A 72,089-nucleotide genomic window follows, 5' to 3' on the forward strand; every position below is an offset into this window, starting at 1 on the left:
TTTATGTTTCACTTCTGCCTTTTTTCCTTGGCACTCTCATGTTTGAGACATAAAGAGTACTAACGTATGAAGGGACATGGTTGCATTTTATTTTTGTTACACTATTCAGTTGAGGTAAAGTTATGAAACTGAACTGCCTACACTTTATATAGCAGCCAAGATATGATAAATCAGGACATTTTTAAATAGTCCTAGATATGATTGTGGGGACAGGTAATTTCAGGTGAAGATACCTGCCTTCCCCAGGCCTGACACAACCTTTGCTGACCTACTTTTGCTAGGTTGTAAGGCTGGTTCTCTAATTGCCTTCCTCAGCAGGTTTTGGCTGGGCAGAGAAGGGGTGTGAAGGAGCCATTCTCCTATGGCTGAATGTGAATGTGATGCCACTGTAGTTTGCAGGCTGGCTTCTAGGATGCGTACTGAGTTCTGTGTGCATTGTAGTTTTGATATACAGTAAAAATAAACAGATTATGCTGCCTTCTGATTCTCAAAATGGACTTCTTCATGAGATATTATGTGCTTCCCATACTATCAGCAGGGATCTGAACTGGATTTTGAACTGTTGATGACTGGGCTTGTCAGATTCAGAAGTTTACGGACAGCCATGACATGACCTTCATCTAAAAAGAGAGCTGCAGAATTATGTCTGCAGCACATAATGCAGGACTGCAGGTTGCTGGTACATTGGTGCTGGTAGGAAGGTTTAATTTGCTCATAAATGTGAAATGTGTACTTGAGTTTGCAAAGCCAGAATTTGGGGAACGAAGGGAACATTTTTGTTCTGAGAGACTTCATGTTTCATCTGGAGTCAATGAAAGGCAATAAACATTGAATGAGAAAGTATGATATTTAGTGAATCTTCTCAGGGACAGAAATAATGGCTGCTGAGTTGATGAGAAATTCTGTTATGTGTATTCTCAGTCATTGTATTCTTATTGCCTAATGGTGAGCTTTACTACAGTTTCAGTATATAAATAAATAAGCAGGTGTGGCTGTGCAGCATTCAGTAGTTTGGTCAGGCTTCCCCTTCAGTGAGATGATGAGCACGAATGAGCAGGAAAGGTTTTGCTTGGGCAAATAACCTTTGGCCTTCTGAGCTTTCTGGGCAACATCCTTCCAATACTGACTTCTGCCCTCTGAGGGGAATTTAATTTAAATCAGCAGCTGATTTCTACAGCCACAGAGCATCACGTCACATTGTACCAGCTTTGACCACTGTGAAACTGGATCACATTTAGATCGGTTATGGGTACCTGAAATGTTATCAGCCATATTACAACCCCTGTGAATCAATTCACTGCCACAAATAGGTTTACCCAGTTCTGTCTTCATCTTTACAAGTGCTTTCCCTCAGTTTAATTTTAGAAGCTGTTACTAATTTCTGGTTTATTTATTTTTCATGCCATCTTTTGGTTTGTTTCTCCATCTCTAGTAGGGCTGCTTTTTTTGTCATTATAAAATGATCAAGTAGGTTGACACTTTTACAGTAAACTGGAAGACACACAGGAAAAAAATGAGTGTGTAAGTACCACCAAAATTTTGACCCAAAGGTAATTTTGCTAACAGTTATCTGTTTTCAGTTGCGTGAGATGAGTTCTTAACCTAAAAATCATTCTGACCTATCGTTTTATACAAAGATTTATTGTGAATAGGGAACAAACTACGTGACTGTTTCCTTGTGTATCCACACACACCTACACACTTGTATAATTTATTTCTTCTTCCTTTTTAAACCTATAATAATGAGAGATAATCCTGAGTGAGTATTATGGCTTGGCAGAAATTAATATTAGTTGATATTGAAAGGATTTGATGTTGTTACCATGTATAAACAGTCCTTTGCTCCTGCGTCAGAAAGGGCCATATAAACCATCTTTAACCCGATTACTTCCCTAATTTTCTTCCTCGATGAAAGGATGTGAGTGGTTGTCATAAGCCAGTTCAATTTATCTCCCAAGTGCTGAAGGAATGTGGTAAGGCAAGTGACAAGGCTGAGTGGCTGATTAAGCCATTAGCAGTTTTTAATGACCTGTTTGGCCTGTAATGGTACCTGAGGTAAGAATAACTGCTTTTCGCCATAGTAGAAGGATAGGGACAGCTTCCCCTGGTGAGACCCTCTAGAACAAAGTATTTTGAGAGGCCATGAGAGTATGACACAATTTTTCTAGACAATGACTTTCTCAGTGTGATTTGGCTGAAGCCTGTTCTCCTCAACAAGCATTACGAGAAGGTGTTTTGACAAACTAGATTGCAAGCTTGGCTCCCAAAATGTGGAAGTGTCAAAATATGGGAGTTCAACATGTAAAAATAAGAAAACATGAGAAAGCTACACATTCTCAGTCTTCATTATCAGCACCTGTAGCTAGATAGCTTTCTTGGCCACCCAAGAAAGGAAGGACTCAGTGATATTCAGTGCTAGGTGACCTACCTACTACAATCTGGGAAATCCCTGTTAATGAAAAAGATGTACAAATACCTTCTCTGTTGGCTGCTTTTTGCAACTGAAGTAAAATCCTTCAAGGTTCAGAAAAGAAGGTAATAAATCAAAAGTAGCTCATAATTTCTGTATTCTAAGCTTTTAATCTTTTTATTTTTTAATTTATTTTGAAGGAAAATTCTACTGGTGGCAGCACGTGGAGTGTGTGTGTTTGCATGCCAACACATTTTCTTGAAAAGGCTGCCTTGACATTGGTCCTGCTAAACACTTCCCTGTCTTTAAAACCTAAATCTGCAGTTCATCTATTCGAGATATTGTTTAATTGAAGAAAGTTATCTGAAACTGCTACATTGTAGGGTGTCAGCTTTGTTTAGTAAAGCTACTTTGATATGAAATAAGTAGGTAAACTGCTCGGTAGGTGATGAGATTAAGAGGATACAGAATAAGAGGAAAATGATTCTCCCTTGCTAGCTGCATGGTCTGCTCTGGCTGCTGCTAACTAAACCAAATAGCTGTAATATCATTGTCAACCAATCCACTGATTTGCTAGGTCAGGTTCAGCTGTGAGCATGAGTTTTCTATTCAGTGCTAATGAAAGTGGGGAAATGTTGACAGTTTTCACCTGTATGGTGGGTTTCTTTTGAATTAATGCCATCTTGCTTATTCAGGCCTGTGAAAGGTAGAGCGTTGATTTATTGCTTCCAAAGGCCTCATGGGCTGAGAATGTGTAATGAGGTAGAGCAGTTGGGTTTCTAGTAGTTTACACTGAGTTTACATATTATTTTCTACACATTTCCAAGTGTTATTCTTGCAACCTTTCAAGAAACAGGTATCATCAGTGTTAAATGTTACATTTTGTAAATAAGTCATTGTTGAAATTGAATGTGTCATCAAGTGTGCTAAGCAAAATTGTATGCTGGTTGTTTCTATATGGACTGGCATTGGTCATTGCAGACCCAAGAGGGATTAATCATGGTTTGAACTAAGCACAAGTAAGTAAATGAAAGACAAGAATACAAAAAGATAGCTCCTGTGGTGGAAAGCTTGTATCATTTGCATGTGAACAAATGCAAAAAGTAGAGACTGGTACAAGACTGGTAGGTCTCTTAGTTTCTGTAGAATGGGAGCTGTTCTTTCCCAGAGTATTGCATTGGGTGCTGGATGGGCTTGTAACTTAAATTTAAATTCAGGAGTTGTAGCCAACTTTCACCCATGTGCCACCTTTCCCTAAATCCTAGACTTCCTGTGAATTAGAATAGAGCTAGCACTTGTTTGACTGCTTGGTGTATCATTTGTCTTTGCAAGCGCAAGAGACAATCCATTGAAACAGCTGCAAGATATCACGTCACAGAACTTCTCTAGGACATCCCCTACAAATGATCCAATTCCCACCCTCCCCTTTTGCCACTCCTTTTCTGGGAAGTAATACACTAGATCAATTAGATCCAATATCTCATGAGAAACTGGAGCACATTGCAAGTTGAGAAGTAATGAGATTTCTCTTTTTGAATAAACTCAGCTTTAGTAGAGTCATGGAATAAATTGTAGTTGCAGGCCAGAGCTTTATAATTGATTGACAGCAGGCTTTTTTGAAATATTTTTTAACAATCCCAATAAAGTTTTGTAGCAGATAACATGAGCTTTCATCTTGGTTTGTAATTGTCTTAAGTCCTTGTTGCTTGTTGAAAATGACATAAAGGCCAAAAAAAAAAAAAAAGAGGAAGAAAAACTTCTTTAGTGTGCAAAAAACAAATGAGTGAGTTCTCCTCTGGAAGATCTGCCAGCCCATGGTACACAGGGTAACAGGAATACATAATCTCCAAACAAGCGCTGTTCCTGGTTGTGTGAATACTGCACCAGTGCAGCTGCATATTCCATTCATAGCTACTATGATACATCTCCTTTCTCTGTGTGTGTGTGTGAATAAATGGAGAATCATACTTGAAAGACCTGTAGCTGGGAGGCAACTGCCTCTTGGGGTATCAGCTGATGGCCTGCTGATGTTATTGTCAGCCTTGACAAGGTGCTTTTCTCTTTCTGAAAACTGGACAACATTCTCTGATAGAATGTTGGAGGTCAATGTGTGAGAACTACCCTTGGGAATATGCTAGGAGAAACAGGGATGGTGTGCACTTTCTGTTGCCTTCACAGTCTTTTCAAAATAAGTATGCAAATAGAGGCAATGTGCTTTAGGGTAGGGAGGATGGGGTTCTTGTTTCAGGTCATGGCACTAATTCAGTAAGATCCCGAATAAATCCTTTCCGTTTGCTTAGACTCATTTTCAGGAGACATAAAATCAGCCATTGAATAATATTTGCTTCTGTTATCATGAGCTGTCGATGACGGGGAAATGCTTTGAGGACCGTAGGCAAATGGCACCAGACTTATTGAATATAATGTGCTGCTTAAAATACTGGATGTGTTTAAAAGGGACAGATGAAAAAGGGCTGATTATTGAGCACTTTGAAGTCTGTGTTAAAATTCTCACAGATTTCTGTGAGCTCTGGAACAGATTATTAGTGTGGAGGGAGAGGCAGGAGAGAAAAAAACTTATGCAAGGTCATAATCTCTTTGTTTTTAAACAAGGAGCAAGCTGGTGAACTTGTGATTGATTGTCCTTTATGCTGGCCCTCAGAAAAAAAAAAAGGGGAGGAGGGAAATGTTATTGAGATCCCATTGATGTGCAGCCAGTTTTGTATCTGATCGTGGAAACTCTCTGTATCAATGCTGTCTGAATTTCACTGTCTGAATTTCTCTGTCTGCAAATGATGATCCACTAATGAATACACTCATAAAAATGGAAAGAACACTCTATGCTGCAGCCCTGCTTGGCAAATTCTCTCACAGAGACCCTCCAGCTACTCAGAGTCACATTGCCTGGATTATTTCAAGGGTCAATGCCCGAATGAGGAATGTGACACCCTAGCTGTTTATGTTAAGCACCTAATCCTGTAACAGGTGAGCAGGCAGCCCATGTACAGTGTAAGCAAATCCCTTTGCCATTTCCCCCTGCATTGGCAGGCTAATTCTGATGAAGAAAACATGCAAAGCTGAAGCCAGAGATGGAGGCTTGGAGCCTGGCCAGAGCTTCAAGAGGAAGTGCTTCAGCGAGGGCACTTCCTGGCACGTTTCAGGTGGAGATTAAAACATTTCCTGCGCCTCTTTTCTGTCTTTCATTAGTTCACTTCTGCACTGCCTGGGCTGGATGCTGGAGATAGTTTTGCTCTGAGGAGTGTGATTGACTCCACAGTGTGTGGCTTGGCACTGGGACCTCCAATCTGCGTACAAATTGTTATTTGGTCCCTGGTCAAGTTACAGTGCCTTGGTTTCTTATCTGTGAGCAATGCATTGTAGAAGAAGCTGTGTTCATTTGGTGTTTCCCAAAGGAGGAACGTTGTCTCTGCTGCAGACTTATCCTTACCTGGAAACAGGTTAACCACTGGCTGCAGACAGGGGAAAGGTGCCCCTGGTTGCACTTAGTCTCTGATGAGGATGGACAGCAGCGGCCAATTAACAGCTTTAACCCCCAATGAATTTATGCAAAAGAAGAGCTCCTGCATCTGCTTCCTATAATTAAAAAAACCCATTGATGATAGGCATCTCTTAATTGTTCAAGACCATCGATTTATTCAGCAAGTATACACCATAGATTCTGGCATGTGGTTTATATCTTTTGCTGCTTCCTTTCCATTTAGGTGCAGCATACTGTTATACTTAGAAATCTTATCCTAATCTTTAAAAAGACAGATATTTCTCCAGGTTTACCAGAGCTCCACTGTAGCTATCAATGAGACTATTTAATAACTAGTTGCACTTTCTTGAGGGAAGTACATTTGAGTATGGAGGGGCATCACTTGATGCCAGCTGAATATTTTTTAGACAAATTTCATGAGGTGCTTGATTTTTTTTTAATGTGTGCCTCCTCTGGCAAGCATACAGTTAAAGGCAACATTGTACATATTTTATGGTATGTAGTTAATATTTTATTAGTATTATTAATCAGGTTAAAGGGAAAGAATAGAAAATTAAAAGCTTAAGTTATGCTGATCTCAGAAGGCACATAACTCTTATAGCTAATACATTTGCCACATTTCCTCATTGGTGACTAAATTGTTTTGTATCTGCACAACACTTCTCAACTCTGCTAGCTAGTCTGTTTCCCTCTGTGTGTATAATGTTTATCATTAATATGTCCATTAAATCGGCATCTTTTAATGGATCTTCATGTTGCTTGGGTTTTCCCTGCGCGATGAGTATCTCATGTCTTGTCTATCTGCATGTTATTTTTATACTGGGAGAAGATGAAGGACGAAAGAAGCAGCAGTGCTCTGATGCTGAGTCACAGTGAGGAGGAGGTCTTGCTCTGTGTGTGTGTGTATGTCTGTGTGTCTGGAAGTATGTCCTCACGCTGCCTCTCTAAGTCAAGCAAGAGCTCATCTTGCTCTCCGTACATGTATACATCAGGATCATAGCAACTCCCTTAATTAACACAGCTTTATATTCTGTCCTTATGCGAAAGTTGATCTAAAGCCTGCTGAATTCCTAGGGAGATGTTTTCTCAGTTGACAGAGAGAAGGAGACAGAGAGAAGGAGAAGAGTATCAGAAGTGAGTAGATGTGTAGAAGTTTCCCCCAGCTACTCACAAGCAGGCTGTACTCCTGGAGGCCACACAGGACCAAGAAGACCAGAGAGAGAGAGGAAAAAGTGTTTTGGACCTCTTTAGGAGATTTGGAAGTGGTGATATCCTTTCTGTAACACTTTCTGAAAATGCCCATGGAACTACAAATATCTTAGAAGGAGAGATACCCCACTGAGAATCAGTGACAGAGAAATGTGAAAGTTTTCTCTTGTCTGGTCCCATTTGAGGCAGCCCAAGTACAGGCCTTCAGTACTCAAGCACTCAAGACATCCAAGCTGTTTGCAGAAACTGTCCATATGTTTTACTGCTAAGCAACTGAGATTTTCTCTTTTGCTTTCTTTAGTCTGTGTTAACCCATCTTTACTGGAAACACAGCAGTGAGAGTGGAAACAATTTAACAGGATTTCCAAAGAAGGAATGATGCTAGACTAACCCTGACCCACAGTAGACCCACTAAGTTGAGTGGAAAACATTAGTTATGGTTATGAGACCTTAGCTTTGATGTTGAAAAATATGCCCATAGTAGCTCAAAAATGAGACAATTTCTGCTTTACCAAGGATTTTCCATTAAGAGTTCCTGTGCGAGGTCTGCCAGTGTCTGATGTGCTTGGCCTACTGTATCAGGGCCACCTGGATCACCACTCTCTTTGCTGTGCTTTTCATTTTCTCACTCTGGACCCAGTCCAGTGTCCCTGACGTCCCTCCATTGATTTCAACTTGTGCTGGATTAAGCCCAGCAGTTGCCTAAGTGTATTCATTTCATGGTTGTTTGTGGGTTCTGTTTTGGAGGTTACAAGTGTACTGACTGTCATAAATATCTTTATAGTTTGGCCTTATAAAAATGTAACGCCTTTACCATGTTCTCATGCCTTTATTATTATAATAATTGAGTTACCCCTTGTAACTACTTTGTGGTTTAAAAATGGAAAAACCTTCCAGTACAAAAAACACAGTGACTTCCTCCATAGAAGAATATGATTTAATGGCAAGTCATTAGCTGTGAAACATTTTGACTTAGTTTGTGAATGTTAACCTTAATCCACTAGCCAATGCCAGTTCCAGCAGGTGGGTTTAGTTCACCCATCTGTAAAATGCTGTGCCTACTGCAACAGTGGCTATGTACATATGTCACTAGCTATCTATGGAGACAGGTTTCCAGAACCCAGAGCTATAAAGGGTTCACATTTTCTTGGCTACTGTATCAAGCAGCTTTATGTCAACATCTTCAAGTTACATGTAGCCTTGACCTTCAGTGTCTGGCTTGGAACTTTCCAGAGTGAGATTCTTTAAACGAATGGTGCCAAGAGCTCGGAGCCCTGAGTCTTAGCTCTTTTCTGTGGGCTGTCACAGGAGATGCACATACAATTGCAGTATGTTTTTAAAGAGCCAGTTCTACGAAGAAGCCAAAGTGCCCAGGTAGGTGCTTTGGCACTTTCAAACCCCACACTGCAGCTGTTTCAGTCAGACATACCTGATTTCTGTATGTGTATCAAATCCTGGCCAATTTATGTTGCTAGGCACGAACTCAGCTGCTCAGGGTCACTTGACTCCAACCTCAAAACCCAAGAGGGTTCTCAGGCATTTTTCATCTGCAGGACCCAGTTTGGTAGACATTCCCAGGGCCAGCAGTCTGGTTCAGGCTGTGCAGGTGAACCAGCTTAACGTCCTTTCACTGCCTGGTTTAGAGTAAGAATTTGCCTTCAGATTTTCCACTTGCTGGAAACTATTAGGCTGTCTTGTCTCTTGATCTGGATTGCTTGTTTTGGTGAAGCTCCTATCCTCTGCGTGAAAAAAATATTTATTAAAGAAAAATGCTTTTTACAGTTAAAAATGTGAGTTGATCAAGATATTCTCTCCTTTAGGGGCTCAGAGAATGGTAACAGTATACATGCTGTTGTGGGCTTGTACAAGAAGTTGTTTTCTTCTGAGTAGAGGCAATAAACAAAGCAGGCCTAGGTCTGGGAGGAGGTTAAAAGAGTGGTTAAGTTCACCCAGTATCATAACCGTGGAAGTCTCTCTGTGTTGAACAGGGAAAAACCATGTACACACACACACGCATGTGAAATTTGCTACTTCCTTATGGCCTTCCCCACCTGGGAAACCTGTCTTCCTTTATAGGAAGAGGTAGCTATGTTTGATGGGTTAAAAATGGTCACCAGAGCAGGGAACTTAGCATTGTTTGGTGCATTGTGATGACTCTGCTGACTGGGAAGGTGCTGTGCTTCTGTGTTAGCTCTGGGGAGACCTGTAGGGCAGCAGAGCTCTGAGGAACCAGGCACAATTCTCTTGGCATTGGTACTCTAGGCAAGCACAAGAAGCCAGAGTGTGCAGTCAGCATTATCACACTGTATTTCATCTGATCTGTCATATTTGTCTCCCTTACCTTCTCCTCATCACAGCGTGTCAAACCCTCACTGTTGTCATTTCATTTATTTGAACACAATGCCAGTGATAGTTACTGTCCTTGATTTACAGAGACAATGGGATGCAGACAGACACAGGATGTTTCACATATAAGTTACACATGAAACGAAACACAGTCTTAGTGTTAACTGAGCTATCCTGGAATCAGGCAAACTATTTTACCTGAGTGATATGCTTGGGTTAATTTAACAGCCTAGGTGCAATAAAAGTTTTCCTTTGAAAATGTATGTTAGAATATCTAAGTGAGGCTTTTAGGAGTATCACCCCACTCAGAGTTTCCAGAATGATTCTTGGCCTTGTTCTGCAATGTGATATGTGAGCACAACCCAAGTGACCTGCTCCTCTTACATAGAGAGTAGATGGCCCAGTAGAAGAACAGGAGTTGAGCCTGTCAAGTCCCTGGCTAGTACTTTAACCACTGGGTACTCTTTCCATAGAGACCGTTCACAGTGGCATTGTTCATGATGTCTTATAAAAGGGTTTTTCATGGAACTAATCACATTTCAGTCCAGCTGTACATGCTTGTTCTCCAGGATTTCCTTAGTTTGCAGACTTCTTCCTTACAACTGTTCCTTCCCCTTGTTCTTTCACTGGGAAACAATTTCTGGCATAACTCAGACATCTTTTTGTCTTGCACAGCATTAAAGACACCAATTGCAGATTGAACAGCTTGTTAAAGCATAATCCTCTAAAAAGAATAGTGGATTTGTTTCTTCAGTTGGAGGACTTAGCAGGAATCAGCTAAAGGCTGTTGTGCAGGTGAAGCCTGGAAGATTATAGAGGTACGCTGCACTTCCAACCTGGAAGCCCCTTAAGAAACAGGCAGTTGTAATAATTTTTGCTGGAATTCTTTTCAGATTTTATTATCCTGTACCCACACAAGCACCCTTCAGTTTCTAAGATTTCAGACAATTGACTGCTTTGCTAGCAAAGCCTCATGATGAGTATTCCTTCTTAATTTGTTTTTAATTGGAGTTTTCACACTTCAACAGTGTAACATTTAAAGAAAACATTAGCTCTTTTCTTACTGTCAAGTTGACTGCACATGGTTCTAGGGCATGTATGTATTCTCTCCGTTTCCCTGTCAGAGCTTATGCCATTTTAGGCACATGCCTGGCTATAGCATTCAAATCTATGAGTAAGCTTGGTGTGGGTTATAGGAGACTATCTCCATTGTACCAACTTGATGCTTATAATGAGGTAGATGTCACCTTCTTATCCTTTCCCATCCCATGTCAATCTCAGTTTCTAACAAGTTTTTTTTTTCATTGTCCATGCAGAAATCAAAAAAATGAAACATCTCATTGCAAGTGAGGACTGAGGAACACAGGGGGTTTGTGTTTGTTGTATACTGCACAGATTACCACCTAGCAACACCCAACCAAATGCTAGCTGGGATACAGAAGTATATCTAATCATGACAGAATGGGCTGTGATGGGCTCATTTTCCTTCCTTCTCTAGAAGAGTGACAGACAGCTTTAGGCTTTGTATCAGGAAGAAGTAGAGCTCAGTAGAAAGGAAAACTCAATAGTAGAAAATAGTCTGTTGTCTGATGATGGCTATCACTGAAGCCATTTTTTTACATTTTTTAATTAACAGGAAAAGCATGGAAAAATGCTTAATGCGAAGCTATGCTAACTAGAATTAGACTACTCTAGCAAGTTCATTTCAAGACACTTCAATGTGTCCACACCATGCTACAGTCTGCTCTCTGTTGTCTATGACCTTCAGTGACAAATGGATACAAAGGCAAATTCAGAACCAGCATGGGCATTGAAGCATGTCTTCCATGGCCCATCCTTTTCAGTCACTATGTTTGGCTCTGAAAGCATTTTTATCTTGATTTTCTTTAGTTCTGCTAGTCACACACTGCGTCATTACCCTCTTTGCTTATTTGGTCCTCCAAGCAACAGACTGAAGGCTGAGTCAATTTTTTAGTAGAGCAGGTGTGGAAATAATAAATATTAGTCACTCTTTCTTTTTTGCTTGTTCAAAACATTAATTCATTAGTGCTGTGAACTTTCATCTTACAAAGATGTAACAAGAGCTCATTATCTTTGCAGGTATTCAAACAGCACATTATGGAAATATGTAATTAGCTTTGTTGAATATGTATATAGAATTTGAGTGTTGTGATACAAGTGAATGTATCTGACTCTGCAGAACCAGAGTTGTTTAAATCTAACTCAAGTAGTGAGATCAACAGGCACAACAAATGGAGAATGAGTGCACACATACACTGTGTAACTAATTTGATATCACTCTGTGACAATGTCACCTGCCTAGTGGATGAAGGGAAGGCAGTGGATGTAGTAAGGGTGCTCAACATGAGCCAGGAGTGTGCCCTGGCAGCCAAGAGGGCAAATTGCCTCCTGAGGTGCATTGAAGGATAACCAACTGGTAAAAAGAGTAGTCATCCTGTTTTATTTAGCACTGGAGCGGCCTTTCCTTGAATATTGTGTGCAGTTCTGAGCCCCACAGTTTAAGGAGGATGTGAGGGCACTCAAGTGCATCCACAGGAGGGTAACAAAGCTGGTGAAAGTACTAGGAGCTATGTCCTATGAGGAGTGGCTGAGGACTTTGGGTTTATCTAGTTTAGAGAAATAGAGGCTGAAGGGCAACTTCATACTCCCTACAGCTTCCTGGTGAGGGGTAAAGGGAGGTGCTGGTCTCTTCTCCCTGGTATCTGACAGGGTGCATGGGAATGGCTCCAAGCTGCATTAGAGAAGGTTTAGACTGGACATTAGGAAGCAAGACCAAGAGGGTGGTAAGACACTGGATCAGACTTCCTAGAGAGATGATTGATGCCTGAAGCCTGTCAGTATTTAAGAGGCATTTGGACAATGCCCTTAATGACACACTTTAACTTTTAATTAGCCCTGAAGTGGCCAGGCAATTAGACTAGATGATCTTTGTAGTTCCCTTCCAACTGATTTCTATTGTATCCCATTCCTCTCCTCTCCTCTCCTCTCCTCTCCTCTCCTCTCCTCTCCTCTCCTCTCCTCTCCTCTCCTCTCCTCTCCTCACTGAATAGATTAAGCTAAGTCTGAGAAATCTCTGCTAGCTTATTAAGCTGACCAATGGATGTAGACAGCTACTAGTATAAGGAAGATATGATGAAATTAGTCAACCCAAACATCAATGTAAAGAATAACTCTTGGTACTAGAGAAAGATTTGTTATAAGGCATCAGAATAGTGTTTCCTAATGTGTTAAGGCTGTTTTTCAACAACATCTTGTGGTCCAACTGGACTGTATTTAGATATCTGAAATTCCATGTGGTGTCAATGATTTCACTGCTGATGTTAATGATTTTTGTTGGTTGATCGTTACAATTGTTTCTATGGTATGAGGAGAAAGAGGGTGAAATGGGTATGTCAGAGGGCTTGACAGAAGCCAGGTCAAACTAGTTGTGTTGTGGAACAGATTGTTTGTGTAGAGCACAGAGGATGGATGGAGACTGTGGTGGTGAGATTCCTTAGCCCTGAGAAAGCAGTGTGGCCACATGCTGAGTTCACACCAGGCAGGAGAGTTCCCTATTGCAGAGGAATCAAGCCCATTTATACTAGTCAGGTGACTGGATGACAAATTCCGCTTAACAGAAGAAAATAATGACCTCACATCATGACATATATTTCTTGCCAGTAATCTTGAGAATGCATTGTATCTGTCTGTGGTACGTGCATAGTACTGATGCTCACCCAGTCACCATTTCAGATTAATGCCATGGTGATCTCTGTATTTACTGTCTGCCAAACAGCACTTTATTACTCAAAGCCCCTTCTCTCCTGTCTGTTTTGTTAAATAACGAAAGAGTGACTGTGAATGATAGCTCTGGTTGTTGGCCTGTGAATTCCACGTTTGCTGTGTTGCGACATTAAGTGCAGGATCTGTGACGTATATGTTGTAGTTCCCGACGGCAGCAAAGGTAGACATCAGACAGAGGCATCTGGAAAGCAGGTAGTGTTGAACCATAAAAGAGAAAACTGCAGATTGCGCTGCTAAAAAGATTCAGATTTAGCATTTCTAAGTGGAAGAGAAGGATGTTTGCATCAGTCTTGTCTCATCTAGTTCTCTCTCTGGACTATAATTAAAGGAACTAGAGTAGGTGACTTTTTCTAACCCAGTGCAACACATTCAGCAAATAAATCCTTGGAAAAATCTCTTCTTCATGCTACAGTCCAGCCTGTGAGCTGTAACAAGTACAAGCCTGTTACAGTTTTATAACTATTTCATTGCTGGTCTTGAATTAAGTTTGTGGCTACAAGTCAGTTTCTGACAGAGAAAGTATAGCAGCTAGCATTATTTGTTGCTTGCCTCAGCTGTACAGATGTTGGTGAGTAAGTCAGAAATACCTGGCAGGAAGGTGCTCTGTCTGTTATGTAAGAGTTGACACAGACTCTTGGACTCAACTGTGGCATCTGTTAAAATTTCAGTGGACTACAAAAGTGTTTCATTTTGGATGATGACTTGTGTCATTGTGACGGTGGTTTTGCTCATGAATATATCAGCTTCCAAATCAAAACTTGTTCACTTTAAGATGGATTTCAATCCAGACCAGAGTTTAAGGTAACTTCTAAATAGCTTGAGTGATGTGTTTATGTTAGCTGAAGCAAAACCTTGTACACAGCCTCACACAACCATGGAAAGATAGGAGTTCAGTTCTGGGGCCCCACCTTGTGTCAAAGGCTCATTTTCTTTATTATGTTGAGAATTTATTTGCTTTTGATTTTTTCTTGCCTTTTCCTTCATCAGTGATCACAGCTCCTCCTTCTACTCATGCTTCGTTATTAGATTTTTCCTTCTGTTCTCATCTCTCTGTTTTCTTTGGTCAAGGGTTAAGAGCTTCCAACATAGATTAAAAGAACTATATCAACATTATCAGTTGATTCAGCTCCACTTGGCAAATCCTCTGCTTTTCAAGGATGATATTTGATACACCGTGCTGGCTTTTTTCTTTACAAAGTTATTTGGAGAGCTTTCTCCAAATTCTTGAAATTTTACTGGTATTAAATTATCCTAGTCATCTCATCTCCTAAGATAGAGGAACATGCATTTATTTTAAGAAATTACATAATGGCATATTCTTCAGGTGGCTTCATGTCTATCTTTTACCGTTTTTGCTTCAATTTTTGTTATTCCCCTCATGTTTTTCTCAGATAGAACCATCACTTGTTGTACATTTTTGTATTCTTCTGTCTTCCCCACAACTTGAGCTGATGTTTTTAGGAGCAGGTTCTGTAGGGTGACAACCTGCCTGGTGCAAGGAAGGCCTGGAGAATTTGATGCTGCATGTAAACTGAAGCTAACATCCTACAAAAATGCAGCTGTGCCTTTTTTTTACATACTGGGATTTATTCCATTGACATGGCTTTAATGCTAAGCTCAGGCTTGTAAACATGAGGTATAAAGGAGCACAAAGGAAAAGCTCTTATTGAAGTCAGTGAGATAATGCCTAATGTGATGCTGATATACAAGTAGGAAATCTAGGATTTATTCCCACAGTAAAACATCTCTTTATTATTCCTAAATGATTTGAAGATAACCTAAGGCGGAATGTGTCCTGGTCTTCATGAGATTACATCAGTTAGATCTTCATGTCTCAGAAAGTACAAACAGAATATACAGTGCCTTGTCCATTCCTGTGTGTCTTGGCATGCTCTTGGATTGATTCCCTCTAAATCAAGGTTCAGCTTTTCCAGGCTTCCTTGTAGACGTGCACTGCCTAAGTTGAAATACTGAAAAGTATTTGGATGCCTGATGGTTGCTTAAGAGTGAACTCCATTGATTTTGGCCAAAGTTCACAAGCAGGCCCATTGATTTCAGTGGATAATACCAAAATCAATGCTGTTGAGATATGGAGCTTAAAAAAGCAGATCCAAGCCTGCTGGCTTGGACCCACAGACACTTGCTCATGTCTTTAATTTTCAGACTGTTGGCAACTCTGCTGCCTCTTCTAGACTTCTTGATACATAGGTCCAGATTACCAAACAGAGCTGCACACATACCAGTATCCTGAAATAGTGAGGAATAAGGTAGCAGTCCTCTGTGTAACTACTGTGTCTTGGAAAGTAAATCTAGGCACAGGCAATGTTTTATGTTTGATAATGTGTTATTAGCAGAACTCCTTCTGTCTATGATTCACACCAACAGCTCTGGCACAAAGTGCCACTACTAGTGATGCTCATACTCTCTGCTTGCAAACAGTACTGTGGCCTTAAAGATGCAGGCCAGTATAGTAACATGGTGCTGGTGCCATAAACACTGGCTTGAAATACAGTTTAAAACCAGAAAAGGATTCAATGGCTGTGGGTCAAGTGTAACTAAGTTTCCCTAAGAGCCAGCTGGTGTTCTGCCAGGTCTTCTGCTTCAACCACAGACTAGTTTCCCTTCAGCTGTGTTGGCATCTCTCTGCTTCAGTGATGCCATGACTCCCTGCCAGGTTTGTCTCAAGTTACAAAATCCTGAACACTGGACTGGAAGAGGTTGAAAGGTCTCTCTTGATTTTACAGGAAATGAGCCTTATTTCAACATGGCTGTCGAATTGCTATTGCTTTTTCTAATCAGCGCTGTGTTGCTAAGTCTGATATATTTAACATTAGTCTCATAGTATTTGACATCCCTTAAAACTAATCCCAGCTCTCATTGTCAAGCGATTAAACAAGAATCTCAGCCTTCACTTAAAAAACACATTTCTAGGCTCAGTGTTGCTGAGAAGTATTTGAAAAATACTTTTTGAAGCATTTGAAAAATACTGAAAGTGAAAAATGTCGAAAAATGTTGGAAGTACAAACTGAGAAATCAGAATATATGAAGAGAAATAATGCTCTTTTTTTTTTTTTTTTCCTAGAGAGTCTTGTGTTTTTAAAGCTAATCTTGAGATTTGGGAGCAGTCAAGTCTTTTTCTTTGACTGTTTGGGGTTGATAGAATTGTGTGTTTTCCCTGTTTACTTATGCTGTTTTCTTACTCAAATCTCTCTTCAAGAGGAGTGGATCAAATGAAGGACGTAGATTTGGCTTAGCACCAGCCTTCACTGAGTTTCAGGTTGAGATCCACAAAGGAAGTCAGTGTTGATATTTGTCTTCCCCAGCCATCCCACTCCACTTTTTCTTTACCTTTTTTATTTCGGAAGAAAAAAACTCAAAAGGTTCTTGTTTTTTGAAGTTTGCTGCATTTGCCTTTGCGACTGCAAAGATTACTCTGCCCTAGTTTATCTAAGAAAATCACTGACAACTCTGACAGTTTGCCATCTGCAGTTCTTGTAGTGTGATTGGGGCAATGCTCAGCATTTATGAGAGTGCTCTTCTCTCAGATGTTTGAATTCAATCCATGCTGTTGTTATTTACTCAGTAAGGAAGACTTTATTCCTGATGTTTTATTTTTTAAAAAATAAGGGTTTAAAAAAAATGTTTAGGCTTATATAAGACTTCAGTAATGTATAGGTTCTGTGTTTGGTCTTATATCAGGGGTGACTTTTACTCTATATGGCCAAGTGTAGGTGGGGTTCTCCTGTCCCACGGAACACTTGAAAATCAAGAAGTGCTGTGGGCTCCCCATTCTGGGCATCTGTGCTCAGTTGCACTTGGTCTGAATAGGCACGACTGTTGATTTCCCTGCAATGACATCTGTTTTGTTGAAAAGTGATTCAGCTTCAGTATGGTGTCCTAAGCAGGTTGAAAGGATGTCTTTTCCAAGATGGCTTTAAGAAAGTCAGAGCAGGCTTGATCAGGTTTTGAAGGCCAGCAAACTTCAGCAAGGCAATCATGTCGCCTCATTCTGTGCTGAGTAATTTGGACTGGAACCTTATCGTCCTCCCATGCACAAAGATTACCTAAACATTAGAAGTGGATACTAGAACTTAGATAAAAAGTCAGTTCAGTTCCTAGCTTTGCTATCTAGCTGTCCTAGAACTTCACAGAAATCAGTCTTTCTCTGCCTCAATTCTGCTTTTTGGGATTTTTGGGGTTTTTTTGATCCACATCCCATTTCTGCCTTCCCCCAAGATACATTCTGTTTCCCACCCACGCCTTTCCTCATCTGAGAATTACTTAACTTTCTGAAGAGGAGTCCTGTGAAAAGTATCCTACACAGATCCACTGCTAGGGTGGAGCTGGGAATAGAGCATGGGTGGAAGGAAGTGTTTGGAACAGGAATGAGGAAGAAAGGTGGCATATGAGACAACATGACTCTGCAGTTCCAGTGGACAAGAGAGCAGAACTACTCCTTCCTGTAGTGCTGTGGATCTCAATTAGCTTAAGCTGATCCTGCACTGTCACCTCAGAGGCCTCCGTGACCCCATGGTGTGTACATTGAATTGACAGTAGCTTAAATAATCAAGTTAAAGTTGTGTGGGAGATGGGTGTCCATCTAGAGCAGATGTTCTTGGATATGGTCTTTTCTGTGCCTAATTGTAGTGCCTGGCCTTTTCTATCAACTCCTTGATGTGAGTGCCTTCTCCTCTGATGCTCTCCTGTTTGGAGCAACCTTGACTTCCTTTACATGTCTGTCAGTGTCAGATAACAAGCTTCTCCAGCTTCCCTAGGCCTCTTGATTCTCTTTCCCACTGTTATTTACACGTCTCAGCAACTGGCTTTCACAGGAGCTCTCTATTCACCATCATGGTCTCTGAGAGTGACAAAGTGTTTCTTTGTGTGAAAATTAGTAAGATGGTGTAAGTAAAATCAAGAAAGAACAAAGCTACAGCAATGCAAAACCTATTATTCTTTTATTGGACAAGTGTAGTTTTAATCCTAACACTTTGAGAGTATGTTGGTAAATAAGTTAATAATGCTTGTAATGTGGAAACTGACTGGCTGACACTACTGTTTTCTGTGAAACTTTACAACCTTAAATTGGTACATGGGGTCATCATGGCCCTTGAGCCAGCACCACTGAAGCCACTGCGAAGTTTACCATTGACTTCATCAGCTAAGAAATGGAGCCCTAGATCCTGGCTTATTCAAGAGCAAAAATCCTACCTCAGGTCATCCTGGAAGAGATAAATAGTCTTGTTGGATTATTACAGTTACACAAGTGTTGTGCAGTCTTGAAACATGGTGAGTTTTTACTTTTCCAGGGAACGCGATTTGCAAGTTATAGGAATGGAGGTCACCTAAGTTGTTAGCTTTATTTGTCTATTCTAAGCCAAGAATATATAACTAAGGGCAGATGGATGTTGTACAGGCACATATAGTGGAAACCCAATCCACCTGAAAAGTATCCTCCTGACAAGTGCAGTATACACACTTACTGAGAGTGCCAGTGGCCTGACCTGCTCCTTGGTTTGCCCAGAGCAGAGGCTCCTGGCTAATTATATCATTAGAGGCTTTAAAGACAATATAAAAAAGACTCTCATTACAGTTGAGTTAGGCTTCTGTTTTTATTGATGGATCTACTCTCATTTTAATCAGGTATTGACATCTTCCAGTGTTGTAAATACCCTGTGCAGGCAGACCTTTGTCACAATGGAGTTGCTGAGGCCTATAACAGATAATATCAGCTGCAGCACATCAGAGGCCTCCTGTTGCCCCTTTCAGCTACTAAATGCTGAGAAACTGTTAGGATCACAGAGTTGGTTCCAAGTACAAAGTAGAAGACAGTAAAGTCCAGTGGATACTGAAAAAGCTTATAGTATGTTTCCACCTCATTGGGAGTGAGTGTGCTGGGAAGCAATTTATACAAAGTTGCTATGTGAAAGGAAGTTGTATGTGTTCAGAATGGATATATATATATATATATATAAAAGGTAACTGTGCATATGCCATAGACTTGTTTATCATAAACATGTATATCGTAAGCAATTTTAGTTGGGGGATAAAACTGCCAGTGCAGCTTGAAGGATTCCTCCAAAATCTCTGTTGCAAGCATTTGGCCTGGAAATTTATTTATTACCTCCAGAGGGAAAAAACTATATCTTCAGCAGACAGCTGATGAAATTGGTACTTTTTTTGTAAGCCTAATTGCCCTTCTCCTGTAATAACTGACCCTCATCCCACCCTGTCCATCCATGGGCTTTTCAAGTGGGGTATGGTCAATCTTCTTTAAACATTTTGAAATGGGCAGTCATAATCTGTCATCCTGCAGACAATGAATTTCCACTGACGATCCCTGCAGGAAAGACAGATGAGAGAGACTGGTGAGGCAGAAGTGCAGAGGATAAGACTATACAAGGAAAAATAACTTTACACCAGGTATTGCGGCAACAAAACCATCTATATACCATTAGCTCACTTTCCTCTTGAGTTCCTTCAGTTTTTATGGGAGGAGATTAAATATATCTGATAGTTATAATTCCTTTACACTTAGCTTACAAGATGAGAAAAGCAGATCTCTGAATAATTAGGTCTCTAGTGTCCTTTGGAAGACAATGACTTGATTGTCATCGGTCCTAAATTGACTTTAAATCAGTGACGAAGAGGAAAAGGATGGTTCTGTCAAAAGTTATTGTCATGTGATATATTGATCAGGCATGTGTACAAAGTAAAACACATGGGGACTTACAAGCCATTTCTAAGTGAGGAGTTATCCACACAAGCAAAATTCACTTCTTTTTTTCTTTTTCCCCCCACCATTAGGTCTTCTAGCTAGTGTCCTTTATTAAAGATATGGAGAAATCAATAGTGAGAGAAATTAAATTCACTTCTCATCCTTGATCTCCACAAGTCGCATGTGAGGCAGAATACTGTTTATGAGCATAAGGAAAGTCTATGCTCTTCCTGGTTTGTGAGTAATTGGATGTCTGTATTCTCTCTCAGGAGAGTGATATGATAACCTACTACTAAGTTTTAGGAGGAAGCATGGCTGGAGCAGCAGGATTCAACTGTCAATGCCAATGATATAATGTCCAATAGCTGCAACATGCTACAAATTTCCACCTTAGCTTATTGTGTGTTAGATTTTCCCTTGACAAAAAGGTCACAGAATCAGATGCGGTCTCGCTGTGGAGCAAATATTCAGTTTAGAATGCTTAGTACTGCCTAACAGGAGTTTAGATGTAAAGTACAGTCCTTACAGATGGCAACTGTCATTTAAATTGGTCATGGGTAGTACTCCGAGAGGTTTCTGTAAGTTTGGATTCTGCTAATAGTGATCTCCTAAGCTTGAGGCATGGAGCAGGTAACTGCTGAAGTGATTCAACAGGAATTTGCTTTACAAGACCACTGCACAGTCCTGGTTTTCTGGTGGGTGACTCCAAAGAGCAAGGAAACTGGCAGAGAATCTGCAGCCTCTCAGGGATGTGCTGAGACACCTGAACTCAGATTTTGGTATTAACTGCTCATACATGGTTTCATTGACCATGTGACTCTATCCTGGGATAAGATTAATGTGACTCTTAAGGTATAAAGTGTCTCATTTCAGCTCTCATTAACTGAGGGTTTTTGTTAGAAATTTGCTATGCTACTTCACCAGGTTATGCTCAGTGTTTGGAACTAAGTCTCTCATGCTCCTCAGTAAGTCTGCATTTAGTTATATGGTGGTTTTTGTTTTCTTTTAGCCTTTCTTAGATGGTTTTAAATTGTAATTTCCTCATAAAACAGTTACCAAAGGTTAATGAAATGCAAGATTAGTTTTTAGATCTATTTTAGGAAGTTATCATTTAGACTATGTGCATGCTCTTCAAAGATAGTTATTACTCTTTCAGTCACTAAGATACCCAGAGAGACCAAATAAAACCTCATGACTCATATGTGGATTAACAGGATTATATTGGGTCAAAATTAAGGTCTGCTAAACTAGCATCCATTGTCAGAGAGACTTTTATCTCAAAAGTTGAGGTCAAGTAATTTCTCTAAACCAGGATATTGTAAAGTTGAAAGTCAAACTGTTTAAAATAAATGTATTTGAGTTACTTAAATTAATAATGTCCTTTAAAACATCACAACATAATTATTACTGAAGTTGTAACTTAAGCTTGATCTTGCAGACATTTTAGCATATATTCACATGATTGATGGTCAATAGATTTGTGCATTTAATGTCTTTATCTTTGTTTTGCATTACTTGTGTTTTCAGTTAGGTGCATGTGTCCAACTTTTCCGGATGCAGGCAATTTCTTTGTACCATTGGTGTTGTACATTTAATTCAGTAGCTACCAGCCTGTTTCAATGTGTAGATCCCTTACAAGTTTTCCATCAGGAATTGCCCTATGTGGCATACTCTGAAATATATATAAACTTGCCTTTGCAGATCCTTAACACTCAGTTTATATGTTCCCCCCCGCCTCCCCAGATTGCTAATTTCATGCATTTTCCTTGGCATGGGGAGTCAATATTGATTTGGCACTTTTACTCTCCAGCTGTCATGTACTATCAGATTTGAAATTTTGATGCTATAGGCAAAATACTTTTTATCTCTAAATGTTGCTGAATAATCTGTTTCCAATTCAGTTAAAAATTATATGAATTCCTATTCATATTAGGTTTGACAAAATCCTCTTTCTTCAGTCATATGAAACTTATTAGGGACCTAAAATATCCTATAATTTAGTTCAACTGACCTCAGTAGGTATCCAACTTGTCCAGGCATTTCAAATGTTCTTACTGCTGGGGTATCTGGGTGTTGATCTGTTTTTCAGTGATGATGTCTGAACAGTTAAGAAATTACTGGCTATTCAGATCACCCAAATAAATGGATCTGAGAGCACTTTTTGCAAAAGAAATGATCTTATCATATTTTACATGTGCTATTTTTATACTATGCAGCAAAAGGCAAGTTATGGCACCTACCAAGCATGTCTGGTAATCCCCATGTCCCTGTCCAAGCTACTCACTACAGGTTGGGCTGTCAATGCTCCTGTGGTACCCTCTGGACTTGAGAGACCCATGCAAACAGAACACAGCCCTGTAACAAGGCTCAACAAGGGAGCCATGGCATCATCACTTAGCATGTTTCAGAGCTCTGGCTGAAGCTATTTTGAAGCTATTTTTTGTTTTTTAAACAAAAATTTTGGAAGCAATTTTGCCAAGGGTTTAAAATGCACATGTCTATGTGGGCAGTTTCAGTTGTTTACTACTTGCTTCACAGACCTTATGTCCTCCTCTGAAACCTGACTTTATCAACAGTCTGTCTAACAAAACATATACTGTCTTTCCCTATAAGTGTTCCCCTACCTGTGTTCATTGGCCATCCTGTTTGCAGCAGTTTTACTACCACACACCTGAATGGGCTCACAAAGACACTTCAGGCCTCTGCTAATTCTTTCCAGCTGCTTTACTCTTGCTTTGCAGACAGTTGTTTTCTTCTTTTGACCCATTTAAACCACTTTTAAAGTCTGTTCTCCACATATGAGCACTTAAAATCTCTGATGGTGAACAGTTTCTCCTTCGTTCATTACTGATACATGGTCATGGAAACTCACAGAGAGTGATTACAGAAGAGGAGGTGTGGTTACCACCTTTCTAAACTTTCTACAGCTTTTGCCAGAGGCATCAGGTACTCTATCAAATATCTGTGTATCTACAGTGACCTCAGTTATGCAATGTCTTAGGGAGTAGGAAGGGAGGATACGTTTTCTTCAAGTTTATTCAAAAAGTCTAAAAATATCTGTTTGAAGTGATGAGGAAAGCTTAAACTAAAATGCCTGCAGAGGCTTTTTTTGAGCCTCTCGTTAGCTCAAGCACATTGCCCATCCTGGGCTAAATAGTATGGACCTGAGTTTAATGTGCTGAAAGTGAAAACGATCTCAAATTCTGCAGCATGTTTATGCAGACAAGCTGCATGCGTGCATGCTTCTGACAGACTGAGACTTGGACTAGCTTTTTCTGCTCCTCTTCTACCTCAGCCAACTGCAAAGAACCTTTTAGAATGCCAAACTTTGCTGACTTTTGTGAGTATACCACTCAGGAGAGTTGCATGAATCTGTATTATGAACTGGTGTTAACAGGAATTTTTTTCACTTCATACACTAAGCAACACAAGTTGGTTTCAGTTGTTCTGGAAGACGAGGGGCCATAAAGTTTATTGTCACAGAAAAGTTTTCTAGATTGCAATTCATAAAATGTTTTCTATATAGTTTTCATCTGCTACTATTGCAGATTCATCTCTACTGTCACAGCAGTGGTAGGAGAAAGGCGGTGGTGGCTTCTTTCCTTTCCAGGTACTGTGGTCCCATAAACTAGGAGGACCAGTACTCCTGACATACATGCCTGTGATGCTGCCTGTGCTCCTGGCCAATCCCCTCTCTGCCAACCCATTCTGAAGGCTGTGTTAAGCTTTCAACAGACACAGACAGGAATCTGCTCAGAGCCATCGATTACCTCAACTGCTCTGTTTCCCAGGCTTATCCTTGTGATTCCTGGCTTTACCCTGGTCCACATCTGATGGAGGCTGGGATCCAGCTGCAGGGGAGCACACTGTCTGTGTTATCTCCCATGCTCTCTGCCACAGCCATTGAGGAATAAGGATTAAGAATAACACTAGCAAATGCTTAGGAGAAAAAACCCAGAACAAGATTGTCCCTTACAACCTTTATCTAAATGGAGCTTTGCCTCTATTAACTGTGAAAGCTACTCTTCCACTTGCAGGAACAATTTGCAGACATGGCTTCCATTTAAAGAACCATAGAATTGTTTTAGTTGGAAAAGACCTTTGAGATCGAGTCCAACCACTAACCTCACACTGCCAAGCCCACCATTAAACCATGTCTCTCAGCACCTCATCTATGTGGCTTTTTAATACCTCCAGGGATGTGGATTCCACCACCTCCCTGGGCAGCCTGTACTGACTAGTAATACACAGGCTAATGAATATTATCCAGAAAATTACAGTTGTGGACCTGCAGCAGTCTGACAATGTGGTTTCATTTCTGGAAAAGCCTCCTTCTTCTAGGTAATCTTTCGGCTGAGGAAACCCTAGTGAACTCCAGCAAGCATCACGGTTACAAAATCATCTCGGCTCCTTTGAGTGTTATTAGAGACAGCTTGAAATGTCAATGTGTTTAAACTCCAACCTCTCTCTTCTCCCCCCTCTTCTGTATCCAGTCTTAGTAGCAACAGGCCAGTGCAGCACTCCTTGCTTTGCTATCTGTGCTGTGTTTCATAACAAATGCTTTAATATTTGGGACTGAAGTGTCTCATAAAAAAACACTGTCAAAGAAATAGCTCACGGTTGATGTATTAGAGGTCTGCTTGAGAGAAATTAATGAAGATCCTACAATCAGGTTTCAGTGACTGCTCAGACTCTTCTGTTAGGATCTCTGTAGTCCCCGGCAGATAGCACTGTGGACTTAAGTCCAAATCTTAAAACTTTTCAGTTCTGCATAGTAAAAAGGGAGAGATGCTTCTTTTTAACTGAGCAGAACAACTGTGAATCCATTCACATGACCACAACTTTACTAGCTAGAGGGCCTCACTCAGGAAGATTAGCAAATGTCAAGTAGCAATCGGGACTGATACAGAAAAAGTAGTTAATTCATTTTCTGGAAAGGAATCAATGCACACTGCATTGCACTGATTCCTAGTGTGGCCTCAAATCTATTGGAATTGTGTCACAATGGTCTGGACAGTTTACAGCATTCACATATAAGGTTTTATGGTCTTTGTATGCTGGCAGGTTTCGTGCTTCTCTGCAAAGAGGAGTGAACTAAAGTAAGTCCTTCATCCCCTGAAAGGACAGTGCATTCAGGCTGAGTTTTTACTGAGTCAGAGGAAAGATGCTCCAACTAGAAGTATGTGGGAAACGGTACTGATAGACTTTGTGGAGCTCACATTTAGCCAAGCTTCCTATTACTGCATTTTTCACAACTCAAATGTGGCAGTGATCCCCTTAATCATGAAGATGCCCTGTTCTTGGTACAATATCCTGGGCAATTAGCTACATGCAGTGTGAACTTTGGTCCTCAGATGAACTAGCCTGATGCTGGGTACCACAAAACAGATGAAAAGCAAACCTGTCCACAGCAGAGAAAGTTGTGGTTGCTCCACGGATGTAATAGTCATAGGTGTACATCATCATGTCCATATCTTCTCCATAGTGTCCTGGATATTCTGATGTTAACCTTTATATTAAGGAAAAGGAAGATTATATAATTAACTAGCTTACAAAAAAGTCCAGTTGACTGAATGCAACTCAAATAATATATTTTTCTGTGAAACTTTACAACCTTAAATTGGTACATGGGGTCATCACAAGACCCGGACTCACCTATGAGACTGCCTTTCTCTCCTATGCAACTAGTTCATCTAGCTAATTGAATAAATTTCAGTAAGTTTAGAACTGTTAGAAGTAAATTGGAGTATTATATGTATATACATTTGCAGCTCTGGGATAAAAGCAGCCTGAGCAAGGGTATAAAGCTTGTCTACTCTTATTTCTTTATTGCAGGGATTTGCTCCGACTTCTTGTGAGTCTGCTTGGTTTGCTGCTGTAGACTGCTGTAAATGTTGCCAAGTCAAATAACTACAAGCATCTATCCATTTATGAATGATATTAAATGTGGGTAGTAATTAATTAATTCCTCTCTGTTGTTTCTACTTTCCACCTAGTTTATAATGTAAAAATATGGGCCTGGACAATATTTGTTCAGTATATTTTATCTAAGAAGCTCAAAGTGCTTCTGCACTTATAATCAAATTATGGTTACTGCTTCCCTGGGAAATAGGCAAGTAATACTGTACTTGCTTTTACAGATAATGAACAGGAGCAGGAAGGGGCTGGGACCTTGATCAGTGCTTTATGTCAACATTATGTTAGTGGTCAGGAATGGAAACCCGGCACTCAGTCTTTCTGAGTATTACACCATTTTATATGGAATTTGCTACTGGAGTTATGTTGACTTCACTCTGAAACAGCAGAGAAGAATCACGTTCCCTGTAAGGCAGATGCTGTCCCCAAGGGAATGAACAGTTCAACTCCTATTGGGACTAACAGGGTTAAGATGCCTTTACAGAAATATTGACAACCATTTTTCTAACTTAATTCAACTCAGCAGCAGTACTTGAGTGATGCGTGTAGGTGATCTGAGCATATCCTGGCCAAGTATTCAAGTATGTGTTTGCATTTTGTTATATTGGTGGGATTTTATCACAGGCCTAAATATTCTACTCAGTAGGAATATAATTATTGGCATGGTCTAATTTTTTTCAAGTGAGATGCTCTGGGGGTATTTGGAGTTCAAATCAGTAACTGTAGAAGTACTCAGGAATGGAAAGTTTACCTGAAAACTAAGGGACTCTGGAGTATGAGGCTGCTTTCTCCTAGAGCCACTTGATGTAACATAAAAAATCCTCTGAAAATGCCACTGGCCTCTGTACAAATGTGGTTTTGCTCACTTTGTTTGCTCTATTCTTGTGCTTTTTACAACTTCTTTGTAAAGCAGATGTGACTTAATTTCAGGTAATTTTCAGATTTGGAAAAGGAAAGAAAAACGTCATTTATTTGGAACATCATTCCTAACAAATCATTATCCCTTGACAAATGAAAACCAGGACTGAGTGTGAAACTCAAGCATGGCCTTATACGTTCCCTAAGTCTCAACAGTCAACTTCTCTGAACATACCTTGTTCTTGAGACTCCTGTCCTTTGGCCATAACAGTCATCAAACAGATTACAAGTTTTAGTATAGTTGTACCAGACTACAAGTTTCAGTACAAGAATATTGTTCAGGAAGCAGAAGATAAGACCTGGTCACAATGTCTGGTGTCAGAGCTCTGGCCAAGGAGCCATGGATTCACAGAGCTCTCACAGTGTTGTGCAGCTGGTGAGAAATGAACAGCGGTATTGCACAGGTCGTGCAGTCAGCTGTGGTGGACCAGGAGAGGTGGAAGAAATCATGTACACCACCAATCATTACAATGGGAAAACAGAGTCATCAGTATGCTCTGCAAGTGGGAAAACCAGAGTCTCAGTTTTCAGCCCAGCTTCTATGAAAAGTCGAAAATTAGACCAATATAGATTTTAAGGGAACTGACTCTCACTCAGATAAAGGAAATAAGTACAAATATTAAAAAAAAGCTGTTTCTCATGGCTTCTCACCAGTTAGCTGATTTTTGCTAGATTAAAGATCATCACCCCAATGTGTTTCTGTCAAACCTTGTCAAACAATTTATTTGACATTTTGAATGGAGGCTGGCATTATCATTTTTGCTTTCAAGACATCTCCCTGTGTGTTCACAAATAGATATTTATTTGTCAGCGTCATTTTACAGCTCTAATTTGAATACTTTTTGACTTAGACCAAACTATGACATGGATCTGTAATACATGTTTATGGCTCCATGAAAGAACCTTAACCTGCATGTAAGCTGGTCCCTTGGTATAAACAATTTGCTCAAATCCCTCCAGTTTTCAAAGAGCAGCTTTCAAGGCCCTACACTCCATGCCCAGAGCTGTAATGAGAGCTAGAATATACTTCACAAAGCCTGACTTCTGTTTCCTGACTTGTGTTTTATCCATTTTCTGTACACAGAGATCAAAGCCTTGAAGAGGCCTTTTTTTTACATGCATGAGTCTCCCATCAGTGAAGCCATGGATATGAATCTAGGAAATACTTTCATTTCTGAATCCATAGCCAGAGGCCAAGAGAAACTGTGGCTACTTCTAAGCTAATAAATTAAACAACACCAGAGAACGTTTCTGGGCACAATAGCTCTGTTGCCTAAATGTGTAAATTATGAGGACAATCCCTGGGACAGTTTTAGACTACAACAACTAGCATGGTTTGTGAGTTAGCACATGATGAGTACCATTCCCAACAGGCAGAATATGGACACCCTGTTTTGGAGGATAGGAAAGTTTAATGATGTATCTGCTCCTTCTGCTAGAGGAGAGTCCCCTCATTTAGTCTAGTAATTTGGAGCCTGAGTGTCTGATAGCACATCTTTGAAAATTCCTGAATCATGTATCAGGTTTTTAAAATGTGGCACCAGCTATGGATTGGGATTTCATTTTGTCTTCTCTCATCAGCTCCAGATTTTTGGGCTTTTGAGGACTGTTATTATGAGAAAACACTAAGAGCTGCGTTTGTATATGTTCCACTAAATGTGTTTTGTAACATCTGTTTGGCATTCAGTAAGGAAAATGTTCTGTAATCTTGACCGGTATTATGTACTGGGCAGACAAGACTCTGCAAAACACAAGGTTTAAAAGCTGCTTTCAGCTCTAATCAGAGACAGAACTGAGAGGCGGTTCTTTGAGCTTGTTTTATGAGCCTTTCAGTTGAAAATTAAATCTGATGGCAAGCTTCTGAATTACTGGGAAGGGTCTTACAAACCTTTCTCAGAAGCAGGCTGTGTTATTCTGAAGTGAATGGATGCACTAGGGAGCCCTCATTTAGCTTCCCTCTCTTTTCTTTCTGCTTGCTGTCATCTTCTCCTCCCTCTCTACTAAATTCTCCCCATTACCATTCAGCCTCTTAAGGCTCCTCAGCTAGGAAATGTTCAAAAAGCAAATATGTGCAATTACTGAACGTAAATGATTTGGGGACTCGAGCTGCTCTGGAGTTTGTCTTGTTACATTGACAGATGCCTACTGACTCCTTTTGTTCTGGAGAGAAAAATTATAAATAGTGCTATGACAGCAGTGTTCAAGTTCACTTGGGTCTGTGTGGTCTGTATGTCTAATCCAGTTCTCTTTGATGTTTGCTGTACTCATTTATGAAACTGTTCCCTTAAGCCCATGCTTCTCAAGGTCATCTGGATTGTGCTGTATCCTTTAGAAGGAAATGCAATCGGTTGTCCATATAGCAGAACTGCGACTTGGCCCAGCCCTTCTCTATTATCTCCATTTTAACATTCTGGAGGTAAGTCACACAAAAGATATCTACACTGAAAGATGCTCTAGTGTTTAATGCATAGGGATATTCAGTATATAGTTTTCTCATCATGGAGGGGAGAAGATTTAACTCACCCCTTAAGGTTCTTCTCAAAGTGGTCTGCCTAGCACAGGTCTGCCTGCCTCAGTGTTCCTTGTGCCGCGGTGTATAACCTTATTATCAAATGCTTAACTGAAAATGTTTGATGTTTTACTCTCTAATGCACATCAGCTACATATCAGCTGTGAATCACCTACCAGGGACCTACAGACAGGTAACTTATTTAGAAACATGGTAGCATTTGCCAGCCACGTCTGGCAATGTATGGTTTATATCTGAGGGGGCCTATGAAAAACGTGAGAGGCTGCCCTGAGAGAGAAGTGAGAGAGGCTGCTATTTGGGATTATCTAAGGCCTCTAGGCCCAAGCTATGCTGTTTGTGGTGCCTGAGAGGGTACATGAAGGGATGCCCTAGATGAGAAGCTTGAAAAGGAACTCTGAGAAGACATGTTATACTGATTGTGAGACTTAGGCAGAGGATCTGTGTAGGGGCTAGCTGGATGCAGTTAGTGAGATTGTTTTCTAAACCCAGATATGCACATAGCTCAACTTCAGGGAAGGACTTAGAGGGAAGAAAATAGTGATGTAAGACCTTTAGCAAGTGGTAGTCTTTTCAATTCATGTGATCTGTTTGCAAGAAATAGTACAGCAAACAGACGAATCCTGGTTCAGCTTTGGAAATCCACTTCAGGTTAGTATCAGAAGTACAATCTTTAGACACAAGAGACTTGGAGCACTAGTGGTGTTGTCAAGAGAGGAGAAACAGGTAATTCTGTCTCAAAGACTAGGAAAGAAAAGCTTGTGAGAAGGGAAGTAAGTGCTTTGTCATGTGTTTGGGAGAGCAGGAAAACCTTACAGAAAAGTATATTTTCCTAATGGGGTTTTAGCTGATCTAGAGTTGATATGGAATGGTTTATCTTATGACTAGTTTGCATTGCCCCACCCATCCCTACATTTTTCTTATGTACTTTACTATAATCCTGTAAATCTTACTCAGGGTAGAAAAGATATTGGAAAAAAAGACATTAGATCCTTAACAGGATAACTGTTGTTGTTATTTTAGTCTGAAACTAGTAATGTTGTCTATTTTCTATAGTGAAGAATTACTATGTTAGAGATTAATAGAAAACACAGAGTTACTAATTTAGCACTGACGAGAATGTTCTATACTAATCTACAGTGATCCATATCACTCTTTTCATGATTGACTTCAGAAATAGTTACCACCATTCTATTTTTTATCTATAAGATCAAGTCACGCTGATGGCCTTATTAGTATTGTACAGCCAGCCCCTTAGAGAAGTAAATGGAAACTGTGGATATACCGACCTCTTAGATATCAAGAAGACAAAGGAAACAAGTCTTAAAAATACCAAAGACAGTCAGTGGTAGAGCTTCTTATTTTCTGCTCCAACTGTAGAATATTCTTATTCTCTGCTATTAAGTGTGTTGTTTCAGAGTGCCTAATGCTTTTCAATTCTTGTGCAACTACAGTCCTAATAAGAGGAATGGCTCCTCTTTAACTTTCATTTTCCTCTTCACTGCTGAACTCTTCCTCTAGCAATGCTACATCCAAAAAAAGAAGCTGCTCAATTTCAAGAGGAAAACATAAGGTTTGATATTACTGACCTTTAAGAAAAAGAAGTGTCCCCTGAACGGCCTTGCTTTTCAGATGTTATTTACAAGCGCTTCAAGAATATGTCTCTGCTAAAGGAGAATTTTGTTTCAAGAGCCATAAGCCTGCGTGTTACATTCAGTTGACATGGGAATTATATGCCTCTTCAATCATTTTCAGTTCTTCCTCCAGCTGGAAGACAGCGACCATCCACTTTTAAAAAGCCTACTATACTGAAAAGCCAAAGAAGGCCTTAGTAAACTGTCTACAGAAATTTCCATCGACTCTCCCAGTAAAGATCTCAGATTGCTGGGTTGCCAGGGAACTAGAGGTGTCCTAGAGCTGCTCTACAGATGACCAGTTTTCTCACATGGCCATGTCATGTGCATTTTGGAACTGAGTTCAAGCTGCAGGCTCTGAGATCATAGGTTCACCTGGACATGTCACTGCCCTTCTGTTTGCACTCAGTTGTACTGAAAACAACAAACTATCACAGGACTAAGGAGCCATGAGGCCAACACAATGGGACCACAGTTATTCTTGGAGACCAATATGGGCTAGTGCAATACAGATACAAGCAGCACCACAGAGCTCAGGACGTTCTACACCTACTCCTCAAGAAAGATATTCCTCAAGAAAGATATGCAGCAAGTAGCATTAGCTAGCTTTCCAATGTTAAGCAATGTTTCTCTTCTCTGGAAGGTGGTCCTGGAGATTGAAATACATTGAAATGTAAGGTTGTATTTATGGAGATTTAAAAAAATTCAGTTCAATACTTTTTTGGGAAGAAAGAAAGTAAAAAGAGCATTAAAAAAACCTAAAAGAAAATTAAGAAAAAAGGGAGGAGAATTGAGTTGCCCAGAAGTTCATGTTTCCACCACATCTATTCTGAGTTCAAATCCAGGATTTATATCTCTACTGTTGGTAATCTCTGAGAAACTGCATAGGATCTCATCAGTTTCAATATGACTTTGGTGTCAGGTTGAGTCAAGAAAACAAATAAGTTCTTTAAGCCCTATAACTCTTGGAAAACGTAATTGTTGCCTGGACAGTGTCACTGTGACAGAGAGCAGCCACAGCTCCAGACAGACCTCTGGCACTTGGACTGCCGGTGGTTTGCAGAGAGGAAACAGTCATAAACAGTCTGTGCAAACTTGAGGTTGCTCTGTGACATGTGTTTGCTTTTGAGAATACGGAGATAAACTTTCAATTTCCTGGCAAAGAGAAAAATCTGAGCTCTAATGGGAGCACTTAATAACACTGTCTCTGCATCTGCAATGGATTTGCTTCCTTTATGGTTTGAATCAACACACAGTTTATTTTACTGTGAAAGCATTCCCTAGCTTGGTGAAATAATGGGAGCTTTTCTGCCTACTGTGAGAAATGTTAAATATTTCCAGCACGTTAAAAATGTGCAGAATCCATGACAAGACTTGTCATGGTGAGGGAGGAAACAAAGTACTTATAAAAAAATTAAAAACATCAAGTGCAAAACTATGAGACTGGAAACGATTAATATCTTTGTTTTCAGTATGATCTTATTGTACAGGTAAACTGGGAATTAATGGTGAGAAGATGAACTGTGAAACAAAACTGCAGGGCTCTAAGAGTAAGGATACAGATGCTAACAAGCAAAGTCCTTAAACATATAACTGTCTTTAACTGCATTCTTCAGTTAGATGTCCGAGTTTCAACTAGCATGATGGTGATATGAATTAGTGCTCCAATAAGTGTTAGCAGGCCTAAAGAAACACAGATGTTCCAGCTCTAAAAGCTGGGTCAAGTCATGTACACAGGGAAACCTGTCTTTATCCCTTGTGGGGAAGACCAGCCCGCTTCAGGAGAGATATAGTTCTGAAAAAAAGAGCCAAGAGAAACCATGCATAAGGACCCACTGTATTTACTGATTTTGTATTTGCCAGAAAGCCCTATACAGAGACAACTGGATGAGCAAGGAATCAAATATTCAAGGTGAGAGCTAATTTTAAAAAAAGAGGGTTTTTATGCCTCAGTATTGTCAGTTTTCTTAAAAATGCCTTTTCTGCCCATATTTGATTTAATAATGAAGGATTCATTGCACCTTAAAATTCAAGGCTACAGAGAAATTCTGTCTTTGCATATGGATTTTCCATGAGGGCCCACAGTCATTGCATATTTTCCTGGTGTTACTTCTCCACATCATCCTATACTAATAGATGTCTTTGCGTGAAATTAAGCTGCTTCAACCAAGAAATAGGAGTCAGCAGCATATTAATAGTCATTTCTCCACAGTTTATGGACACTTACTTTCTGGAACAGAATAGGCTGTGGCAGAAACAGTATTAAATAATGACACTGTGTACACATGTGCAATTTTATTATGTCTTACGTGTATACACATTTTGAGATCCTACCCATGGTAGTCCATAACTGCTTTGCAGACTGTTGGGAAAACATATTCTCTCTGTCAAATGCATCTTAAACAAAGTGCAAGATACAGATCGTAAGTGTGATATATTAATAAGATTTTGGGACAAAAACTTGGAAATGCCAATGGAAGTGAAGTTGTGAGTGACATCTCCTGGACTTAGGGAGTGGGAAATGGTGTTTCTGTACACTGAAGTTTAATAATTCAAACAAGTCACATCTGTAGTAGTAAAAGTGGGTCCAAAGCATGGGATTTCATGCTACCACATTGCAGTTCATGTTGCTTCTGTGTTAGCATTACAACTAGCAGATCCCAGCAGACAATAGGCAAGAGACCACTGTTTTGGAGAAGAGTTTAGTGGCATGGTACAGACTCTTCATCAGAAAAATCCTCTTGTTTGAGATCACAGGGTAAGACTGGCAGACAGGGCCCACAACAAGTCTCTCATACAGTCCCTTGCTCAAAGCAGGGTCAACCACAAAGTCAGACCAGGCTGTTTAATGCCTTATTCACTCAGTTCTTGAAAACCTCCAAGGATGGAGCCTGAGCAGCCCCACTGGGCAACCTGCTGTACTGTCTCACTGTCCTTGTGAAGGAAAAGGTTTTCTTTTCTTCTGAACAGCAATCCTGCCCTATTCTCAGCTATTCTCCCTAGTTTGGTGTCATTTGCAAACTTGGTGAGAGTGCTCTGTTGCCTCTTCAAGATCATTGAAGTTAATCAGAATGGGTCCTAGGATAGACTATTGGTTACAGTACTTTGCTTCTAATGAGCACCCAGGCAGGGTATCACTCTTTAACCACTACTTCCCGAGACTGTTAAACCACTAGTTTTTTACACTCCTAGTTCTCTGTCCATCCAAATCCTAACATCCTAATTTGGATAACTGTGTGTAGAAAGAGCCTGTATCTACCTTGCTAACTCCAAAGGCAAGAATGAGAGCTTAAAAGAAATTGGAAGGAATATATTGTAAGGAGGCACTTCAAGAGAGTACGGTAAGTCGAGGTTCTCCAGTAGAGGAAACTATATGAGAGACTGTCCAGGATGAGAGTGCATAAGGAAGTGTCAAGATAGGCTGGTGGGCCAGTGGCTTGAGCAGAACAAACTGGGCTCCAGATGGTGTGACTGAACCTGGTAGTGCAGGGTACAAAATGGTTTTACAATGAATCCATCATCACAAACTATGCACCAGAAGATTTTCACAAGCCACGAGACAAGTCTTCACAGAGGTTTTACAGCTCTCCCTCCCCAGAAGGAAAGGGGAGCATATGGGATTTCTACCCTACTTAGAGGGAGAAACACTTCATCTGCCTTTGAAGTGTTGCCTTTTCTGCAGAGAAAGGCAGTAGCAGCTGAACTGTGTAAGCCATTCTTTTCCAAGCATAAAAATGAAGTGTTGTCACTGTTGGAAATAGAAGGGCATTAGAGGAGCACATATGCAGCTGGAATGGAATGTAATGCAAGACATCAGTAACCCTGAACATTTGCATTAGGATTTGCATTACTCAGCATGACAGTTTGCAGAAGAGACAAAACTCTTCCCAGTTACCAAGACCGCACAAGAGGGAAACAGAACTCTCAATAACAACAAAACAAGCCAGAAAAGATTTCTGTTGTCTCTCTGAAAATACATGCAGAATAAGAGAGATTGGGAGAACTCACTCTTGTGGCCAAGAAGGCCAATGGCCTCCTTGGGTGCGTTAAAAAGAGTGTGACCAACAGTTTGAGGGAGGTTCTCCTTCTCCTCTACTTCGCTGTGGTGAGGCCACATCTAGAGCAGTGTGCCCTGTTCTGGGCTCCCCAGTTCAACAACGATAGAGAACTTTTGGAGAGAGTCCAGCAGAGGGCTACCAAGATGATCAAGGGACTGGAACATTTTTCTTACAAGGAAAGGCTGCGAGACCTGGGACCATTTAGCCTGGAAATGAGAAGACTGAGGGGGGACCTTGTTAACACTTGTAAATATCTAAAGGGTGGATGTCAAGAGGATGGTGCTAGACTTTTATTTTTTTCTGTAGTGCCCAATGACAGGACAAGGGGTAATGGCTACAAGCTGGAACACAGGAAGTTACACTGGAGGAGAAATTTCTTTCCTGTGAGGGTGAGGGAGCCCTGGCACAGGCTGTCCAGGGAGGATGTGGAGTCCTCTGGAGGTTTTCAAACCCACCTGGATGTGTTCCTCTGTGTCTTGATCAAGGTGAACCTGCTTGAGCAGGGAGTTGGGCTGGAGGATCTCTAGAGGTCCTTTCCAACCCCTGTCACTCTGTGATTCTGTATGAACTGCTCAGAGTATCCCTCAGAGGAAAAAGTCTGTGCAGGTATGTAAATAACCCCACAGGCAGAGAACATCTGGAGGCAGTGTAGGCTGGAAAGTGGGATGAAAGTGTTCAAAGACTTTGTTACAGAGTTTTTGTCATTTAAAATCTTTAACAATAATAATAAAACATCCATTTTGTTTCCTCCTGGATACATGGAGACTGGAGGTGCAAAGCAAAGCACTACTGTCGTGTTTGGTCAGTAGCCAGACTGATGAGTAAGACTAACAGACATCTAAACAGTTCGTATGAATCTCAACAGGAAGTTTACTTCAAAGCTGAGTTCTGGAAAGAAAGATACAAGCACAAATTTTTTTCCCCTCCATTTTATTCTTCTATTTGTTTTGGGGGGGTTTTATTTTGTTTTGTTTTTTTAAGTGAAGGCAGGTTATTCTTTATATTGGTGAGAATAGCTGGATTAATAGCCCTGGAGTGTAAAATCACAAGTTCTGTTACATAGAATGGATGGAAGCAATATGAGCTTTCTCTTCACAGTCTGCTACTGATTTTTCTATCTCAGTTTAGAGAAACTACACCTGGGGACACAACGAATCTAGGAACCTCACTCTATGAGGTTACCAGAGGCAGTTGTGATACTATATTGCGGTGAGGCTACCTTTCTTTTAGGTTTGGGCTATGATCAGTAGCTCGTTTTGACTTAGATCTTCAAACAGCCTTGAGAGAGTGAGCAAGTTGTATGCACTACAAATAAAAAAATTCCAAGTTCACAGACACATAATCTTTTATTTCTGAGGTAAGTGCAGTAAGCTTATGCCTGTAAGTCCTTGTGGCACAATCATGTAGTGCAGAGATGCTCCTAGCCCTGTAAATGTACGGGATTTATAGTGGGAGCTGTATCACCACCTTTGGCATGTAGTTCTGCTTTGGAGACTTCTGTTGTGGTTTCCAGCATAGCAAGACTGCTGCTGGCACCCAGACCTGTTCATTCAGGACTAACTACTGTGTTTCACTGCAGCATTACTTTGCCCTCATTCTCTTCCCTTAGTCCTGAATGCTCTGTTACCAGACTGGAAATAAGTTGCTTAGCCCCATAAAACACAGTTACATTTTTCTCAAACAAGGTTTTGATGGGACGAGCATACAAAGACATTTGTAGAGACTGCTAGGAAAAAGAGGCTGACAGGTTTGGTTTCTGCTTGAACTCACCAGCATGAATATGGGCATCTCCGGCTATAGCGGCAGCAGTAAAATTGCCATTCACGGTCAAGCACAGATGGAAAATACTGACTCTGGAAACCAGCCACCAACCCATTGTTTGAGCAGGTTTGATACCTAATAAAGACGGCAAAAAAGAGAACACATAAGGAAAATATTGGATTAGATTCCCCAATAGCTTCAAGTGTTTCTGAAAACAGCATTAAAAATTTTGGTTCAGAGTGAAAGCCGATGTGAGTGAGGCTTTATAGTGAGAAGCACTGTATGCTCTTGCTGTGTATTGAGTAAGCATTTTGTATATTAAACTAGCCATAGTTAACTAATAATATATTCATATTTATATTGCCTTTAAAACTATTTAAACTGGTTTTAAATATTTAATCATTCTAGTATGCTAATCAGGCAAGAAGATTGTTCTGGTGTTGACATTCTCAACTGTTTAGAGATCATGAGACTGACTTCCAAATAGTCCAATACTTTTATCTTTAACTGCTGGTATTTGAGCATTTGGGGTAATTTTTTCAACTGCTTCTCTACAAAAAAAGAGAAAGCCTTAGAAACTTTTTAAAGAGAAGTCCAGCAATTTATTTTCATTCTTTTTCATTACCTGTCTCCAGGAGAAGGCATTCAATGCAAAACATTATAGGACTGTGATGAAATAATGGTTTGATAACAATCACATAAAGAAAGCTCAGACTCAGATGTTATGAAATTATAAAACATACATTTTATGACTGGATTTTCAAAAATGTGCTGCTTCATGCTTTGAGAACTTTTCCCCAGTTTCAGTCAATGACCTCATAGTTTATTTTAATGACCCTGGAGTTCCCAGAAGAGAAAACACGTCATCTAGTAGAGTTTGCTGTTTGGAAAGTCATTTGCTTGTGCGTACAGGTGTTAGTGCTCACACAGTGTGAGGCTCAAGTGTTGGTACACAAAAGCTGAAAAACTGAGCAATTTTGACCAGTATGAGGATGAATTCCTCTCCCTAACTTTCAGCTTCCACCCTTGAACCTGGGATCTCTTCCATATATCCCTCCCACTCTGTTCTGTTGTTCAGATCACAGTATTTATATTTGTTTGTGTCCCTGCATCTCCCACGTTGCTAAGGCCACACATACTTGATGTTCTCTGTGAGACTCTTCTGAGGACCTTCAGAGTTAAGCAATGATGGGGACTCAGAGTTGCTATGGTATCATACCAAGTAAGACAGTTTGGCTCTCACTCAGAGGATTTCAGCAGGACTTTGATAGGAAGTTGCTCTATTTTTTGGCACCTAGGCCATGAGAACATATGGCTAAGACTCTGTGTAAACATATTGGATAGATGCAGATGACTGGTGTTATCCTGATGGAAGAAAGATTGATACATAAAAGTACACAGAATGGATGTACCTGTTGCAAAATGAGTATTAATCTGTGTAAGGTAGAAACAAACTTGAACCTCTTCTCCTGCCTCTCCCCCTTCCCAGTTACGTGCATATCCACTGCTCAAGTCTGTTTGCCTCTGGGAGATTTTCTAGGTCTTTTGTATAGATGCAATAGTAGGGATATTTAGTTGCTTCTTTCCTTTGCAGCTCCTCTCAGAGGCTTGTCATTGCCCTTCAATTTCTTGTCTCCACCAATCAGCATCTGATATTTCTGCTGATACTTGTCTTTACAGGAGGTTCTTCCTTCTCCTTTTCCCTCCTCACTTCTTCACAATCATTCTGAGAAGTCCTGCCCCCTTTCCCACTCTTTGCTCTGAAACATTTTATATTTTCTTGACACGTCTACTAATACAGTTCAGTTTTGATGGAAAGATTTTGAGAGACACATCACGGATGGACCCTTTTTTTTATAGTGGATTGAAAAAAAAATTTACTTAACACTCCCATGTTTACTTGCATACATATTTGGGCACCGAACTTTAAGAAGGTTTGGTTATTTTTTATCCTGATTCTATCTTGTCATTAAAAGTTTGGGTTTTTTTAAAAAATAATTGAAATTGCCTTAAAAATTAGTTTCTTAGATGAAGAGTATAACTGGACATGAGTCATATCTTAGAATTGAATTGGCATTTTGTTTTTAAAACATTCAAAGCAAAAATTTGAAATATGCTTTTAAGTTCATGTTTACTTCTTTCTCTCTACTTCTGTCTCATACACTCAAAGTCCTGCAATCTGTTATTCAAGCTCAATATTGGGTTCAGTGAAAGAAAGACAATAGTAACATTGAATTACTTTTCTTTAGCTTTGACATAAGATTTTTCCCCCAATGTTTTGAATTTTGAAGTCCAATTCAGATATTCTTCTAAAAATGAAGAGATGCTCTTAAAAATTGTAGTGCTTATTTGTGAGCTCATATAAAATCTGTTTTTCCTTTTCCCAGTTGGCTTCTGTGCTACAAACAGAAAGTAATTATTCAAGGGAGACAGACAACCCTTCCCCACACACCTTTTTTGTCAGATGCTCTATATACTAATCTGAAAACAACACTCAATATGTGAAGATTTCTTCCTTCTCTGTTGAACTCACTACAGCTGTCACAAGAAATACTGCAAACCAGTATGGTGAACAAAAACTAGTGATTTGAGACCTTTGATTTATGGCCAAGTGGGGAAAAAAAAAAAGCTTTTTTCTCTAGACCCGCTCTGTAGCACTTTTGTTCAGAGGATAATTCAGTATTAAGAGTTAAAGTCATTGGATTCTCCTCAGTCATGAAATCCTGACATTGCTAAGAGAGGAACATACCTCTTAGAAGGTGAATGCAAAAAACCAGCTAGGACTGTGTGGGATTAAACTTGGCAATGGATAGCTTGTTTAGTTTCTCTGATTGGCTCAAATTGAGATGCATGAGGAGTTACCGTTTGGATATGGTACTGGGAGAAGAGAAGGTGAGCTGACTGGTAGGTGGGGAAGTGGGAAGATTGGTTGTGGTGAGGGTCAGGTGCTATTGAATGGGAAGTTGCCCTTCCCTCATTTACATCTGTTGGGAATAACTGCAGTGTTTGACAGAAAGTAAGTATACTAAACAGCTTTACTTTGGGTGAAGTTTTCTGTAGTAACAGAGATACACCAAGACTTTCCATGACCTGCTGCAATTACTGTGGAAAGCCTCTTCTTTGCCAAACCTTCCTCTGATCTGGTTAATGAGTGTTTTACAGCTGAGTTCTGTCATGGCAAGTAACCAAAGTGTGCATCCATGTTATCAGTTTAGCTCAGGTCGGGACTGCTTTCCTTGTTCACCAATGACCATCCATCTGTGAGACCAAACTAGAGCTGGTTTGAAACAAACCCACTCAAAAGACATGTGTGGATTTGGGGTTGTGCACTGTTTCACCCTACGGATCAATTTAAATTGTGCCATATTAGAATCATAGAATGGTATTTGCAAACATTGATAGAGCCTCAGTGACCAAGCGTGTACCTCATTGACTCATTACCTGACAGACTGAAGACAAATATTACTTACAATAATATTTGAGCAATGGCACTAGTTGTTCTTACACTTCATAATTATGCCTGCATTTTACTTTTGCTCTTTGTTAGAGAAAGCTCAGGGTGTTTTGCCTCATCTAATGCTGATGCTGTGTGGTAAAACCGCCCCCAAGGCCCTCCATCATCCAGATACGTCAGGAATTAACCTGGGCAGTATGTTGTCCTGAGGATAACAATCCAAGAGGAAGCCTCTTCACTACAAATCTGCTTACAGAAGCCCAAGGTAAGATGCAGTAATTGTTGCTGTTAGGCCTGTATGGAGACCCTGATGTACTGACCAGGCAGCACTTCCTGAAGCTCTCTGACCCATAGCTCAGTAGTCATCGGGTCATGCTGTATTAAAGGCAATTTGTTGCTTATAACAGGGTAACCTTAAAAAAAAACCCTACCATTTTGCAGTAGAGCAGACGGGTCCTGTCATTAATTACTTTAAAGCTATCTCTCTACAGCATGTCAGAGCAGAATGGATTTATTTATTATAGAGAGATGTCAGACTTGGAAAACTGACCCAACAGAAATATTGCTGTGTACTTTCATTTGCAGTCCTCCCTAGAGCACACACAGAGATGGCCTAACCTCACACAGCCAATGAGACCATGATTAGAGTGTGGGAGGCATTTTTTAATGAGACAGTAGATAGACTGTTTTTATGGAGTGTTGTTTCACAAAAATCTGTTTATTACCATATCTAAATTTCCTTTTGGTACAGCTGTGGAGGGTTGTCCCTGTCCTACTCTCCTAAGTTATTTTTGTGGAGTGTCCTCCTCTGTGTAGTTTGGTTAGTCACATGATGATGGCTAATTTAATGATCAGTCTGTTACAGTTAAGTGGGGAGAGATAAGTGGCTGAGGGCAGGCTCAGGATACTTGAGACACTGGCACTCAGAAGAAAGGAAGGACTTTCTCGTGTTTGATTAGGCTGTGCCAGTCTACAATGGCCACTTGTATGAGGAGTCTTCACTATCCATTGTGGGGTGGAGAGAAATGTTGTCATGACTTCCACATACCAAAAGCAAGATTACTGTCATCTTCAGCTATCTTTTTCTTTCATTTAAAGCCAGTGATGACTTCCTTTCTCCTCACCACCCAAAGGGAAGGCAAGGCCTTAATTCACCCTGTTAATTTCTTCTTGAAAGTCATTGATGAGGCCTCGCTATCTACAGAAACACCCCTCTTCTCCTTAGATGCTCCCACTGGACTCAGACCATTGCAGCTGTGCTAAAGGCTTGTAGCACCATCCCTTTAACATAAATCTATGGCTTTGAAGTAAACCAACTTGTTTGTGTAGATAGCACAAATGGGAGCATTTTGAAAGGGTAATTTGATCATCATATTTGGTAATAGAGCCTCAGATTTGAGACTTGGGATTAGTCAGGGATTGAGAATAAAAAGACTTCCTTGCAGATGTACTGGAGTGTACTGCCAGCACCTGAAGAGAAAGCTCCTGCAGACACTTCCTTTGCTCATGAGTCTTTGTGCCAGGTTTGTGGGAAATAGGATTGTGTGTCTACTTGAAGAATCTGCTTTTATGTGTTTTTTACACTCAAACAGAAGGCAAAGGAGAGTGAGAATTTGAGCAGGGAGGGAGAATCTAGATATCTGTTTTTCCCAAATCCCATACAAATGTTTTCTCAGATGTCTAAATAAGGAAAAGAAACAATAAATGTGCATTAAATAGCACTTGTTTGGAAATGTTTCTGCTTTATGCCTCATGGATAACTGGGAGTATATTGGGGAAATGGCAAGGTTCCATCTGTATTATGTGGTGTAAAACAAACAATGTATCCTGGAAGGAAGAGTTGCTTGTCTTTCACTTGCAAGCTTTTGTACATTTGTTTGTTTGATCTCTGTCCTTTCGTACTTTCAGGCGAGAAAAATAGTTTTTTGTAAGTACTTCATTCAAAGACTGGTCTGTAGAGACAACTTGGTCACTGTGAGGGTGATGGAGCACTGGAACAGGCTGCCCAGATGGGTTGTGGAGTCTCCTTCTCTGGAGACATTCAAAACCCACTTGGACAAGTTCCTGTGTGACCTACTCTAGGAGGTCCTGCTCTGGCAGGAGGATTGGACTAGATGATCTTTCAAGGTCCCTTCCAGCCCTTGAGATTCTGTGATTCAGTGATGTGGTGAAGAACAGTCTCACCTGCAGTCACTCAGACCTTACCTTTTCTTAGGTGGTGAAATACTTACTCAAGGCCAAACTTTCTCCAGTACAAAGGGAGGTAAAAACATAGCTTTATTCTGTTTGAAAAGACAGAATTCCTCGAGAGATCACAGCATACAAATAATTAGGAGTATGTGCAATCAGGGTATGTCCTTAAGACTTATCTCTGCTCCAGATATGAGTATTTCCAAATCATCCAGGAACAAATTCTGCTCCCAGCATTGAATAGCATCTTGGTTAGTGTATAGCCTTTGCAGAGACAGTAGGGCCAGGAGTAAGGCATTGGCACAGATTCAACAAAGGTTGACCTGCTTCTGGAGGGGGTTGGACTAGATGATCTCTAAAGGTCTCTTCCAACCCCTACCATTCTATGATTCTATGATACGCATCCTTAAATTTAAATATATACACAGATTAATTAATCCTGAGAAGGCATCACTAGACATCTCATCAAATCTATTGATAAAATTGTCTCTGAATCTTAGAACAGGTTTGAAGGTTTCTTATGTCCATTCAACAAAACATAAAACAACATGCTTTCTTCAGAAGTGCATGTACACATATGCTTAACTTCAGAGATATCTTTATTAAGAAAAAACACTTATAGCTAGATGAAATGCTAGTAGATAATTCTAGGCAATTGTCAAGGTGATTAGTCTTCATTAGTCTGCTTCTGGAGAGAGAAGAGGTGCCCCAGAGGGCAGTTTTTAATATCTCTTTCCATTGACTTGGGAAGTAAGAGAAGTCATAAGTTAAGCATTGTGATTAGATGCCCAATGTGGATCGCTGTCATTGCTCTCCTTCTGCTGAATAATGTTTTCATATCTGTAAGATGAAAAGTCTTACAGGTTTAGTTCTAGAAGTCCATATAATATCTAATGTTAGCATAAGAAGCAAACTTACCCAAACCAGCTCTGCCAGTCCCCTCACCTCTCTCATCTTTATGAACCCCTTGCCTTCTGTTTCTGCCATTTCCCTCTCAGTGTTAAACAGCTAAAGAAAATAACAAGTTGGAGACACTTTCTTCTCTCACTTTGTTTTCTCTCTAAAGCTTTTCTTGGCTTTTTTTTCTCTTTTCTAAAGAAAACTCTCTTGGGTTAGTCTCTGTTGTGCAGCTGCACAACAGTCAGGAATGGTGATTTGTGAAACACCATAAACATAATTTGTCAGAGGTCATTCTTTGGCGTTTCTGCCAGACTAGAGTTTCTGTGACACGGCTGAGAAACTGGAGGGGATTCAGAGGAGAGTTGTATGTATGATCAGTGCTTGCCTAGAAGTGTTGGAATTTAAAACTTCCAAAGGACAGCTAGAAGGATGGAGATGTGTTCAGCCTGAAAGCAAAAGCATGGGTGAAGGTGCACAGGTGTGGGAAAGGTGTAGCTATTAATAAGTTAAAAAAAATTTTACAAAGGATGCAGTGTGCTTGTTCTCATTACTCAGTTAAGGCAGAGAAAGGAATAAAGCTCCTCAATTACAGCAAAAGAAGTGTAGCTTAAATTTTAGGAAAACCTTGGCAGCTTTGAAGTTATTTTTGGTACAAGCCGTTGAATCTCCCTGAATGTGACGTGCAAGATGACACAAAATACCCTGTGAGGCAGAGCTGAAGAAAGAATAATGCAGTTCATCCTACCAGGGTGGAGAATGGACTAGCAAGTCCAGTAGTGTACTGTGTCAGCTGAGATAAGGATGATGTATTTCTCCCCAGCAGACCGGTTTGTCTGGAGATCAGTAGGGGCTAAACAAGAAATAATGGTACAGATTGTGACTTGTATACTGAGCGAATCTCTTTAGAACTGGAGATGGCTCCAAATAGCACTAAGCTGGACATAGAAGAGAGAAAGGTAGCTATGAGAAGACTGCCAAACAAGAAGATGTGGGGTTGTCAAAGGCCTCACAGACTACATCTGTGCCATCACATTAATTTGGGGTTTGAATTTGCACTCAGACATTCCAGGCTGTCTGCCTGCTGGCCCATACTTTCACTCCAGTCTGGGATGGGCCTGCTGGGTTCTTAGGCAGGAGCATTTGGGCACAGTAAGGGATGTGCTAGATTACAGAAAAACTCCATGAAGCGCTGTAGATGAAACCAGGACTGAACTAGTTGCACCAGAAAGCTGCAGAACACAGCCAGGCACAGGTGGCCAAGATTTATAGCAATAGCCCAAGTAAAATAGCAGCACAAGTTCACCTTTGAAAAGGGATTTGTGTTCCCTAATCACTTTGGTGTATTCCCCACTCTCCTCAAAACAGATAGAAGAAAGAAAGAAGGAGCTCTATTCAGAGAAGACAGATAGATGTCAAGATGCTGGACTGGAAAGGTGAGCTAGGGGGAAAAAAAAACCACCCTAAATTAACTCCAAAAGCTAGAAAAGAGAGAGAAACAAAGTTAAAAATAGTGAAGAGGTATTGGAAAAGAAATACAGTTGGAGAAGAGATGGCAATGGGAAAAATGTAGGTGTGAAAGAGGGCAAAGTAGAAAGATTTTTGGTTTTAAGATGTAAAGGAAATAAGATTCAGATAATACACCACGGATGTAGTCATGCTAAGCATATGAAGTGTAGTGATGAGTATAGCCCTATGGTTAGATAGCAGAAGGAAACATTCTGTGTAGACTTCCACAGTATCTTGTTTGTGTCAAGTGAACTCGAGCAATTGTTGATGGGGATTTTTAGAAAGAGAGCAAAGAATAATAATTTTGTTTTGAACAACAGAAAGATCTAAATCGAAATTACTATGCAGTAAGTAGAGCTTGCATCAATGTATGAAAAATGAAGAGGTCATCCAGGACTATGACAGTGCCTTCTTTCTGACTGTTTCACAGCCTCTTCCCCCCTTGCCCCCCTCCGCCTTTTTTCTTTTCAGTTCTTATTCCAAAATTAAGTACAGGGTCAATCTTTTTTTTTTTTTTTCCCCTTAGCAATTGCATCAGCCATAGGAATGTATCACATGGCAAATGAAAGTGTATGAATAATTCAGAACAAAATTTTGAATCATTTAAAAAGCAGAATCCTCACATTTCATTGCTAACCTGTTCCCATATAACATGAAATCTACAAAAATCATATTGCAATTTCTGGAACAAAATCATTTCAAGTATTTGAAAATATTCTTGCATTCATTTCATTCTGTCCAAAGAATATTTCAAACTCAGATTTTTCCAAAACTGTATTTCACAGTTCATGAAAAAACTCAGAGATAATTAAATACTGGGTATGTGCTGCCTAAAATGAAACACTACACATATTTTCAGAAATTATTCTGGCCGTGTGATCACTTTTGCCTCTAAAGTTGATAGAAAATGTAACATTTAGTTAGCCAAAGCTGACTGCATTAGCAGATTAACACAATCTTCTGCTATCATTATCATGCATACATATGCCACCATCATCGCTTGTTAGTGTGAATTTTTAGCTCCTGTAATATCAGAATGACTAGAAAACAGCCTTTAACTGAGCGTAAGCCAAAAGGTTTAACAATAAAAACACAAAGAGAAAAGCCAGTGCAATACAGAGAAGTATTTTTTTTTCTTAGTGGTAAGAGCAGGAGGACAGACTAAGGAGGGTTACAACTTGTTTTCCAATTCATTCTCTGATTCAGTGTGTGGCCCTTCATGAGGGACTTTATCCTCTCCTCACTGAAGGTTCTTGCCTCATTTTCCTCATCTGTATGACAGCCACTTTGCAGCTGAGGTTGTGAGTGACCAAGCAACACAGCATTTCTAAAGCACACTGAGACCCTCCAGCAAGAAACTGATAACAGAGAAGGCAAATGTGATGCTGATCACCTCACACACATGCATGGTGATAAACAAGTCTCAGGCAGTTGTTCAGGGCAGTGAAGCCCTCTGGTTCTGACAGCGTTAGTCTGTGTGTGCATTGCTCCGACCGCAGCTCTAGCACCCGCGTTCCATGGGGGGTATCGGGGCTGTGCCCTCCTGGGACAGTTGAGGGTATCCTACCATTGGGTTCCCGCCCTGTTGATCTCTTCCCACCAGCACTCTGTCGGCTCACCGAGGCTCTGTGCCGCCGGCATGCAGGCGTAGTTCCACAATCTGTCTGAGCCTTCCTTCTTGTTGAAAATGCTCCTGACAGCCACGATCACCTGCCCATGTGGGCACTGGAAGTTGAAACCCTGCCGGTACACATTGACCCATTCATCATTATCTCCGTAGTTATAGGGACCGTAGTAATAGTCACCATATTGGCCCCATGCTACGGTCACCAGAGGCAGGAACACACAGAGAAGGATGAGGTCCATCCTGAGGATGTTCCTGGCTTAGAAATGCCCTGCTGGTTTGTTGGGCTGGCCCTTTTATATCGCTTCTAACATTTGGCTTCCAGATGTTTTGCTTCCAGATCCAAGTGCAATGTGTCATTGCTTAGCAAAACTTCTCTCAGTTACAAGACCCGTCCAATTACTTTTAAGGTGGAATTCTGCAAGTAAAGTATGTCTGCAGGCCATAAGAGCAGGGTCTTTTCACTGCTGGAAACCATCTGTGATCCCATGCTGCAGAGCTACTGTATAAATTGAGATGTGATTGTACTGCAACTGTCACACACATCCCCCATTTATCCTCAATACAGCGGTTAAGTTTGAAAACTATTTTATTTTAAACTAAAGCTCTATTTGAAGTTGCCATTTTCCATCATTAGTAACATACAAGGATATGTGGTCATATGTGTGTCCTCCCACCCTCTTTTCCCTAAATATGTGTGACACGATTCTGTCAGTCCCTAGAAAGAAAGAAGTTTGGCAAAGTGGGGTAAACTCACTGCTCTTGTTGTAAAAAATCCTTCAGACATTTTGTTTTTGTTTGTTTGGAGGGGAGGTAGAGCCTGAATGACAGAAGCTCTGGCTTGGCATGGGAACAGTCTACCCTGACAAGTAGGGCATCGACTTCTTCCATGCAGAACTGATTTTACTGTGACTGTGTCTGAGCAGTGTAAAACTGTGGACACAGCAGATCTTTTAACATGAGGATAAAGCCTATATGCAAGTTGCAATGAGATAAGCTTTGTGTGTCACCATAGCCTATTGAAATCTTTGAGCGAGGACCTTTCAGCTACCTTGCATTTTATTGTGGGCTAGAAACATGGGGCTGCTGCTGAGGAACTGCTGTGCTGCAGATTCAAAATCTGACTTGTTACTTGGAAATGTGTTTATGTGCCATATCCTCAGGTAATTTCTTTATCAGGAACCCACTCTACTCAGGAGAGTGTGGATCAGTGTGCTTTACTTAACTGTGTACTTGACCCATAGAAAACTGTGAGTCTCAAGCATGTTTTAATAAGGCAGTCCAAAGTGAATCTAATATAGTCTATGTATATGCATGCTGCCTGTGCTGTGTTACTAGTGAAATGTGTGACCCTTGAAACAGCTCCAGATTCAGATCCTATCTCTTCCAGTGAAATCACCACAAGGATCCAGAGACTGTTTTCTGCTGCAAGTTTCTTCTCCACTCATTTCACTACGTCTCTTCCCATTTGGTCATTAAAAAAAAAAGTGTATGAGCTTTTATTCTATTTCTGAAATCAGAGAGATCTGTGATGAGTAACAGGAGACTTGCTCTTCTCTAGGGATCTCCAAATCCATCATCACAGAATCTTAAGGGTTGGAAATGACTTCAAAAGATCATCTAGTCCAACCCCCCTGCCAGAGCAGGTCCACCTAGAATAGGTCACACAGGAAGTCATCCAGGTGCGTTTTGAATGTCTCCAGAGAAGGAGACTCCACAATCCATCTGGGCAGCCTGTTCCAGTGCTCCATCACCCTCACAGTGAACAAACTCTTCTTGGTATTTCTTTGTAACCTCTTATGTTCCAGCTTATACCATTGCCCCTTATCCTATCATTGGACATCACTGAGAACAGCCTGGCTCCAGCCTCCTGACATCTGCCCTTTACATATTTTTAAACATTAATGAGGTCACCCCTCAGTGTCCTGCAAGCTAAAGAGCCCCAGCTCCCTCAGCTTCTCATCAGAAGGGAGATGCTCCACTCCCTTCATCATCTTTGTGGTCCTGTGCTGAACTCTCTCCAGCAGGCCCCTGTACTTTTTGAACTGAGAGTCCAGATACAGTCTCATGTGGGCAGAACAGAGGGGGAGGAGAATTTCTCTCTACCTACTGCCCACAGCCCTTCTAATACACACCAGGATGCCAGTGGCCTTCTTAGCCATGAGGGCACATTGCTGGCTCATGCTCATCCTGCTGTCCACCAGGACCCTCAGGTCCTTTTCCCCTACACTACTCTCTAACAGTTCATTCCCCAATCTGTACTAGTGCATGGGATTCTTCTTTCCTAGATTCAAGATTCTACACTTGCCCTTTTTGAATTTCATTAGATTTCTCCCTGCCCAACTCTCCAGCCTGTCCAGGTCTCACTGGATGGCAGCACAGTCTTCTGGTGTGTCAGCCACTACCTCCTAGTTTAGTATCATCAGTAAACTTGCTGACGGTGTCCTCTGTTCCCTCATCAAGGTCATTAATGAATATATTCAACAGTACTGGTCCCAGCACCGACCTCTGAGGGACTCCACTAGATATAGGCCTCTGACTAGACCCTGCCCCATTGATCACAACTCTCTGCCTTCTTCCCTTCAACCAGTTAACAATCCACCTCAATACCTGAGGAGGCAGGTGCCTCTACTAACTAGCCCTAGATCTCAAAGTTGCCTTCAGCCTCATCAACCAGGTGCTTTTGTGCCTTTAGCTAATAGCTTTTTTTTTTTTTTTTAGAAGAGCCTTCTTTGACAAAACTATATGTGGAGGCTGACCTCTTTGCCAGGAGTGCATCACAGCAATATCTTACTTGTCCATGCTCACAGCCAGTGTGGATCCACATGAACCTGGCAGCTGAGTGGCTGATCTAGCTTGTTGCCTCACCTCCAGCTGTATCAGCCCCCAGGTGCCTCGGGGGGAAGGCTATGGAGACAGCACAGAACAGCCCTTGGAGCCACCCTCCTCTAGGTTAAGATCAAGACTAACAGTCAGGGACACAGGTGACGAAAGTCTAAAGACAGAGGAAATTAAAAACCCCAGAGTTGTCCAATGGGCACCAGAGTGCAGACTTGAATGGCACAATCTCACAAGAGTTTTTCAGCAAACCCAATGATGTATGTTTTTCCCCCTGGCTTCCTTAGACACATAGGCACATCTGGGTGCAATGCACACTGCTGTATATGCCTGAGAGGCATTCTGGAAGACGTTTTAGCAGGAAGCACCACATTATCATACATATATGATCCTCACATAACCCTTTCTAAGGACCATTCCTTGGAAGGAAGTCCTTATATAACCCACACAAAATCAGGGCAAGAGATGAGAAAAGAAAGGAGGGCTCTATTGAGAGTAGGGCACAGTCTGCCTACCTTTGACAAATGTATGAAGTTGTGAGTTGTTTCTTGTCACTTCCTACATGCAGTCTTTCCTGCCTGATCCCAGTTAGTGGATAGGATGGCACTTTCATGCTGCAAGGTGATCAAGCAGCAGTTTGGCTGGGGAAAACGATGTGCAGGGAAGACAGTGAACACGAGAGATGTGAAACTGCAACTCACTGTAGCAGTCACGGCAGTGCAGACGTGTCCTGATCAGGGACTGCCTGAAAAATCTACAGTTCTGTGTTTCAGGATCTAGTGCTTTCTGAGAACTTTTAATATTACATTTCATGTTTCATTCAGATACTGAATAAAATCAGAAGAGAGCAGAATTTCTTACAGGAGAGACATGGTGGTTTTTAGTCACCTTGGAGAAGGGTGGAATCTGTGAGTAGGAGGAACTGTGATTTGAAAATTCCTGTAGGGATTAAAAAAAGAGAGTTGTGTGCATACATGAATTTTGGTTCTGAGTAATGCTTGTTCAGTTCTGCAGTTCACAGCTGCTTGGTTCATGGAGCAAAGCTGAGGCTGCATGCGATTTGTTTCACTAACATTTCACACCATTGCTCCAACCCAGATAATTCCACTGTGGTTGCCAGTGCTGAGGATTGCAATTTTAGTTGTGTTTTCATTGACTCACTGGCATGTTAACCACTACGCCTTGTCCTGTTAGGGCCAGTGAATCAAGCATAGCAGTTCAAAAGACAGTGGCTGGAAGAGCTGCAAACTAGTCTGCAGCTTGGTGACTTTGATCGACTTCATCCAGAGTTTGCGCTAGGAGAAAACTCAGCAACATTTAAAAATCAGTCCCCTTCTCAAATTATTTACCCTTTAATTTCACTTTATAAATGTCAGCTGCAAGCATTGCACATCCAATCTTTGGAAGATCAGAAAGTGTCAATGAAGTAGCAAATAAGAGATGCTAAGAACAACTTTTCATTATCAGTTCCTCTGTGTGGAATCTGTATTGGCAGATAATTTTACTCCCTATCATTTCTCAGAAATGCTGCGTTTAATCCACAAAGACAAGTACTTAATTTCTGTATTCCCAATGATTGCAGATTAAAGTGATTATTCTTGATACTATAACTCCCAGGCCTAACTTAGAAGTTGGCTACCTCTGCTTTGAGCACAGTTTGGACTAGAGGCCTTAAGAGGAATGTCCTTTCCAACCTGAATTATTCTGTGTTTCTCTCCTGCTGCAGGTATTAGATGCAGCATTACTCAGTGTTGCTGGTGGTGTAAGTGCATTAGGAGAAATGCTGCAGTATTCTCTTCCAATGCTGTGTTACAGCCATGAAATGCAGAGAGATTGCAGTGCTTTGAACTAAAAATACAGATGCAGTAGTACTTTTCAAATGAATAACAGTAGCCAGCCTAATGGGTTTTATTTTAGCACCCAAGCTCTACACCTAGACAGAGGAAAGAACAGAAGAGCTTTATATATTATTTGGCAAATAGAGAAACACTGGAGCTGCAATGAGAACAGCAAGGGTTCAGACTTGGCCAGTGACAGATAAAAGAAGACCTGTGTCTACAAAATGGGATTGCATGAAAATAATATTGTCTGGTTTCATTGAAGTAGCTGCGCTACTGAAGTTCCTGCATTTGCAAAGGTCTGACTCGTGGGCGGCCAGTTTTTTCCCCCACAGGGAGGGCAGAAGAGGCATATAAGGGTGTTATCTCACAGTACTTCATCCTTTAGCTGCACAAGAGTGATTTCATCCCATATCTATCAGGCCAGTAGCTAGAAGTGAAACTTTGAGTTTTGTGCTGATGAGGGAGGCCAAGTGTGTATCCCTGAGCCCTGAAGTCCTTTGTACAGGCATGGCAGAAGCCATGATAGTAAAAGCAATGTACGTCTGCTTCCAAGCTAATGCACTGCATCATAGAATTTGACAGTGAAAAGGAAGTATTTTTCATGTCAGCTCATTGCAGCAGTGAAGTCATACATTTTGAACACATTTTCCATATTTTATTACACACTGTCTCAGAGCTATACTGGCAGTTACGACAAAGCAAAGTGGCTTGGATGAGTCAGGGAGGCTGAATGATCTGGGAGCTGTAAACTCAATTCAATTACTGATTACTTTTCCATGCCATCTTTGTAGCATGACTTCTTTTTATAAGGTTCTTGCATTGCCCATTTTTATGAAAGTATGAGGATTTGGGATGCCTTTATTATGTTTTTGAAACGTAGCTAGAGAAACCTTGGAAATGTGGAGAAGGGTGAAACTGCCAGAAAGCCGTGCTTCACAAGGGACAAAGATATATCTTTGTCAACTTTTTAGCTCAAAGTTATTGCCTTCTTTCAGAGTAATGTACATGACGAAGGCTGAAGTTCATTTGTCAAGGCTTCCTACTGTTAATGATATTTTTCCTAGCGTCTTTCACCTGATGTTCTCAAAGTAAATTGTCAATTACTTGAAAAGCAGCAAAGGTTAAAATTCTCTTATTTTTACATGGTAAGTCCAGTGATGTGCCCAATGTCCACCAGTACTTCAGGCTAGAAATAGATTTTAAACTCCAGTATCTAGACAGCCAGCATCAGACTCCGGCTCTGGGAAAGCACATGTTTTCACAACCCCTGCTTCCTGACACTTCCCTACTGATATGCTTGTCCAGCCTCTACTTTGTTTAGCTTTTTCTTTGTAAAAGGGAAGCTATTGCTTAAGATCCTGTTGTACTAGAGGTTATTGCAGAGCTGTTTTGTACTTGGAAGTAGTTGAAGAAAATTCTGATATGATACACCTGGAATATTACTGTGAAGAAAACAAAGCTGCTAGCTGCAGGTTATCATAAGCCTTTGAATTACTTTTGTAATTTATAACATTTATAACATTATATAACATTAATATATATTAATATAGCATTTATAACATTAAATCATAGATTAAGTAATAGAAGCAAACAGGAGAGTCTCTGAAGAAAGAGTAAGGAAGCTGCACTGAAACATTAGTCAAGAAACAACTGAAACATTTTTTTTCTGGTCTGGGAAACCTGCTAGATATCATGATAAATCTTTCCTAGCTGCAAGTCTGACATCTATTATTTTGGAAACACAGTTTTCAAGTAATCAGTGAACAACTGCTTTGTAGATTGATCACCATTCCTAGATCAGATTATTCCCCCAAACTGGATACAAATTGACAGTCACAAACCTTTGTGACAAACCTTTCCTTGCTCACAAAAAGCTTTGAGAGGAACAGAGCTAAATTATGCAAGGAGAGACATCCTTATCAGCTGCAGGGTTTGTGCAGACATCATAGAATGTCTATACAAAATACCACTAAGTAACCCAGTAGCCTATTGCTGTTATTACTGACTTCCGTAGACCGATCTCTCTCCAGAAATATTTTCAAATAAATTTACTGGGGAATATTTAATCAGTTCTGATACAGCCATTTCTCAAGTCTAGTCATGAGGAACTGTGTAACTTTACTATTAAGTAAGTATAGTCATGCACAGCTTATGCACAGAAAATGATGCAATTTTTGTTCAGGTCCACTAGTATTGAAGAAATTAGATGATTCCCGTGCTTTCATCTCCTGCACGGTTTAATCATAGTAATATAGGCTCTTGTCAGAGCAGTGATATTACTGCTCCTCCCCACTCTGCACATCAGGCTGAAAAAGTTGCCCTGTTCTAGTAACTCTTACCATTTGTGCTAATAAATTCATTCCCTAAAGTTGTTGCAAATTACAGAGCTGTTGCAATTACAGTGACTCTTCCAGGATCATTACAATGAAGAAAAGCCAATTTGATGAGTGCTTGTCATTACCGTTTCAAATGTCAGGACAGGGCATGGTATTTTTCCAATTACATGTCACTGCTAAAAGCTAGGTGTTTTTTTCCTAGTGCTCTTTGCTAAAAGGGTCTCTTCTTAGTTGTTGCCACTATTTCTTTTAGCATGTATGCTTAAAATCCAAAACAAGTCTCTAGCTATGCTCCTGCTTTAAGCCCTGACAAGCAGGGTGCAGTGTATGAAGGTGAAGCTGCCAAAAGAAAAGAAAAAAGCCTTGAGGGTACAGGAAATTCAAGTGGCATTGATTCAGGAGAGAGACAGATGCTTCAGGCTGAGTCAGTGCTGAAACTCCTCGCAGATTTAGCAGGCAGCATTTTACCAGGACCTTTTTATACATGAGCTGAGTAGCTGAATCTCCCTTTTCATCAAAGGTCTCCTCATTCTTTCTTTTTTTTTAATATAATAGCTTTATATTTAGTCTCTGGACTGAATTCAAGCTTGGCTGTCTCTGCTGTCTAAAAAGTTGGTGGTTCTTACTTGATATAGCTGGAGAGCTTTCTTGGAGAAGCAGTCATCACCAGATCATCAGGCAGAGATGTTCTAAAACTTTACGTGACTCCTTCAGAAAGAGACTTCTTCTCCAGTGAGCTCAGTGAACATTTGAAGGAAATTTATGCTGAAATTAATACATAAGGAGTTTTGAATAGATCTATAAATAAATTACATTCTCTATCTCTCAACTTGTTTTAAAGTTTGGCCTCCAAATGTGTAGCCTCATCTGATTCTTGAAGCATTGAGGTGTGTTGTGATAAAAGGGGTAGGAAAAATGTTGAATTCTAGTGCAAAAGAAGTTATAAAAAGAAGCCAAAGTATTTTTGAGATATGCTTCATAATTCAAGAAGAGATAGAAAAGAGGCTCAAGTCCTGTTTAGTATGAAAGTCTCACACAAAACTTTTATTCCAAATATGACTCAGTTACCTTTTCTTTTTATTTAATCCATGGGAAAACTTTGAGAAAAGGCTACAACAGCCAGGTTTTCAAAATCCATGGGCTACTGACCTGAGGCTTAGTATGGGCCACACTTTTCTAGGAGTATGACTGTAGCCTTCTGACTGAACAGCATGAAGAGGTCAGTCAATTGTGATCCTTGTCATGGAAACCAGCCACTGAGGATGGTGAGCAGGTTTCTTTTACAGAGAATGTTGGTATCATTAGAAAGTTCTCACATGGCTTTCTCTAGCATAAACTGTGACCTGCAGATCACAACATCACTGTGAAATGCTGGAGGGGAAAATCTGAACTAATCACTCATAATAACTCTGCACAGACCCATGGGGTAAGTCTGAGGTCAGGGCTGAATTGATCTTTGATGTGAGAATGGCAGTAGCTGTAATTCACTTGGTGATCATGGGAATGAGACTGAGCCAAAACCAGTTTTCTCTGAGCTAGATAAGCAGGAGCAGGGGTGGGAATGTGACTAAGGAATGTCTCTGTTTTACACGCAAAGGGCTCTCTGCATGATCATTCAGGCCAGTACAAAGTGAATGTTGAGTAGGAACATTCAGAGATCTTAGTGTTTTATATCAATTTTATATTCTATCTGTGCAGGCTTCTTTGTGTCAAAATAAAATCCTAAGAGTTCAGAATGATCTTGCTTTAAAAGTCACTAAAACTAGGTGCTATCTGGCAGCACATGTTGTGTGAGATCTGGAAAGAGATGCTTAGTTGGTCCCTTTTGACCATATGCTTTGTCAATTTGGGTAGTTGGAGTGTTAGCATAGGTACTGAAACCCAGCTCCTCACACAGCTCCTGGTGCCCTCTGTCCATTTGCATTCTAGTCACTAGAATGATTTCTCTTTTCTTCACTTTTTTACTTTTGTGATGCTGCAGATGGTGAGGGGAAGAATGGGGAGAGAGAAAATAAAAATCTGGGGAAGGGTCTTCTGCATCTGTCACTGTAATTCGTTGTGATCAGACCTTCAGATTTTCAGCCCTGCTTAGCCATCTACCACTCCTCATGTGACTATCACCTCATTTTATTGTAACTAGCAGCTGCCAGCCCCAGAGGTTTGAGAGTGAAAGTGAAAAAGTCCAAAAAAGCTCTCTGCCAATTTAAAATTAACCCTGTCATGGCAGGACAGATTGTCCTGCTCCAGAAGTAGCTTTTTGGCATTCACACTAAGACAATCCCATGCTCCTGCTGTCATGATCTATCTCACTTGTCTCACCCTGCTTTGCTCTCCTTGTGTCCTCCTAGTTCCTAGCACAGCTTCACCCTCCTTCCTCCCCACATGGCTCCACTCTTTGCTGACTATGAGAAGTGAAGCTGCTAATGAGAGCACTTAAGCCGACAGTCCCAGAGTCCATGTGGGTGGATGATAAATGTGGCTTTCTGTGGCTGTGCCAAATGAGGTCTGTCTGCTCAGCCTCAGAAAAGACCCTGCTGCTCTGTGCATGCCTTTCCTTCTTCTTCCCCTCTGCCTAGGACATCTACCTCAGCGTGAGCACCACAGACTGCAAAACCACCTGGGTTCCTACTCATTTATGTGGCCATTGGTTCATTCTGCTGTCTAAGATTCTCCATCTTTGCTGCTGTGAATATCTCATCCAGGAGGATGAAAGCTAGGTCAGATCTGTCTCCTCATGCTACATGTTTCTCACCTTTGTAAAAGGATTATAGACTTTCTCCAAGTGTGACTGGCAAGTGCTGTTGTCAAGGCCCTCTTTACATGGCATTTACAAATCTTGCTTCATTACGTTGTAAGCAGGGGGTGGCTGGAGGTCATCCTTGTTGCTATTCTGTTCAGCTAATTAGGAACAGCTCCCACTCACCTGCTGTGCAGAGGTGACAGCACAATGACAGCTCAAAGGAAGGTTGTCTTCCCCTGGGAAATATCTGGAATTTCTAACAAAAATTTCGAATATGGAGAATGCAACAATATCTAACACTCTGTCTCTGTAGTCATTGTATCTGTTCAAACAAATATAGTACAGCCAGGTAACAAAAATCCTTTTAGTCCTGCAATTCAACTGGGTGGTGAACCATTTCAGTGTATGTGACAGGAAGGTTTGATACTGCTCTGTCTCACACACCGTTCTGGTAGAGTTTGCATAACACAAAAAAGTAAATCTGCTAACCTGCCATCATTCTGTATAGGTATAGGGTTTTTACCCTCTAGTTCATAAAACTGCTGCCCCCAGTCCTTTAAGATACGGCAATACCCATTTTTTGTCAGTGGTTTCACATTGTCATAAGTAGTTCTGATCATGATGTGCTTCCCCCACCCCCCCTCCCCATCCCATTGTTGCTACCAGTTACGATAATCACTCTTGCTACAAATTGCCTCTTTCTTAGTTCTGCTTCTCTGTGGGGTTGGAGCAGATAAGATCCTTCTCATCACCACAAGAAGCCTCACTGAAGAAGCCCTTGGAGCATGACTTCGTTATATGGTCTTTTTGTGCTTTCAGAAATGAAGTTCTTGAGCCTGCCTTCCATGCCCATCTGTCAGACTACTTTTGTAAGAGCACCCTTGTATTTTGTTGGAGTGCCTGACACTGTGCTAGGTCACAGCAGTAACTGTGCTCCCCAAGAAGCAAGAAAATGCCTACATAGCTGTTACTGCGTGAAATTCTGATGGCTTCTCCAACTACATCCACAGAATAATGGATCCTTTGTGGTTTTTTTCTTTGTGCTATGATCAAGTTTATTTTATTGCAATGAGAGCTCCAACAGCTTTATTAGGGTAGTAGGCTTCACATTTCTCACCTCCAGTATATGGCTCTCACCACAGCCACTGTTCATGGTCAGAGAACACTGTGGATCTGTGGAAGTGTAGTCTTGAGAGTGAGTGACCTTGGTGTCGTTATTTGCTTCTACCAATAAATGAAGAGAATTTGCCAGTAAATGTAAAGATAGATGTGGAAAGAATGAAGGAGAATCAGCAGAACTCTAAAAAAGAAATCTTGGCACAAAGTTAGGTGTTTGGGTTGTTCATAAGGTCAGGCATTAGAAAAGCAGACATGACAGGCACTAGTAGGATAATTTGTCCTTGTATTTTGTGTCTGCCTTCAAGGGAATAAGGCATGATTAAGAGAAATTTCTGCTTGTTACGTAACTGCCTGGCTAAATTTGATGCCCACACAGTGCAATGCAAAGTGTCAGCCCCCATTGATTCTGGAGCTCATGATTTAAGCTAACTAGAAGTGTGTATGGATAAGTTTTGCACTATTAGGTTAAACTGCCTCTGTAGCCATACTCTGACACTTTCTGATGAAGCATGGAAGGGTTTGTCTTCAATAGCCATTGAATACTTGGCACAAGCTGAAGAAAATAATGGCCAGAAGTTGGCATTCTACTAATCATGGACAGCAACATTCATGCAGCAATGGACACACCATAGTTCACGTTGGGAGGTATCTCTGGAAGTTTCTGATTCAATCTCTTGTTCAAATCAAGCTTGGCTGAAGATCTCACCAGGTTTCTCACAGCTTCATCCAGCTTGAAAACCTCCATGGGTGGAGAATGCACAATCTCTCATTTTTCCATGTGCAGAAACAAAGTGTAAGTAACAGCGCATGGCAATGTAGTATCTTTGTGATCAGAGGAACTTGGTAACAGAATCAAAGCTGCTGTTATTCTGCTACTTGGGCACTCCTCTGCTCTGTAGCCATCTTTATCACTTTACACTTCAAAGTGCTATATTGAAAATCAGGTACTTTACACTTTAGGAGGCGTGTCCCCTCCTTTGACCTTAGGATTTTTAGCAGCACAGATGCAGATGTATGCTATGCATGCAGTGATGGTCAAAGACTGCTTCTCAGCCTATATTAGGCACATTTGTTAGCTCTCACCTTGATTATTTTTATGAAGAATGAAAAACTCAGCAGCCAAAAAGTGTACATCAGTATTTTTATGTCAGCAGTGGGTTAGACTACTTACCTGGGGAACCATCACTGTCACTAGCCCACCAGCACCGCAACTCTGCAGATGCCCTGGCAACCTTACACCCAATAAAAGAACTGTGCTAACTACTTAAACCCCTTTTTATGTCTTCCTTCTAACAAGAATTTTGTGTATTTAAATCTAAGCTTCAGAATATTAGCAGTTCATTGGGAGGTATAGGTTAAATCCTGGAGTCCTGGATTAATAAATCCTGACACACTGGGTTTAGTCACAGTTCAAGCTGGCTCTGCCACTAGAATGTTCTATATCCTTTGGCAAATTGCTTCTTGATGTTTCTGCTTGGTCTTCTGCTCATTTTTGGGGTTTCTGGCCTGATGCTGTAAGCTCAGTTGTTAAGTTACTGGATTTGGCAGTCAATATCTTGCAACCCCCAAGCAATCCCCCAACTATTAACTATTTGTTTCTTGATTCTTGCTCTCTGTCTTTTCACAGGAAAATTCACAAGAGTTTCTGTCATGTCCTCTTGTGGAAGAAGATCAGGAAAAATGCTTCTGACTATTCAGTAGAAAATGAAAAATTGTTTCTTATCCAGCAGTTATAAAAACTACTATGAGCATGTCTCTCTAGATATATGATTCCCTGACATTAAATGAATTTGACATTTACAGCTGCTTTTATTTCTTCCAAGAGCCTTGTCTCTTTTTTTCCCACTTAAAATGCTGTTTTACTCTGAAAATTGTTCTTGATATTGGCACCAGGGGGGCTCCATATTTCTTATGTCAAATCTGCTCAGTGCATAAACATGTGGATTACAGCAAGAAATTCCCTGGGTTTTGTGGCCTTTGGGTCACAGTGGAAAAGGTCTTTGCTACCTCATAACCCCGCAAACCTGGATCTCAGAGTCTGCCTGAAGTGAGCAGAAGTGATGGAGGGTGATGAAGGAGAGCATGATACATGATGTCTGACGTTGAGAATAGGCTGTGCCAGAAAAGCAGAGACTAGTAGACTTCTCCCTCTTGTCCTGCTCTTCCTGCTACGGAGGATTTATGATGTTGTAACAGGCTTTGTGTGAGTTGAATATGAATAACTCTTCTCCTGAACTGTAGTACAATCAGCATTTTTGCTGCATTGGCTTCATTGCTTTGCTTCAGTACTCCAGTGAGCTGACTGGCAAAGTCCAAGGCTGCATGCTAAGATCCCTGCAGCGCTGCAGGCAAAATCATGCCCAAGCTGCAGCAATAAGGAAATATGTACCTTGTGAGTGCCCTTCACTTAGGCAGAGATTCCCTGGGGAGCAGCAAAAAATGCAGAAAATGTGTTGCCATCCACTGCAGAGAAAATAATCTGCACATAGTTACTGCTCTGCAAATTGCCCGATACAATCTCCGCCCTCCACAGCAGAGAATTGCTGGCTGCCTTCAGACACAACAGACAGATCCAGATTCCCATAAACACGAGGCTGGGATGATGGGATCACTTATCATTTCACCAAGATGAAACCCAGCTAGAAAAAGCAATTTCATTGCCGTATACATCTCTTACCAGCTTAGACACACCACTGGTGTCTCTTGTTTACAGTCTAAATATGAAACTCTTGAGTAAGAATCATTAGGTGTTCACAGTGCTGAACACAATGAGATCCTGATCTTCCTTCATCAATCACTATCACCATCACATCAGCATTTATTTGTTTACACTGTCTGTTCTTTCAGTAGGAAGCTCTGCTGGGAACCATAGTGGTAATAAGGATAGAGCACTGCTTTTTTCAGCTGTGCTTCCTTTTAAGAGTATAAACAGCTTAGGTCTTTATGGCGCTCAAAATGACATTTTTCCACAGATACTACCAGTGCTTATTTTCTGAGTTGGCTTTTCTCTTTTACGTCTGTCTGATGTTTTTTTATACTGTAATGCTTTATAATTTTCTAGCACTTTCCATTTAAGAATCTTAGACATTTATGAGGCACAGAAATGCTGTATCTATTTTATAGATGTGAGAAACTGAGGAAAAGCATGGTAAAGTTTACTCATCGTCAAGGTCACACACTGAATTTATAACAAAACTGGTAATTTAAAAACAAAAAAAAAAGGTCATCACCATTTCTTCCCCTGTTTTTAGCCATTCCCTTCCTTTGTGCCTGATCTCCCTCCTGTCTTCTTTTCCTTCTACCATTTTGTCACTGTCTTATCCTCTCTTTCAGCAGGTCTTATCCCTAAAAGTGAGGCTTCTTTTCCAGATTTGTGAATCTGGATCTCATCCCCAACCACTCCATATGCATGTGCCATACAGCACTAACACACTGCCAGTCCTGTTTCTATTTATGCTAACAGATAGGAATTTCCATGGAAAACTCACAGATATTTCAAGAACTGTGGTCACTGATAGTAATTCTCATCTCTCCTGCTTTTTTCCTGTGGTCTGTTATAGTGTTGACATTTCACTTTGTGTTATAGGCCATTTGTATTTCGCTTTTTAAACAGATCATTCTGAAATATCATGCAGCCTGCATTGTGTGCAGTCTTGGAGTATGGTGTTCCCTGGGCCCTTCTAGACTTGACATCTGTTATATGACTATCTGCAGTAGTATGTGGGGATGAAGACCATCTTTTCCCAGCCTGGATTTCAACAGAGTCCCAAGACAAGTTTTGTCTCTGTTATTCCCACATTGAAAAAAACCCCACAAACAAATCCACAAATTCTTTCTGGATTAAATCCTCAGTGTTTGCTCTGCAATGCACCCCAAAATGACAAAACGATGCAGCTGGATAAAGGGGAATGTTTAGGGTCTGAGTGATTTTTTGGGAGGTTGATTTTTCTTTTGTTAACCTTCCCAAACTAATAATGTGTGGTTATTTCAAATATCTCTGAGCAGTGCGCCCTGTGAAGTAGGAGGGGGCAATTCAAAATCCTGATTTCAATTAATGCAGACACTCTTTGTATTTTAAGCTCTGTGTAAAAGCTCTTTCTGGATCGATTTGTTATCTTGTTTTTAATACACTGAAATAAGGGCCAGCTGCTAAGGAGGAGGGGAGGCTCTTTGCCAATGTAAGGACACCAGGGAAGCTGTCTGCCAATTTCAATATGAGAAGAAAAACTTTTCTTTTTTTCCTTTCCATTCCTCCACTCTGTTCCAGTGCTTCTACTCCTTCACATTCGCTCCTGGATAGAGGTAGGAGTTCAGTCTCCAGATTGAATCAATTCTTGCTCCCTCCAGTGAGGCTGTCAGCAGAGGAGTTGTGTGTCATAACAGTGGTTTTGTGTTGTGGTTAGCTCTTCTCTATGTGGTGGGTTGATAAAAATAGACTTATAGCCCCTTTTCCCTTTAGCCTGCTCAATGCAGCGTGCACACTGCAGATATGCAGACTGCATGTTTTTCTTCTCACTTTTTTTTTGGGTTTTTTAACATCTCCAGTTGTCTGTATGAACAAGGCTAGGCAAAAGAGCCGTACGAAACAGCAGACTCATGCTGATAAGTCAGCAACCAGCTGATCTGACTTTGTAGCATGTCCCGATTATCACTACCCAAGAAAAGCAACATGGAAGGGAGATTTTCAAAGAATTCAAACAATGCTAAGTGAATTAACAGCCTCACATGCTCTGGTACTGGTGGAAATGGTAATTTTCAAGTAGGACAAAAAAAAAAAGAGGTCCCTGCTATGTTATTTCTTTCAAGAGTAGAAGTTGTCACAGACTTGTTCTAAACATGCAGTTACTCATCCATACATGTCTGTACCACTTCTTACTAGACACTAGTCATATTCTCCCTTACTCAGAGTTTCCCAAGTTCTCTCCATTTGCAAAAGCAGTCCTTCCTACTTTCTACTCCAGAGTGCTGCTGCTTAAATAAATAGATGTGTTACTGGGGGGAATTGTGCCCTGTATGTGGAGCAGAGAGAATGCTGGAAATGACCAATGTCAGCTATGCTAACTGATGGAATGATTAAATTTGTCCCACTTGCTTAAATGACATCATTCATATGCATTAAACTATAGTCTAGTGCTAGAGTATTTATTAATCTAGGGAGAGGAACTTCTCATCAGGATGAAAATCCGTGTATGGTTGGTGAAATAGCATCTAAAGTTGGCCTCTTGTTCCCCCTTAAAGTTTTAAGTGCATGTCAGTTTTTGAAGCTAAACCATTCTGCTGGAGGACTGCCAGGTTTTGCTTTGGCCTGCCTCTTTGGATTCCTGCCATGTAAGAGATGTTAGCTACTTTGCTTGTGTTTTAGAAACATGGAAAATGTGGCTCATGTAAGCTTATGTTAATGAATTGCTGGACTTTACAGGCTGACATTGTATTTTGCATTCTGCATTTCATGCTCAAGAAGGCAATTTGGTTTTTGCCTTGTCTAAACCTCACCTCTGTTGTTTGCAGAGAGAACTCTTTTGCAGAGCTGGAAGGATTTGCTGAGAGTAGGAAAGGAAAGGGACTTGCCATGTAGATGTGACATCCTCTGTACCTAATTGGAGCTTTGTGGCAGGATCTTGTTTGGCTATTCCCTGAAGACTTCTTTTGCTGTACATTTGACTGATGTTCGTTAATGCTTGATAACCAGTCAGGAATGCTTGAACTATCTCTTGGCTTGCTGAGTTCCATGGAGTATCACTATGCAAATCACAGCAGCCTTGTTTTTATAACATCAGAGTGAGAAGAAAGTTGTCTAAAAGTACCTTTAACTGGAGCTTTTCAACAGATAACCACCACAACTCTTATCCCATTTTTAGGTAAAGATGTGCTCATGGGTGTGCAAAAAGTTATTTATTTAGTAAAATATTGTATATATTTATACACCCCTCCCTACTTATATATCCTCCTCCCTATATATGTATACATTATATATATATATTTACATATTCCTTCAAAATTAGTGGCTATCGGTGATTATCTGCAGTGCAGATACTGAAGGCAACCATTTTGATGTGAAGCCCTTGGGAATTATGGCAAGTTTCTCTCCATAGTACAAGACATGATCTCCCCACATTCCTAAGGTTAAACTACATAAGTATGGTTATGCTAAGATAATGTTTGGCTTCATTGCTTCATTTCTTCCCTCCTTTCCTCAGGTGTTACATCCTGCCACAGGTGTGGTGATACCATCTTAGCATCAGACTGGCCCCAGGGAAAGAGGATTGGCTTAAAAGCTACAGACCTGGCTTGTGAGGCAGTTCATTATTTTGTTTGGTCTTTGTATATTTCAAGTGCTTCAGCCATTTCTTGTTTGTGGGGCAGTGGCAAACTTATCAAGTAGATGTTAAAATGTGAACACAGGGAAGAAAGGATGCCGTCTCAAAACACATGAAGTAAAAGATGGTTATCAGGGGGACTCAACAGGGATTCACCAATGGGAAAACCTGCCTGACCAACCTGATGGCCTTCTATGATGACATGACTGACTGGCTAGATGAGGGAAGAGCAGTGGATGCCATCTACCTTGACTTCAGCAAGGCTTTTGACACCGTCTCCCATAACATCCTCATCAGAAAGCTCAGACAGTGTGGCTTGGATGAGTAGATGGTGAAGTGGATCAAGAACTGTCTGAATCACAGAATCACAGAATCCTAAGCATTGCAAGGGACCTTCAAAGATCATCTAGTCCAAGGTCCCTGACAGAGCCAGACGTCCTAGAGTAGGTCACACAGAGGGTGGTGATCAACGGAGCTGAGTCAAGTTGGAGGCCTGTGGCCAGTGGGGTTTCACAGCAGTCAGTTCTGGAGCCAGTCTAGTTCAACATCTTCATCAACAACCTGGATGAGGGGACAGTGTACCCTCAGTAAGTTCACTGATAACACCAAACTGGAAGGACTGACTGATTCCCCAGAAGGCTGTGATTTTGATTGGCTTGAGAGCTGGGCAGAGAGGAATCTCATGAGGTTCAACAAGGACAAGTGTAGAGTCCTGCATCTGGGAAGGAACAACCCCATGCATCAGTACAGGCTGGGGGTTGACCTGCTGGAGAGCAGCTCTGCAGAGAGAGACCTGGGAGTCCTGGTTGACAATAAACTAACCCTGAGCCAGCAATGTGCCCTTGTGGCCAAGAAGGCCAATGGCATCCTGGGATGCATCAAGAGTGTGGCCAGTAGGTCGAGGGAGGTTCTGCTTCCTCTCCACTCTGCCCTGGTGAGGCCTCATCTGGAGTCCTGTGTCCAGTTCTGGGCTCCCCAGCTCAAGAGGGACAGGGAACTTCTGGAGAGAGTCCAGCGCAGGGCCACAAAGATGATCAGGGGACTGGAACATCTTCCTTATGAGGAAAGGCTGCAGGAACTGGGGCTGTTTAGTCTGGAGAAGAGGAGACTGAGGGAGGACTTCATTAATACTTACAAGTATTTGAAAGGTGTGTGTCAAAGAGATAGGGCAATACATTTTTCTGTAGTGTCCAGTGATAGGACAAGGGGTAATGGACAAAGCTAGAACACAAAACTTTCCACTTAAACATAAGAAAAAACTTTTTTAAGGGTGAGGGAGCCGCAGCACAGGCTGCCCAGAGGGAAAATGTGGTGTCTGCTTCTCTGGAGGTTTTCAAAACTTGCCTGGACATGTTCCTGTGTGACCTGATCTAGGTGGACCTGCTTTAGCAGGGAGTTTGGACTAGATGATCTTTAGAGTTCCCTTCCAACCCCTACCATTCTGTGATTCCATGATTCAGTGAAGAGTGATGAAGTGTGCAGCTCCTATCCCATGCTGTGGCCCTACTTCTTCTGAAGAATTACACACGCTGTCAAGTCCCATTTGTAATTCTTCTCTTGATTCAGTCTATTTTCCACATGAGGAAAGGGAAGGTGAACTGCTTGATTTGCATAACACCTGAAGGCAAAAATTTTCAGAAAAATTAGGGCCTTGACATGGTGATTTTATATGCATGTGGATGTCTTGTCAGCCCATGGTCATCCCACAGAGATAGCATTTCCCTGAATGTGTAGATGAGGCCTATGTACATGGACTGTATGGAGATGCCTTTAAAGTAAACCCCAGTTCCACAGAAATCAAGACCAAAGTGACATCCCACAGTGACATCTGTGGGACCAAAGTACTACAAAATTCGACCTTCTAGAAATGGCTGAAGTCTAGATGGGCCAGATTTTTCTAAGCTACTAATAGGCTGCTATACAGAAGGATCTTTTTTCTTAGCTTAGTTTGCTGTATATATTTTGCTTTAGAAACGGTCTTCCCATGGTGACCAGGTCAAGAGAGGATCATAACCACACACCTGATAAGAGTGTCTGCAGCTATAGGGGATGAGGCCATAATACTCTTCAGTGTGGAATCTCATGGAAAAATCCTGAAGCATCCATCTGAAAAGACTAGGGAGAAATCCAAACCTAGATCTTGCATTCAGCTACCCTGCTGGTTTTTCAGGGTTCAAATTTCAAGCGTGAACTGGGATCCAAACAGAGGCAAGTGGTTATTCTCTTAGCATAAAAGGCCAGAAATTGCAGGCTGGCATTTCACTGACTTCTGAGTTGTTTCCACTACTGTGTTTCATGGCATCGGCTGTCTCATCAGCAGCTTTAGGTCAAAGCAGACCCAGAGGCCTTCCTGCCAATGACAAAGGAGTTGTGCTTTCTTCCCCAACATATCATTCCAACCTACAGACAAGCTCTCAGATGAAGTTGGCCTAGGAGGATTTCTCAGATGTGAATGTCATGGGAAGATCAAAATATGTAACTTTGGAGAGAGTCAGCCTCAGTACCTCTGTGAGACTGACATTTGAAGATTAAGAGGAGAGGAAAGGTGAACTAGACCATGAGTGTGGGTGTGTGTACATGTGTGAGCAAATCTGTGGGTAAGAATCATAGAATCATAGAATGGTGTTGGAAGGGACCTTTAGAGATCATCTAGTCCAATCCCCCTGCAGAAGCAGGGTCACCTCGATCAGGTCACACAGGAACATGTCCAGGTGGGTCTTGAAGACCTCCAAGGAAGAAGACTCCACAACCCCTCTGGGCAGCCTGTGCCAGGGCTCACTCACCTGAACAGTGAAATAGTTTTTTCTTATATTTGAATGGAACTTTTTGTGTTCCAGCTTCATCCCATTACCTGTATCCTGTTGCCAGCTACTATAGAAAAAAGGGATGTCCCAATCTTCTGACACACACCTTTTATATACTTATAAATATTATTGAGATCCCCCCTCAGTCTCCTCTTCTCCAGACTAAACAGCCCCAGTTCCTGCAGCCTTTCCTCGTATGAAAGATGCTCCAGTCCCCTGATCATCTTGGTGGCCCTGTGCTGGACTCTCTCCAGAAGTTCCCTGTCCCTCTTGAGCTGGGGAGCCCAGAACTGGACACAGGACTCCAGATGAGGCCTCACCAGGGCAGAGTGGAGAGGAAGCAGAACCTCCCTTGATCTGCTGGCCACACTCTTGGTGCATCCCAGGATGCCATTGGCCTTCTTGGCCATGAGGGCACATTGCTGGCTCAGGGTTAGTTTATTATCAACGAGGACTCCCAGGTCTCTCTCTGCAGAGCTGCTCTCCAGCAGATCACCCACAGCCTGTACTGGTGCATGGGGTTGTTCCTTCCCTGATGCAGGACTCTGCACTTGTCCTTGTTGAACCTCACGAGATTCCTCTCTGCCCAGCTCTCAAGCCGGTCGAGATCCCACTGAATGGCAGCACAGCCTTCTAGTATTAATAGTTGTATTAATACAATTAGCTCATGTTAACATCTTTGCAGCTCTCAAGCACAAAATGTACTGCCTTTAGTAAGCAGACTCAAGCACATTGCCCAGTATGAGTACCTGTGGCATTGTGAATAGCTCTAAAAGAGAAGTCAGCATCAGAGACTGGTGAAGTCCCATCCTTGCTTATCCTGAGGACAGACAAGGACTCACAGGGACTGATACTATTTAGCCTTATTGTTTGCTCACATTTCTCTCAGTGCTGGATAACCCACTGGTGAAGCTGAGGTCTAACCTCTTGTGCAAAGTTTTATCTCCACTTTCTAGCTTGTCACATTGGTGCTTTCTTTTCCTACTGTTGCACATGGAAAAACTGGCTTGACAGCACAGTCCGAATCAGAGCTATGTGTCCACAGTGCACCCAGGAGCAAGCCCAGAACAGCAAACACAGCTGATTCTCCTTTCATATGCAACATGTTGTGCCCACTGTAAGGAGAGGGTTTGGGATGCTTGTAAAATTTTTCTGATACAGATGACAAAGATTGTATCTTCTCCTCCCCCGTATATATACAGTCCAAAGCTGTAGTTTTGCTTAATTTCCTGGGAGCCTAGACCTTGATGGGAACCTGTTGGTACCATGGTATTGTGCCCGTTCACGACACTGATTAGCTTTCATTGGCTTAATTCTACCCTGACTCTGGCCTCCTATCAACAGCTTCAGGGAGACTTAAGATGTCTCCTTTTATTCCTCTGCCTGTAGGAAGAGTTGGTAATGGGGCTTGGAGAACAGGTAAAGGTACAAAATTCCTCCTTGATCTCATTTTAAGTCTCTACTTCCCCCTCTAACCAAATTAGGAGATGTCTGTATTTCAGGTATATTTTTCCAGTTTTAATGGAGAATGTCTGCTAGTATTTTCTGTCTGACTGCATTCATTTTAGAGAGCAATCTTATAATTTTGTCATTCATTGTGGCCTTCTGTTCCCTCTAGTGGTGGCTGGGCTCTCTGTAAGCCATAGCTACATAGAGAGTTTGGTTTAGGTCTGAGCCTACTTTCAAGATCTATTTCACCCTCAATCTGCATTGTTGGCCACAGATGCTCAATAAGAGAGACAGGGGGAAATTTAATCCAAACTGTGGAGTTTGGTTATCGTCCTTCTGCAAGCCTGAAGTTCAGGCGACCTGGCATGTCAAGCACCAGTCCACCAGCAGGTGTCCCAGAAGCCCATTGGTTTCTCACTTCAGTGGGCACACAATCTCTCATACCTGGACTTTGATTTCCTGAAGGGCGGCGTGGATGCCATGCCACAAACAGGACACTTCAGCCACACTGAAAGCACTGTCTACAAAGGGAAAGCCTGTGGATCATGGGATCTGGGTGTCCTTGAGCCACAATCTTCACCTCACCATGTGGATACGCTCCTTGTAGGGGCTGAAGAACCTGCTGTTGCCTTGGTGACTGGAGCCAGCTGTATCAGCAAAAGCAGGAGAGCCTAATCCTATATAGATTAAGAACAAGTCCCTGCAGCACAGTGTGAGAAGGGGTGATTTCAAGGATGACACGAGGCAGATATTTTGTGTCATATTTAGCCAACATGAGAGTCCTAGATTGAGATAGTCATCTGTTTATCCTTCCCCCCAGCTGTGAAAAGAACAGTGTCATTTTTATAATCCAGAAGCCATTCGTCTTCGAAAGGGACAAGAACTTCTCTGGGGACTACCAGTTCTCTACCAGCAGGACCGTCAACAGGCAATAGTTTCTCCAGCTCTGGCAATGGAAATTAAACCTCTGTCTAAAGGAAAAGTAGTAATGATATTGTATTAGTCCCCTAGGAAAACCCAAGTGCTAGCACCACCTAGCCAGCATCACCATCATTGCATCATCAGCTACCTTTTTTGCCCCTTTTTTTCCATCTTCCAGCTTGATACAAGTGGTTGTTCTCTATTTTCAGCTATGATTCACATTTACTGCCATGTATCCTTTGTCCTCTGGCATTACTGCTCATCCTCCTCTACTCCCCATCGTCTCTCAGGGAGAGGCTGCAAAGTTGCAGACAAAGCCATTGGATGTGTCCCAGTATTTAGGACTAGGAATGAAGGGAGGTATCCTGATGTTATCCCAAACCTCAAACCTTCTGACAAGAGCGAAGCCAGAGTATTCTTGCTCTCTGCTTACAGGAAGTGCCTGAAAGGTAAAAATGGCTACAGGGCATGTGTTGAAGCAGCCCCTGGGGAAGCCGTAGCTTGATCCAAAGCACAATCTCTCATCCATAAAAGCAGGAAGCTGTGAAATCATCTTTACTACCTGCTGTCTCCAGGTGGGTTAGCCCCAGGCATGGGTCAGCTGGACCCAACTGTCTCATTTCAAGACCATGTGTCCAAATCAGGAGGGTAATGGCCAGATGAGCAGCAAGTAATCATAGAGCAGGCAATGCTGTGGGACAAGCCATCCTTGCATGCTGTGTAAACAGTACCCTGTTCCATGGCATGGAAGCTGTCCTGGCAGCCCTCTCTGTCTTGAAGCTTGCACAGTTCCTGAGCTCATCTCCTGTCCTCCTTTTTTCAGAGTGTGCTCTGCCTGAGTGGTGACATGGAGGTAGTGCAGCAGCATGTGAGTAAGGGCAGGATATCCCTGCAAGCCCTCAGTCCTCACCCACAGTGTGTGAAGGTCGTTGGCTCCTGGGTAAATTTCCATCAGATGCGGCACTTTCCCATAGCGACTCAGCATTTCTGACACCCGACTGCAGCTTCTCTTTCTCATTTGATCATTTTCTTGGTAAGGGGAACTAAGAGCCGTTACTAGAGTGATTTGGCCACTGTCCAACAGTGTGTATATTACTCACACATTTCTCCGCTAGCAAAAGGCTTTTCTTTTTTCACTGTCTGGTTGCAGCCTCTTCATATCTTCATCATTAGATAACTCAGAAGGTCAGTGCTAAAAGAGAGATCTCTGAGGCTTTTTTTACAACCCAGAGTAAGGGAGAGCCAGGGGGGAGGGAAAGGGTGATAAGGAAGGAAGGGTATGCCCAACTGAATTGATTCTTCAGTAGGATTGTTTCTGATACAGCTGAAAACATGATCCTAGATAATGGAATATTTATAGAAACTGTACTGCCCCAATTGGGTAAATCTCAGGGTCATCTGATGATCACTGCAAAAGGAATGGCCAGATACTGCTGCGGTTGCCCTAGCATCATGAGACTGTAAGGCCTTCAATTCGGCACTGAAATCTGCATACAAAATGGAATTCTACTGCCTCTCCCTAACAACCATCTCTCCTGAAACCACATTAAGGAAATATATAGCCCAGCAGTGAAGCTGCTCAAAAAGCCTTTGTGGCTTTTTTTTTTTTCCCTATGAGAACATTAAGTTATTAACTTCAATTCCCTCTGAGGAAGAGGTCCACAATGCATTTCACATGTAGGGCATCTCAGGAATTTACTTGAACAAGAGAAGGACCAAGTGCTGGCCTGAAGCCCATTCTTTCATTTTTGAGACCCTCCTGTCCCTTGAGGAAATTCTCCATGGAGGCGCTGACTGCCAGAATCCCAAGAGAGAAAAGCAGAGAAGCAGAAGACTCCTACATCTCACTCACTCACTACATCTGCGCAAAGACAAGTCCTGACCTTGTTGTGAGTTGTTGTCAAGTGAACACAATCCTTCCTCTGCCATCAAACTACCAAAAGTACTATCTGTCAAAGAAATCTGTGGTAATAGGGAAAGGGGAAAGCAAAATTATGAGCTATTTCACTCTGGCCCAAACAATTGTCCAGGACTAAAGAGTGAGGGGTGTCCACTGGAGAGAGTCGAGTCAAGGAGGCACTGTCCAGAGGCAGCTACCCACTTCTGAAAGTCTGAAATGTTCTCCCCTTTCAAAACATTGAAGGCAAACTAAGTGTGACCTCTAGACAACCTTCCTGAATTGCCTTTTCTGAGCATGGAGCAGTGTCTTCCCTAATACTTTTGTTTCTGGAGTATCTTTTCTCCAAAAGTGTGTGTATGCTTGCAAGAGCCTTTAAGTTTTGTGTACAGGGTTAATAGGATAAATTAGAGTAATTGTTCACATCTTCAAAAATTTATTCTGCTGTGAACCAGAGTTGCAGTGACAGTATTGTAGCCAACATCATGAAATGCAAAGCAGTAATAAAAGCCCCCAAAAGTCAGACTGTACCACAATGGTCTGTGATTAATATGAGAATAATTGCATGGCAACTGCAACAAGGAGCATGCAAAGCATCCAGCAAATGTAAATGCTCACAAGAATACAACACCTGAAGGGTACATTTTTTCTGTTGCATAGACTTGGGCCCAGTCAAGCTTGCCCAAGCAAACACAAGTGTGCCAAACTGTACTGGACCGTGTGCCAAGCTGTACTGGACCGTGTCCTTTGAAAAACTGTGTTCACTCAGGTGAGGCTGCAGAGCTTCTGCAATCACTTCCCAGGTTCTCAGCTCTGCAATGCCCTGGGAATACATTTTCTTCTGGGTAAGCTGGAAGCTGGTCTGGTTGTCTCCATAGAAATACTAGAGATATTGCAGACTGCATTGCAGCTGGATTTAAATCTGGTATATACTGTCTTGATGAGAGGTCTTTTCTGATGCGGAAGCAGTGAGTAGATAGCTGACCAAGAATATGCAGCCCAAGGGAAGTTATGCAAAAGCACTGGAAGACTAGCAGTTTTGAACACAGTGGCAAACAACCTGAGCCTGGGCCAAGTTGAATGGCTCATTAAACTCAGGTGTTAGGTTTTTGTGAGTCAAGGGGAAACGAGTAAGGAAAAATGCTATGGAAAAGCTTGACTTAATGCTGCAGGTAAAGGTGAGCACTGTTTTGTGTACAAAAAAGATGTAGAAATCTGAAAGGGAGATATAGGGCAACACAGTCCAAAGCATTTGACATCCAGATTCCCAGACTGAACTTCCCTTCTCTGGGAAGGCAAAAACTCTGCACAGGCTTAAACACGGATCCTACAGGAAAAGCAGTGATTGCTTGC

At 41.3% G+C, this 72,089-nt stretch overlaps 1 protein-coding gene across 1 annotated transcript; it reads right to left on the reverse strand.

Annotated features, from left to right (window-relative positions):
- Positions 1-18,209: 18,209 nt before the first annotated feature.
- Positions 18,210-46,726, reverse strand: DPT (dermatopontin). The gene is made up of 4 exons (XM_061988704.1): positions 46,418-46,726; positions 36,810-36,935; positions 25,388-25,495; positions 18,210-19,608 (listed from the first exon to the last, which is right to left on the reverse strand). Exons 1-4 carry the CDS (start codon positions 46,714-46,716, stop codon positions 19,542-19,544), a joined length of 600 nt encoding a protein of 199 aa, XP_061844688.1. The 5' UTR covers positions 46,717-46,726; the 3' UTR covers positions 18,210-19,541.
- Between the last annotated feature and the right edge of the window lie 25,363 nt (positions 46,727-72,089).

The sequence above is a fragment of the Colius striatus genome, chromosome 1 (assembly GCF_028858725.1).
Source record: "Colius striatus isolate bColStr4 chromosome 1, bColStr4.1.hap1, whole genome shotgun sequence".
In the NCBI taxonomy this organism is placed as follows: domain Eukaryota; kingdom Metazoa; phylum Chordata; class Aves; order Coliiformes; family Coliidae; genus Colius; species Colius striatus.

Coding starts and splice junctions, on each gene's coding strand:
- DPT (XM_061988704.1), bottom strand. CDS start 46,716: ATGGACCTCATCCTTCTCTGTGTGTTCCTGCCTCTGGTGACCGTAGCA. Junction 36,936..46,417: donor AACAGGGCGGGAACCCAATG/GTAGGATACCCT, acceptor CGTCTTTATTAG/GTATCAAACCTGCTCAAACA. Junction 25,496..36,809: donor AGATGCCCATATTCATGCTG/GTGAGTTCAAGC, acceptor CTTAATATAAAG/GTTAACATCAGAATATCCAG.